The following is a 72,089-nucleotide window of genomic DNA, read 5'->3' as shown; positions in this document are numbered from 1 at the left end:
CGTTTTATTTCAATCAAAAGAGCTTGATGGATTTTTCACTTCGTTATCCCTTGCTTAGCACAATTTCAGTTTGTCCCACTTTGCATTACAGAGAGGTTAAGTGAATGTCAGTTTTCTTTAAGGACACATTTATGTTTTTTTTAAAAGGCGGCAATTAGGACACTCCATGGAGAAAGAAGAATGAGGTAAAGTAACCCTGTTTCCCCACAGCAGACTGCTCTGATTCAGTGACGTTACCTTCACATTTTTGGTCTAGTTTCAAAAGAAATCCAAAAGCTTCATTAATTTGTCTCCTGCTCCTGCATACAAAGTAAATCACATGAGGCCAAATTCCATTATCTGCTACTCCTGTCCCAAGGCCAACACAGCACAAGTGGCTTAGGGCTCTCCCTTATGTCTGCTGTGTTAATATGCATTCCCCCAGACCCTGAGTCAGCAGAAAAGTATGTTGATAGGAATTGCACTGTTTTGTGTGCCTCCGGCACCGTCCCCTGATCTAGCTTTTCAGATTCAATGCACCTCAAAGAAAATGATTGGACAAACAGGGGGGATAGACTAGAGGACCTCCAAGGTCCCTTCCAACTCTGTTATTCTATTATTTTGATTCCTCTGTGTTCATTTTTCCCTGCCAGGGAACATCAGTTGCCACTGGATAAAACAACCATCAATCATACCTGAACGTATCTCTATTTAACTTTATTCCATGTCTTAGCATAATTATTTGAAATCATACACAATTCACATTTGTCATAGCAATACCCAAGTATTTTACCTTTTCTCAATCTTGAAATCTATTTTGTTCATCAATTCTGTTTGACCTTGTATTTCCATATTTCCAAATCACCTCCAAAAGCTATGCTTTTTCCATCTTTATTCCCACAATCTTCTCATCTTGTGTTGTGTTTCTATTCAATATTTCAAGAACCGAAGAAAGAGGAGCTGCCGACTATAGAAGAATGGACTTTAAAGGTTTCCGACCTGGCAGAGATGGCGAAGATATCGGCTTATTTGAAAGATCACTCGCAAGAACGTTATATTATGGAATGGAGAAAGTGGATTGAGTTTATCCAGAATAAGTATAGGGTTAAGAAGTTTTATCTAGCATTCGAATAAGTCTTCTTTCGAGTTTTTTCTTTTCTTTTCCTATTTTTTTTTTTATATATATTTAATAATGTTAAGTTTTGTTTGTTCTTATATAAGTTAGAGAGTGATGGATTTTAGAATTTATGGTTGTTAGTATATGGTTGCTTATGATTGCTTTTATATATATATACCTTGTATTTAGCTCTGGGAAGTCCGGGGGGGAGGGGGGTGGGGGGGAGGGAGGGGAGGGAAGAGGGAGGGGGGAAGGGGGGAGGTAAGGGGGGAGGGAAGAGGTAGGGGGGAGGTAGGGAGGGGAGGGTGGAGGGGGATGGGGGTTTTTAATGGAAAATTGTATTGTAAAACTTTTCAATAAAAAAAAAAAATATTTCAAGAACCAAAATAAACAAGAAAAGAGATAGTGGACAACCTTGTCTTGTTCCTTTTTGTATCTCACATGGTTTAGTTCAGTGGTGGTGAACCTTTTAGAGACCGAGTGTCCAAACTGCAATCCAAAACCCACTTATGTATCACCGGGGAGTTCAAGGAAAGGGCGCCTGGGAGCTTTTGCTTTCACTGCCAGCCCTCTTGGCTTCCGCGGAGGGTCCCAAGGCAGCGCGGCAGGCGGCCTTCCTCTCCTGCGAATAAGGCCGGGAGCAACGCATTGGGGAAAGCAGGGCTCTCTGTAGTGGGGAGATGCTTCCTGCGCCCAAGTCCCATCTTTTTTCCTTACACACACACACACACACATACACACAGGCGCCCCTTTTCCCAGCCAGGATCAAAAAGAGGAGCAGCCTTGAGTCTCTACCTGTCACATAGTAAGGTGGCATCCTGACATCCCCGGAGAAACCCGCTTGTCCTTCCGGGAACATTAAGGAGCTACGGCAAGACCAGGTGGTCCTCCAGGTCACCTGATTCCCACAATTCTTCTTGGCGAGAGAGGACACCAAGCCCCCCACATGCTGGAGGGTGCCCGGTTGAGAAAGCTGCCTTGTCTCTCTTTTTTCCCCCTTTTTAAAAAAACTCCTCTGGAGGGATCTGTCAGACAATTTTATCGGCTGACCAAAAGGGAAGGGAAGAAAAGGAAAGGGAAGAGAGAAATGTGAGAGAAAGCAAGGAAGAAGAACCAGTAGGGAAAAGAGAGGGAGAAAGGTAAGGAAAGAAGGAAAGAGAAAGGAAAGGGTGAAAAGTGAGAGGAAGGAAGGAGGGAGGCCAGCAGAATGCCAGGAACCCTCCAGAGCGGTCGGGGCCGGTTCCAGGCTCGCTGCCCCCCTCCTGCTCTCTTCGTTAGCTGGAGCTGCTGCCGGGAGGCCAGAAGAATGTCGGGAGCCCTCCAGTCGGGGCTGGTTCCAGGCTCGCTGCCCCCCTCCTGCTGTCTTTGCTGGCTGGAGCCGCCGCCAGGAGGCCAGTGGAACGCCGGGAGCCCTCCGGAGCAGTCGGGCTGGTTCCACCACCTTTCCCCCATTCTCACCGGCTGGGGTCACCGCTGGGGAGCCAGCAGACCACCGGGAGCTCTCTATGGAGGGCGCTGGACGATCCGGCATCATGCTGTGGGGAGGGGAATCCCAGTGGTGTCCTCATGGATGCAGGCATGGACCTCCCCACAGAAACCCCGCTCGAGCATTCGGGAGGAAAGGCGGGGCTCCCTCCCTTCTTTCGGCAAGCGCAAAAGACGTCTGGATGGAACAAACCTAGCCAGGTTCTGCCAGCCCCCACCCCTGCCCAGATGCCCTCACCACCCCCAAGCGTTTTTTTTAATAACCTTTCAGCTGCATTTTGTTTCTCCGGTTCTCTGCCTTCACCACATGTTTGTCGGACTATTGGTAAAAAAAAAAAAGTTCCATGAGACTTTCTAACTTCTCGTGAGATCTCGCGAGAAGTTAGAAAGTCTCATGGAATTTGTTTTGTCCCACAAACACGCGGCTGAGAAGCGAATGGAGAAACAGAATGCAGCTAAAAGCAGGTTAGTAAAAAAAACGCCCTCTACTTTTTTTTACTTTTTTTTTTTACAGTGCTGTTCAACTGGTCCTACACTTACCACCAGCCAGGTGCTCGCGTACCACTAGTGGTACACGTACCACCGGTTGAAAAGCCCTGTTGTACACTACTCAGCACAATATAACAATGGTAAAACATGTATGATGAGAATGAAAGCTCTTTTCTGATAAAAGGAATGTATCAGATAAAACAGTCTGACATGTTAGTCCAACTCCTAATGTTTGTCCTGCCTCAGGAGGAGGAGGAGGAGGAGATTAGTTTCACCTCTTTCTAATCAATTTCACAATAGGCCCATTTCCAGGCATTCTGAATGAATAAGAGGTGGGGGGGCTCTTGAAGTTTGTAATGGCTTAAGTGAAAAAGAAGTGAAATGGTATCTGCAGCCCTCCATCACAGGCCTGCAGATGAAAAGGCAGAAGTGTTCAACAGCACTGGCACATCTGTACACACGTATATCCAAGGACTAACACTTAAAAGCAAGGCTCCTAATTCCTGGTTCACAAAAAGTCTGCATAACTCTCCTGACCACACTCATGGACAGATGCCCCATCTCTCCAACACCCTAAGCCAAAATAGCCACCAAGATCAGTACTAGGTGAGTGGGGATGAGATGTGTCCCCAGCAGCCTAAAATACCTATAGGAGCTAGGCAGATCCTAGCCTTATGGCTGCAGCCAGCCAGATATCCTAAATGATCAAGTCTTATGTCTGGAGGATTTTAAAATTGAAACAAATAGGGATCAGTTTAGAGTAGTTCAGCCAAAGCTGGAGATGAGATGAAGCTGATAGCATGAGAATTTTCTCTAAAAACCTAACAATTCATCCTGTGCTGACATTCGCAAGATGTGAAGATGAACCCCTAGGACTGATACAGCAGTATTTAAACTATCATTGTGATTCCACTTCATATTAGTACTGTATCTTTCTAATGAGATGTCATTTTCACACTTGGTAGGCTTTGCAGGGGAAAAAACCCTGGGATTGTAACGCAGAGAAAATAAAATGTATAGTTTACTGTGTTAAACTATGGAGAGATTTGAAATGAACGTATTTTCTAGTAATAACTAACAACGAAGCACTGAGATGAATATGCAAGAAAATGCATCCTATATCCATCAAGCAAGTCCTGTGCATGTGTTAAAATGTAGATAACACTGTTCCCTGTATTTTGAAGTGACCTGTACTGTAGCACAAGTGATTCCATACTGTGGAATGAGTTCTCCACGTACTGTGTCATTTTTAATGGAGCACGTAATATAGGTGTACAGATTATATACATTTAACCAGGGCTTGGCAACAGATGTTGGCTTTCCTGATTGGTATGTTGTCTAAACATTCCAATTTAGAAAGTAGTTATTCTAGAGCACGGGTGTCAAACTCGCCGTGTCACGTGACGTGTTGCGACGTATCGTGACTTTTTTTGCATAGCCGGAGCTGGGGTGGGCGTGGTCCCTACATGATGCAACTGGCCAGCAGCTTGACCCCCCTGTTCTAGAGTAATTGGTCATGTTGTTTGAAGATTTGGGGAGTTGTACTCCCAACACATCTGGGGATAGCTTTTCTGGAATGCAGTTTATAACTGCCCCAAATAGATCTGAGTCTCTAAACCTGGTTTAATACAGCTCAACAAATCTGGGTCTAGAATACACTACATTTTGAAATTAAGAAGAATGTTAGCAATTTTACAGAGGTTACAAACAGAATATTCTGTGCAGAGCCTGGATTTTTTTTGTAGATCTTTCTGAAGCCAAAGCTATTTTATACATTTTAATAAAGCAATATTAAAATATTACACTACTTCATTTACTAGGCATCCAGGACTTCACTATGAATATGATACTAAAGCAGTATTATTGGAAAATAGAAAGGAATTTATATTCAGTAGAAATGTGGCTTTTTTCCACTATTACTTTTGATGTCTGCCTAGAATAAGACTGGCACATACACTGTGTACTAATTCTATATATGAATGTTCTGGTTGGTCCTATTTATATACTAAATGCTTCTTTTCTAAAACAAATAAATAAATAAAAGCTATTTGGACCTCAGCTAATTATAGTTAATTGCTGAGAGCATAGCGAAGGCAGACTGACAAGATAATATTTTGCAGTAATACATTGAACACAACTTAGAAAAAAATTAAACCTAGTGAAGTCGTTGAGTGTAAAGCCATTCAGTAGAATCCTATACATACCTCTTCTCTTGGGGGAAGGAACCTGTCATTCTTTACTATGTTGATACTTTTTTTATTTTGTGTCATCATGATGATTACTACTGTTATCTAATTAATTGTAATAATTCTTCATCTCTTTCTAAACTTTCCTTTTGGAAGTTCCAAGCAACTTGAGCTTTCCTTGCTCTGTTTGTGCAAGAGACCACTGATTGTAATCATGGGAAGATGTAAGATGTTCTTCTGTTTCATCTTCTCTGGCACTGTTATTACTTCAGACCATCACTCTACAGCAGAGGTCCCCAACCGTTTGGGCACCAAGGACCGGTTACGTGGAGAGAGGTTTTTCTGCGGACTGGAGGAGGCGTGGTTTTGTGTGCTGTCTGCATCCTGCGGATGGAGCTTTGCTTGCGTGTGCGGACTGGTTGCTGGTATGCTGTGGCCCGGTACCGGTCCATAGACTGGAGGTTGGGGACCCCCTGCTCTACGGTATGTTTCTCCTTATCCCCAGCCAGGTTTGCTTTCAGATGTATCTTTGCTTCTACATGCAAATTTATGTACACATTTCAGATAAACTGGAGTTAATTGGCTAAGTGATAGAGAGTTGCTTCCCTTTTAATTAATAGGGCTCTGCCCCATGATTGAAACATGAAGCCTTGGAACAGCTGTTCAGATTCTGAGTAGCAGTACTATACTGGCAATAAGCTTTCCCTACTATATTTGATGCAGTTTTTATAGATTCAAATATGATAGCATTCTATAATGTTCAAACCTGTTTACCACTATTTATTTATTTATTTAAACAAATTTATATGGTCTCCCAACTCACAGATGGTAACTCCAAACAGCCTACAATATTAAAATTTCACAATGTAAGAACCCAGTTACCACCCCCAGTGATGGCAACCACAAATCACGTCAGCTACTTTATTGGCTCCATATCAACCTAGCATCTCCATGTCTTCAGGGCCTTCTGGAAAACTATCAAGGTGGAAACCAGACTTATTTCTAGGGGAATGGTATTCCAAAGGGAAGGAGCCACCACAAAGAAGACACTTTTCCTTGGTCCACAAGATGTACTTCTTTCATAGATGTGACCCACAACATACCTTGCCTTCCCACTCTGATAGTCTGGATAGATGTAACTGAGGAAGGCGGTCCTTCAAATAACCTGGTTCCAAGCCATGTAAGGCTTAAAAGGTGATAACCAGCACCTTGAATTGCATCCAGAAGCAAATTAGTAATCAATGCAGCTCCTGCAAAAGGTTTGATGCAAGTGAAAATCTTGACATGCACAGTGCTATGCAGACAACTGCATTTTGAACCAACTGAAGCTTCAAGGGCAGCCCCATGTAGAGCACATTACAACAATCCAAACAGGAGGTGATTAGGGCATGAGTGACTGTGAGGAAGGCATGTTGGTCAAGGAATCGGGTGTAACTGGTGCACAATTTGTAGTTGTAAAAAAAGCCTTCCTGGCTACAACTGCCACCTGGCTATAATTGCCATCTGGTCGTGACTGCCACCACAATGCCCATATATTGAATAATTGTTGAGGACTGATCATATGCCTTCATTTGCAAAAGTTTCCTTTAGGACCTGAGACACAGTTTAAGCTATTCTTATTAACCTATCAAAACTGGGAGTTTGAGATCAGATTATGTTTGATGGTTTGACACACTGCACTAAAATTATCACTTCTTTTTTGCTATGTCTTGTTGACTAAGCTGAAATGGCTTGGTTCACATAATATTCGAGTCCAAATAAATCATATAGCATAGCACAATGATGGGAACTGGCCTTTGTATGATCCTGCTTTTTACAACAACCTGAAGATAGTTCTTGGCAGTATTATCCAGTGTATTATCCTACACCAGTCTGCCCCAGGTTTGGTGCTCCCCAATTGTTTAGGCAACACCCCCATGTTCCTGGGTTCTGCTGAATAGGAATAAAGGAATAAAGATTAACACACTCCAACATATCTGGAGAACACCAGATACACAAGGGAAGGAAAAATTACAGCATTAAACAATGGCCACCCAGAGTCACCTTGTAGGGGAGATGGCGGCATACAAATTTAATAAATAAATAAAATAAATAAACAATACAATGTCTTGGTATGCAAGAACTCCCTTTTCTAAAAGGTCTGTATGAGCCTAAGTCTGCATATCTCCAGACACAATCCCAGAGCACATTCTCAAAAAAAATGCAACACAGGGGCAATAAGGTAATGCTGCCAAGCACAGTTCAGACTTATATCACTTAAATTGGTTTCTGACTTCCCTATGTTTCACTGAAGAATCATTTATATAGGTATACTTTTTCTGTCAATACTCTGTGGGTTAGGGATGTAGGATTATCTTACATTCTCCTGCAAGCTTTATTCCTGTCGCTGCACTTACTTAAAATTTGATAAACTAACATGAAAAATATTGGTGACCCCCGTAATTAGAAAGGAAATTATGTTCTTTTATTTTTCAGCTTTTTCTCAGATTCTATGCTTTACCTTCATTTATACAATAAATTTTGAAGAGGGATTTAAGAGATACAAGTCATTAGCTCCCTCTGCTGGTTAGACAATATTTCTGATTTCCAATCATAAACTTCCAGGCATTTACTTTCAAGTAAGAGTTCTGGGATTGAAAGAATGAGCCCACATCCCTGCTCCTAACCGCAAATTGTCCTATAAAATATTTTATTTCATTATCTATTTAAATGCAAGATACTTATCAATACTCTTTCTGTGTCATCACTACTCTATGAAGCTGAAAAAGAATGACCTTTCCAAGGCCCCATAAGCCTCATCCTACACATTTACTTGAGATACATTGCACGAAACGCAATACTGCTTCTGACACTATTAATGGCAAAAAATAGAATTGTCATTTTGATTCCCATTATCTACTATGCTTTATCATCCCTTGCAATAGTACTAATATCAATGCAGAAGGCCAGGTCTCCAATCAAGAAAAATGTTATACCTAACCCACCATTGTGGGATATGAATAAAATACATCATGTTCACTGAAGTGAATATCTGAGGCTTGTGTGCATTCACAATAATTTGATATTTTTATACCTGGACAGTCAAATGGATAAAGAAAACTAACTTCTTATATTTTCACTGCTGTTATTCCTTACTACTAGATTAAAGGGTCTTTCTCCCAGCCATATACTTATTTTACACATAAAAAACATCTGTGTGAGGATTAGATCTGGCGAGGTCAGAAGGAAACAGCTTGAGCCCACAGCATTTTACAAGACACAGATGTTATTTGTTCCTTCCACAATACTGATGTGGGGGGGAGAGAGAGAGAAAGATGCAAAAATTGAATCTTGCTTCTGCTGGAAATATGACCTGTGCCTTTCCCTTGGCAGTTGCTGAAAATCTTCCTTAAGCTCCTAATTCCTGCAATAAATATATTTATCAAGTTGCACCCTGTGTGGCATTTAGTATCAAGCCAGGAACTTGATTGAAAGCAACTCTGTGATCAGCAAAGACACTTCTGAGTGATAGTACAATGTATGAGTGTTATTTACCTATGATTTCTTTTGAAAAGGAACATTAGCAGGGAGTTTATAGTTAATACATTAAAATTTTTCAGATTGTATTGAAGAAAAATATCCTCTTCTTCCCTAATCAAAATGAAGCGGAATATTCTGATACGTTGCAGATATCATGCTGCCTGAATGAAAAAACTTTCCCTCCCCACAAACATTCTCCATGCTTTTAGATTTGGAGTGTACTACAGTGATAGCAGTACTAATTCTATTTAGCCACATTGTATTTCATACACTTGCCTCTGTCCATTACTACAAACCAGTTTGGAGCTGTTTTGTTGATGTATCCGAACCATAATTACCTCTAAAATTAAAAAGAATTTGGGCAGGAAGGAGGGACAGTTACATTGTTTGGCTTCCTCATTTACCCTTCGGTGATAGCAGAACATGCAGCTTATTTGCACCAAGCCCATCCTGAGACATTAGCTTAGATCCAATGTGACTGACATGTCTTTTTTCATCAACTTTATGAGTGACACATCAAAAGACTTTTATGAACTTACCGTATAGGGAAAGAAAGGTAATAAAGCATACAAAAATGTGAAAGTATCTAAATGTAAAGGTAAAGGTAAAGGTTCCCCCGCACATGCATGCTAGTCGTTTCCGACTCTAGGGGCCAGTGCTCATCTCCGTTTCAAAGCCGAAGAGCCAGCGCTTGTCCGAGGACGTCTCTGTGGTCATGTGGCCGGCATGACTAGACGCCAAAGGCGCACGGAACGCTGTTACCTTCCCACCGTAGTGGTCCCTATTTTTCTACTTGCATTTTTACCTGCTTTCGAACTGCTAGGTTGGCAGAAGCTGGGACGAGTAACAGGCACTCACCCTGTTAAGCGGCACTCGGGATTCGACCCGCCAAACTGCCGACCTTCTGATCGACAAGCTCAGCATCCTATAGCTAACTTAAATTTGAATGCAGAAAAGTTAAGATACAAATTCTGGTTTCACGAAGAATCTCACCACATAGTTTGAGAAAGTTATCTTCACATCCTAACTATAAAGTGTTGACCTGCTAATCTTTCTTTTTAGAAGACATATATTGAAGACGTGAAATTAAAAGAATTTGCCTGTTTCCTCTTTAACTGGGATATAGCCTGAAATTAGGAGCTGCCAGTAGTGGCATTCTCTTGCAATATTTATATATTATATATTATTATATATTATTATATTATATTATATTATATTATATTATATTATATTATATTATATTATATTATATTATATTATATTATATTATATTATATTATATTATATTATATTATATTATATTATATTATATTATATTATTATATTATATTATTATATTATTATATTATTAATATTTCTATACCGCCCTTCTCCCGAAGGACTCAGGGCGGTGTACAGGGCAAGAATAAAACACAGAAATTACAAAAGATAAAAAGTAATTAAATACATGCCCAATTAAAAAATACAGTTAATACATACTAAAAACCCCAATAAAAATAATAAAAACCCCACCAATCCCCACTCAGGCCAGGCCGGCTTGCTCGAACAAGTATGTTTTTAGATCGCGGCGAAAGGAGCGAAGATCGGGCGCCGTCCGGAGCTCAACCGGTAACTGGTTCCATAGCTCCGGGGCGCCCACAGAGAAGGATCTCCCCCTGGGGGCCACCAGTCGACATTCTCTGACCGGTGGAACCCTGAGGAGGCCCTCTCTGTGGGAACGCACAGGGCGGAGGGAAGTAGACGCCGGCAGCAGGTGTTCCCTAAGGTACTCCGGACCCCTGCCATGTAGGGCTTTAAACACCATTACTAATACCTTGAATCTCACCCGGAAGACAACTGGTAACCAATGCAGCTCACGGAGCAGAGGTGTGACATGGGAGTATCGGGAGACTCCCAACACAACTCTCGCGGCTGCATTCTGTACCAGTTGGAGCCTCCGGGTGGTCCTCAAGGGAAGCCCCATGTAGAGAGCATTGCAGTAGTCTAGACGAGAGGTCACAAGTGTGTGAGTGACCGTGCATAAATCATCCCGGCTTAGATAGGGCCGCAACTGGCGCACCAGGCGAACCTGGGCGAAAGCCCCCCTAGTCACAGCCACCATGTGATCTTCCAAGGTGAGCCGTGAATCTAGGAGGACTCCCAAGTTGCGAGCCCTATCTACGGGGGGGTAATAATTCACCCCCCATAGAAAGAGATGGAATATCCGAATAGACCCGGGATGAAGGTATGCAAAGCCACTCGGTCTTGTCAGGGTTGAGTTGAAGTCTGTTCCTCCCCATCCAGACCTGAACCGCCTCCAGGCAACAGGACATCACGTTGAGGGCATCACTGGGGTGGTTCGGGGTAGAAAGAAAAAGCTGGGTATCATCAGCATACTGATGATACCCAACTCCAAAACCACGAATGATCTCACCCAGCGGTTTCATGTAGATGTTGAACAGGAGAGGCGAGAGGACCGACCCCTGAGGAACTCCACAAACGAGAGACCTCGCGGTCGACCTCTGCCCTCCTGTCAACACCGACTGCGAGCGTCCCTGGAGATAGGAGGAGACCCACTTTAAGACCGTGCCTCCCACTCCCAATCCCCTGAGACGCCGCAGCAGGATACCATGGTCGATGGTATCGAAAGCCGCTGAGAGGTCTAATAGGACTAGAACAGAGGAATGACCCCTGTCCCGAGCCCTCCAGAGATCATTCACCAGCGCGACCAATGCCGTCTCTGTGCTGTGCCCGGCTCTGAAACCCGATTGGTACGGGTCTAGATAATCCGCTTCATCCAGGACCAGAGGGAGCTGATGCGCCACCACACTCTCAACAACCTTCACAAGAAAGCGAAGGTTGGAGACCGGACGAAAGTTGTTCAATACAGCTGGGTCCAAGGCAGGCTTCTTGAGGAGAGGCCTCACCACCGCCTCTTTCAAGACGGCAGGGAAGCTACCCTCACTCAAAGAAGCTGATATAACTGCCTGGAACCAGCTGCGTGTCCTCTCCCGGGCTGCATAAACCAGCCAGGAAGGGCACGGGTCCAATAAACATGTGGTGGAGCTCAGCCTCCCCATAATCCTGTCCACTTCCTCTGGAGTCACAGAATCAAACTCCTCCCAGGTGATATCGACAAGACCGCCCGTGTCCTGATCGTCAGACTCTGCCCAGTCAGAGTCCAGACCGGTCCGAATCCGAGCGATTTTGTCCGACAGATGATGGTTAAACTCCTCGGCACGACCCTGCAAGGGTTCCTCCCTCACCTCTTGATTAAGGAGGGAGCGAGTCACCCTAAACAGGGCGGCCGGGTGATTATCTGCAGACGCGATAAGGGTAGCGAAGTGATTAGACCTCGCCACCCTTATCGCTGCGAGATAAGACCTAATATAGGTTCTTAGTTGCAATCGGTCGGATTCGGATCGGCTGGATCTCCAACCGCTCTCTAGGCCCCGTCTCCGATGCTTCATCTCCCGGAGCTCCGCAGAGAACCATGGAGCTCGACGGGATCTGCACCGGGTCAGGGGCCGCAAGGGTACAACTCGGTCAAGAGCCTCAGTGGCTGCCCTTTCCCAGGCTTCCACTAAGGCATCTGCCGAGCTGTGAGTGGGGGAGGCAGGTGGGGACCCCAGCGCTGCCTGGAACCTCTCGGGATCTATTAAGCGTCTGGGGCGGTACCATCTAACTGGTTCCACACACCCACGGCGGGGGGTAGCTAAACGGAAGACCAGCCGCAGGAGATGATGATCGGTCCATGACAGGGGCATAATAATTGGGGAGCCCCCACCAAGATCATCTAACCACCGACCAGATAAGAAAACTAGGTCAAGGGTGTGGCCTCCCTCATGAGTCGGTCCTGAAATTACTTGCGTCAGGTCCATGGCCGTCATGGAAGCCATGAACTCCCGAGCCAACTCAGATGATCCTCCCAGAGATGGTAGATTGAAGTCCCCCAAAACTATAAGTTTCGGGAACTCAACCACCAACCCAGAGAGGACATTGAGAAGCTCAGGCAGGGCTGCTGCTGCGTGACTAGGCGAAAGGTATTTATCAATTGGTCCCTCCCACTTCATCTCACACTTGACTGACAACACAGCCAGTCAGCATGGGCACTGGAGAGGTGAAAGGGAAACAGCTCCTGAGAAAGCTTTCCCATGTTGTTTATGTTCCCCCATTACATGTGTGCTCTGTCAGCCAGCTTGGCTTTGGATATGAGTCTAGACACAAGTTTAAACAAATCATGTTCTTTCTGAAAAGTTTCATCCTCAGAAATAGCCTGAGTGCAAAGAAGCACTATGCTGTGACCTGTTGCTTGAGCAGCCTGAAAAAAAATATGGCCAAGTCTCTACCCCAGGCACCCACCCATTGCCTTTCAACCCCCAAACTGCATGTGAAGGACAGCAATTGGTGTTTGCCCTTCCTGCTGGCAGGTAACTCTGGATGGGAAGGGACCATAGCCAGAGGAATCCAACCATCATTGCCTTTTAATTGTCCAGCATTCATATTATAAGGACAGCACCAGTCACCAGTTTTGTCACCCAAGGCAGAATAGGGTTTGACCATCAGGCAAAGTATGCCAGCATATATACTTTTATGCCAACTCAACATGTAGAAGAATGATTGGAAGAAGAGTCTTCTGCGTCTATAACCAGCCTCTTATAGTTGTTGGTGGTAGTAACATGCATGGAACTGAGGGCTCCTTGGAAAAAGAACAATATTCTAGTATAATAAATATTAGTAAGCAATTAAATTTATGGTGATTTTTAAGGCCTCTCTGCCTCTCACAACTGACATAGCAGAGATCAAGTGCAATGTAATAGAAGACAAAATAGAAATAGATCAACTTGTAATCAGATCTACTGAAATGCCACCCATTCTATACAACATGCCAGGGAAAATTTCTGAAGAGACCTTAACTCTGAGCCAAAGTCACACCATTTCCATTTGGCTTAATCTTGGAGCCATTCAAATATAGAAAGACAGCACCTCTGTTAGAAACGCAATGTACGAAAGTCATTCAAGCCAAAACACAGAATTTTTCTAGCATGCAATGCACTGAAGATCTGTTAGCCAGTAACCATATTCTCCCATGTTCAATTTATTTTAGTCAATCCTATTTCAAGAAATTGGTTTTGCATATAATTAAGATTCTTGAAATAGCCCTAATTTTTACTCTTTTTGATTGCAGGGATGATGATGATGATGATGATGATGATGATGATGATGATGATGATTATTATTATTAATTATTATTATTATTATTATTATTATTATTATTATTATTATTATTATTATTATTATTATTATTATTATTTATTAACATTTAGAGATGCATAAAAAGATCATCTCCTGAAAATATAAGCACTGTATCCTATACCAGTTAATAACTTTACGCATGACCTGACAACACACATGTGTATATTTGTACAAGATGAAAAGGCTTTCAAGCCATAATTATGAAGAGCAAAAGAGACCTAAATCATAGGTCTTTACTTCCACTGATGAAAAAAATGTAGGCATATATAGGAGTTGAAATGCATACATCACTTGGTAAATGCAAAATTAACAGAGAGCAATGTTTGCTTAATTGCTGCAAAATAAAAACAATCCTAAATGCTGTTTATGTATATGGAGGAGGGGTATAAATAAAAAATATTCAGCTGAGGCAGAACATGTTTGATTTAGAATGTCACTTAGATACTGTTATAATATACATGTAGTCCTCGATTTGCAACTATTTGTTTAGTGACTGTTCTAAGTTGCAGTAGCATTGAAAAAAGTGGCTTACGACCAGTTTTTACACTTATGACTGTTGCAGTATCCTCTTGGTCATGTATCAGAATTTGGACCCTTGGCATCTGGCATGTATTTATGACAATTGCACTATCCTGGAGTTATGTGATCACCATTTGTAACCTCCCCAGCTGGTTTCCAACAAGCAAAGTCAATGGGGGAAGCCAGATTCACTTAACAGCTGCAGTGATTCATTAAAAAACTGTGGCAAAAAAGTCATAAAATGGGGCACAACTCACTTAATAAACTGTCTTGCTTAGGAATGGAAATATTTGGGCTTGATTGGGGTTGCAAGTAAAGGATTACCTGTAATTTCACAATGAACATTATTAATTACTGAAATATGTATGAATTGATTTAATAATTTAAGCCAGTCAGAACTGGTTTGCAGAGTGAGGTTGGTGGCATATATATTAAGCCAGCAAACGAATAAATAAATACGACTGGTCAATTAATTGCCTTTGTTTTCAGCCTTTCTTTCAAGAACTCAAGATGGAATACATAGAGGTTCTATTTTTTCTCACAATAGCCCTTCTCACAGGTCATAAATAAGTACTATCTCAGCAATAAGGCTGATACACATTTTAATGCTTCTATAGTTTTTTTAAGCTGAATTTTATAGGAGTTATGTTTCCCTACTTGGTACTGTCAATTTGCTTTGCTTAACCAGGTCCACAGATGCCAATAGTTTCCTTTATGTATATATGTACTAAGTTGATAAAGCTGCCCAACATCATAACAATTGACAATATGTATTTGTTCAATTTAGAAGGATACCCACTTGGGAAATGACTCTGCTGCAAGTTAAATTCTGCAGAGCCTGCACCTTCGAATGGACTCTATATGGACTCGCAGTGGTTTCCATTGAGGTGTGGTTAAATTGAAAGTACTCAACTGATGTCATTATTATTGTTGTTGTTATTGTTAAGGCTGTCCAACTTCAAAAAAGACTTTACAATGTAACCAAAAGGTGTTTTAAAAACACAACTAAAACAACATGACTATACAGACTAAAATAGCATGCCCAACGTTCAGGAAAAGGACTCCACGGGGGTTCCCCAGACACCCTCATCTGAGGTCTGGGAGCAGAGCTGGACCTTAAGGTACCTCCAGGACCCTTAGAGTCTGGGAGCTATACTTATACCTGGGTAGATGTTGTTCCAAAGGGCTGTGATTAAAAAGACACTTTTCCTTGGTCCTACAAGATGACATTTAAGTGAGAGACCCTGGACCACACCCACTCTGTTTGAAAGGACTGGAGACAGACAGCCCCACAAATAATCAGGTTCTGTGGCCACAAAAATATTTACATATAAAGTGATTAGAAGTAAGGTTAGGGCACTTAGTGTCTTTTAAAAGGCTCTGCTGCAGCGATGACCTTGAAGATTAAACCTTTTGTCTCCTGGCACTCATCACCATGGGGCTGCCTGCCATCTTCTCATGAGAAGTAACCATCTAGCAGGGGTGTCAAACTGCTGGGCCGCGGGCCAGACACGTCACCAGGAAACTGCGCCCACCCCATTGCCGGCAATGGAGAAAAAGCTCCAATACCTCCTGTGACATCACGTGACATCACGAGTTTGACACGTCTGAGAGATATGTGGGTGATCTTCTGCTCTCTCCTTGTCTGGAAAGGTTCTGAAGAACTGGATTACTCACTGGTTCTTTAGTCTTTGCCACAGTTTCTCTCTCTGAAGCTCACCATGCCTTACCAAAAGTCAGGTAAGGTATTAATCTGTAGGAAATTTCCCCCTTCACTGTGACATTCTCAGATAAAAAAAATAGTGGTCATAAGTTGAGGACTACCTGTTCATGGATGATCACTCCAAGAAAACTTTTAGTTAAGCCTGGTTAAATAAGAATGTTGCTTGAGGAAACTCAGTGCTTGAATTGAACACTGATATAATTTGTACATGATATATCCATTTGTTTCAGTGAATCATGTTTTGGTAAAAGGAAAATGTGATTAGCCTGATTCAAGCAAGATCATTATCAGGGCAGTCCTGAGCTTACTCTAAAAATAGTATCAACAGATCATTTGACCTTCATTAATAGACTTTATATTTATATTTTTATATTTTATTACATTTATATACTGCCCTTTCCCGAAGGACTCAGCGTGGTTTACAGGGTGATTAAAAACAAAAATACAAAAGTTAAAAACAATTAAAAAATTATATCCGTCCCTGAACAAATAAAACCCCAGTTAAAATTAAAATTAAAATTAAAATTCTCAGCCTGGGCCAGAGAGCTCGAAGAGCCAGGTCTTCAGGTCCCGGCGGAATGAACGGAGGTCGGGGGCAGTCCTAAGCTCCACTGGCAGCTGGTTCCAAAGGGCAGGCGCACCCACTGAGAAGGCCCTATCCCTGGGTGTCGTCCGCTGGCAATCTCTTACCGGTGGCACCCTGAGAAGACCCTCCCTGTGGGAGCGCACTGGACGAAGGGAGCTTGATGCCGGCAGCAGGTGTTCCCTCAGATATCCCGGACCCAAGCCATTTAGGGCTTTATAGGTCATCAGCAGCACCTTGAATCTCACCCGGAGGGCAACCGGGAGCCAATGCAGCTCACGGAGTAGAGGTGTTACATGGGAGTATCAGGAAACCCCCATCACAACTCGCGCGGCCGCATTCTGCACCAGCTGAAGCCTCCAAGTGGTCCTCTAGGGCAGCCCCATGTACAGAGCGTTGCAGTAGTCCAAACGGGAGGTCACGAGCGTGTGATGACTGTGCGTAGGGCATCTCGGTCCAGATAGGGTCACAACTGGCGCACCAGGCGAACCTGGGCAAAAGCCCCCCTGGTCATGGCTCCTATATGGTCTTCAAAATTGAGTCGTGAATCCAGGAGGACGCCCAAGTTGCAAGCCCTATCAATGGGGGGTAACACCTCACCCCCCCATCGTTAGAGGTGGAATAGTCTGGTTAGCCCGAGATGCCGATATGCACAGCCACTCAGTCTTGGCGGGATTGAGACGAAGCCTGTTTCTCCCCATCCAGACCTGGACCGCCTCCAGGCAACGGGACATCACGTTGAGGGCATCACTGGGGTGGTTCGGGGTGGAAAGAAAAAGTTGGGTATCATCAGCGTACTGATGATACCCCACCCCAAAACCACGAATGATCTCACCCAGCGGCTTCATATAGATGTTGAACAGGAGGGGCGAGAGAACCGACCCCTGAGAAACTCCACAAACGAGAGGCCTCGGGGCGGATCTCTGCCCTCCCATCAACACCGACTGCGAACGGCCCAGGAGATAGGAGGAGAACCACCGTAAAACAGTGCCTCCCACTCCCAACCCCCTGAGATGCCGCAGTAGGATACCATGGTCGATGGTATCAAAAGCTGCTGAGAGATCTAATAGGACCAGGACAGAGGAACAACCCCTGTCCTGAGCCCGCCAGAGATCATTCACCAGCGCGACCAATGCCGTCTCCGTGCTGTATCCGGGCCTGAAACCCAATTGGTACAGGTCAAGATAATCAGTTTCCTCCAGGAACAGAGGAAGCTGATGCGCCACCACACTCTCAACAACCTTCGCCAAAAAGCGAAGGTTGGAGACTGGACGATAGTTATTTAAAACAGCCGGGTTCAGGACAGGCTTCTTGAGAAGGGGCCTCACCACCGCCTCCTTCAAGGCGGCAGGAAAGACACCCTCCTTCAAAGAAGCAGTTATTACTGCCTGGAACCAGCCTCGTGTCTCCTCCCAGGCCACATAAACCAGCCAGGAGGGGCAGGGATCCAACAAACAGGTGGTGGTGCTCAGCCTCCCCATGATCCTGTCCACATCATCAGGGGAAACAGGAACGAACTCAGTCCAGATAACATGCTCAAGAACGTCTGATTCCTCCACGTCAGACTCTGCCCAGTCAGAGTCCAGACCGGCCCGGATCTGAGCGATTTTGTCCGCCAGATGATGACTAAACTCCTCGGCTTGTCCCTGTAAGGGATCCTCCCTCACCTCCTGGTTAAGGAGGGAGCGAGTCACCCTAAACAGGGCAGCTGGGCGATTATCTGCGGACGCGATGAGGGCGGCGAAGTAATTAGACTTCGCCATCCTCATCACCGCAAGATAAGACCTTATAAAGGTTCTTAACTGCAATCGGTCAGATTCGGATCGGCTGGACCTCCAACCGCTCTCTAGACCCCGTCTCCGATGCTTCATCTCCCGGAGCTCCGCAGAGAACCATGGAGCCCAGCGGGATCTGCGCCGGGTCAGAGGTCGCAAGAGTACAACACAGTCAAGTGCCCCGGCGGCCGCCCTTTCCCAGGCATCCACCAAGGCATCGACTGGGCTGTGGGTGAAGGCGATGGGTATAGACCCAAGTGCCATCTGGAACCGTTCCGGGTCCATTAGGTGCCTGGGGCGGAACCACCTGGTCGGTTCCGCAGCCCAGCGGCAGGGGGTGGCATAACGGAAGACCAGCCGCAGGAGATAGTGATCTGACCATGACAGGGGAACAATGGTTGGTGAACCCCCTCCCAGATCATCCAACCACTGTCCAGACAGGAACACCAGGTCGAGAGTGTGACCCCCCACATGAGTTGGGCCCTGAATCACTTGGGTCAGGCCCATGGCCATCATGGAAGCCATGAACTCCCGAGCTAACTCAGACGACCCTCCCAGTGAAGGCAAATTGAAGTCCCCCAGAACTATAAGCCTGGGGAACTCCACTGCCAACCCTGTGAGGGTGTTGAGCAGCCCTGGCAGGGCTGTTGCCACACAGCTGGGTGCCAGGTATGTGAGCAACAAGCCCAACTGAGCCCGAGGGCCACATCTCAGGAGGAGGGACTCACTCCTGGCCATCTGGACAATGGTGGTCTCCCGTGGACATAAAGTCTCCCGAACAACCACCGCCACCCCTCCACCCCTACCCTGAGCCCGTGGCTGGTGTAGCACACGGAAACCTGGAGGGCATAACTCGGTCAGAGGAGCCCCTCCCTCCGAGCCCAACCAAGTCTCCGTGATACACGCCAGATCCGCACATTCCTCCTCGATCAAGTCCTGAATGAGGGGAGCCTTGTTAATGACGGATCTGGCGTTAAAATAAACCAGCCTAAGCTCAGAGGCCTGATCACCCTCATCCCCAGGCAAAAGGGTGCTAACCGGAGGGTCGGAGCGCGCCACCGCACGCAGGCAGCAGGGGCGCGATCCCAGATGTTGATGCGGCCCTCCGTGCAACCACCTGCTGCCATTCCCTATCATCGTGGGGATTTGAAGCCCCACCCCAACATTCACAGAACCAGCAACCACCACCCCCAACCCCATCTCGTCGGGACCCCTAACAGGCCCAGACTGAGCGCCGGTTAATAATTCCCTCCCCACTCTACTATCCCTCCCCCTCCCTAACCTTTTAAAATAACCGGCTAAAAAATGTATCAGGGGCCTCTTAACGTGTCTCAACACTGGGCCCCTGTTTAAGCCCAGCCACCTCTCGGAGTCCCAACAATTGGGCTTGTCATTAAGGGGAGTGTAGAAACAGGCGGCTGGTCGTGCCCAAGAGGGAGGAACCCCCCTAAGGGCATACAGATCAGCTCCAGAGTAACAGTAACAAACCATGGAACAGTAGCATATCCACATAGGGCAAAGATTACAATTATTTACAATGGGTGAATCAATAAAATGATGGTATCCAGATGGAATAGTATTGAGTCCAGTGGGTGTGTCTCTCAATCCACTAGTCCAGCTCAGCTCTCACCTGAGATGGCGATCAGGAAGGAAGTGTTCTGTACCAGCCTGCTACCAGCCCTGCAGAAAAGGCAGGGACAACCCCTTTTACAAGAAGGCAAGAGGCTGGAATTACGCCTGCCAAATTTATTGCTACAAAAACAAATAGAACAAGACACAAACCAAGAAACAGGAGCTTTTCAAGCGGTTGCCTTCAGCAAACCAGCCCTCCCACGCATTCCCCCTTAAATACAGTTCAGGGCGTGGCTTCTCTCTGCCTCCTTCTGAGGAGCCCCATTGCCTTCCTCTGTTTACTCCTGATTGACTGCCTCCTGCGTCGGGCGTCCTTGAACAGGGCCAGCTGTGGGTCATCTTCATTCACCCTGTCAGGCTCACACAGCTGGGTCTGCGTCGTGACCAGGTGAGAGGGGCCTGGCTGAGGGCTCTCATCAAGCTGTCCAACCCCCTCAGCAAGCTCTTCAACAGCCCCCTCCTCCTCCTCCTCTGAGTTGTCCGACCCAACTGCGGAACCCACAGGCTGACCCTGAGTCACAATAGGAAGCCCCAGCCGTCCTCTCACTCCGGCTGAGGAGTCCAACCTGGGGTGGAGAGAGCAGAGAGTACAGGGCCAAGCCTGCCCCAACTAGTCTCTCACACCAGTGGGGCAGTCGATGAACAATCCAAGACTGTCCTCCCACCACGGTCAGGTCCAGGCCCAAACCAGACTGTCAATGGGGAGATCTTGATCCAGCCGAGCATTAAAGCGGCCATAATAGCTGCCTGCCAGCTGAGCATTAAAGCAGCCATAATAGCTGCCTGCCATAATAGCTGCCTGCCAGCATATTTAGTTGTTCTTAAATATGCAAAGAATTTCAGTAGTACGAGCCGTGTTAGTTTGGTCTTCAACAAAATATGTTTAAAATGTGTGTCTTAGCATGAAATGTGATGCCAGTGGAATTATAGAAAAAGGGAATTTCTTAATAATGCCTATTGTGCTCTTCCATCACTGGCCTGAAATTATACTTTCTTTGGGGACAGGTTAAAAGATGCATCCTTATCAGAAGGTATGTAGTAATAGAATACATAATTAAAAATATGAGAAATTTGCTTACGCCTAAAATCTCGTAGATGTTATAACTCCATTGAAATTTATTTAAAACATATTTGAGGGGTAGTGAGAAAACTACTCAGAATTCTGAAATCATCATTCATCACCTTCACTTCCTCAGGTAACTATAAAGAAAATATAGCAAACTAGCAACTGCATGCAACAATATGCAATTCTGAAAAAATATTAGAAAGAATTTAGGTTCTAAATATTATGTTTTTCTTGCTTTGTTCTTGGTGGCTGAACTCTCATGATATGCTCATTCACCATATTTATATGGCCATTATTTGTGTATATGTTTGTTTAGATTAGCCCCAATATAGGATGCACGGTCTTACCTTTCTCCTTGTTATTTCGAAACATTGTGAGAAAATTTATACTAATTTCCTCATAATTTAGATGTAGAACAGATGAAAATCAAAAGTAGTACAATTAGTATGCATCAGTCCTCCACAAAATAATCAGATGTAAAGGTAGAACTCTGTCCAGTTTAACATCAATCATCAATGGATAATTAATTTGCTTCTAGTCCCTTTTAATTTTCTGTAAGCACTTCTGGACATACAACACATTCATTTGCCACTCTTTGGAAGGGTTTAGTTTGATGGAAAGAAATTTGGAATTCAAAATAAAAGGGAGGTCAGAAAAGATTTAAGCCCTTCACCTGCCAATCCTTAGCTCCAAAATAGTGTGCCTAATGTTGGGGAAAAGATAAAACTACTGAGATGTGTGGGTTAATGACTATAGTAAAGTTAAGTACCGGTAAGACTTATCTTGCATGTAATAACTTCATTTGCACCAGAACCTTTAGGCCTAGTTCACACATTGTGTTAAACAAATGTTTGCTTAGTCAATATTTATTAAATAATCTACAATTAGCATCACAAGGAGCTGAAAGCAACAGTTAAACACAATGTATGAGTCATATGCTTTTCCTGCAATTGCACTCTTCAGCTACTTACCTCATTTGCCTGATTTTGCTGCAGAACATGCAGAGCACTGGAAGCAGCAGAAGATGAGGGATCTGACCCAGGACCTAAGTAAGGCACATAGGGCTGAGTGAACAGCAGCTCAAAGGAGGCCTGCACGACTCCTTGCAAGCAAGGGGTTCTTACCAGTAATCGCTTGCACCAAATGGGGACTCTATTTTAGAACCACTGCTAACAAGTAATTCCTCATTGGGAACAACAACTCTGTCTTAATTCCCGCTTGTGGAAACACTGTTCTTTTGGACCAGGGCTGGCTGATGGTTTACCAATGTCATTTCTGCCACTGCTTTGAATTTGCCTACTGGGAACTTGCTTGAGACTGTCTATGCAACCATATGCACATCCTTCTTGCCACTGCTATAATTAATGTATTATAGACTAATTACCTATAGTCTATATCTTTTTGAACTGTATGCATGTGCGTATGAGTGTGCCTCCAGTGACATTAAGTACAATAAGTGCTTGAGCCAGCATAGGTCAGAAATGCCACCTTTGACGTGTAGCAGAAAAAGACTGGTGCAAATTGCCTTCCACATAAGCTGAATGCAGGTACATGGCAATATTATGTGTTCCTTTTCTTGAGAAACTGTCAGTGTCCTACACTTGTGTGAGAGAAAGCCAGTCATGCAGTTCAGTCATCAATCTCTTTTCTATATTTCTACCATTTGTCAAATCTGATTCAATTCAGCTGATGTAATGGTGTGTGAACAACCTAAGATATGCAGATGGTACCACTCTAATGGCAGAAAGTGAAGAGGAACTAAACAGCCTCTTGATGTGGGTGAAGAAGGTGAGTGCAAAAATGGGCTTGAAACTCAACATTAAGAAAACCAAGATCACGGCATCCGGCCCTCTTAATTCCTGGCAAATAGATGGGGAAGAAATGAAGGTAGTGACAGATTTTATTTTCCTGGGCTCCAAGATCACTGCAGATGGGGACTGTAGCCAAGAAATTAAAAGATACTTGCTCCTGGGGAGGAAAGCTATGGCAAATATGGGAGGAAAGCTATGGCAAATCTACTAAAAAGCAGAGACATCACCCTGCCAATAAAAGTGCATATAGTCAAGGCCATGGTTTTCCCAGTTGCAATGTATGGCTGTGAAAGTTGGACCATAAGAAAGGCTGAGCACCAAAGAATTGAGGCCTTTGAACTATGGTGCTGGAGAAAACTCCTGTAAGTCCCTTGGACTGCAAGGCGTTCAAACCGGTCAGTCCTAGAGATCAACACTGACTGCTCTTTAGAAGGCCAGATCCTGAAATTGAAAGTCAAATACTTTGACCACCTTATGAGAAGGAAGGACTCACTGGAGAACAGCCTAATGCTGGGAAAGATTGAGGGCAAGAAAAGAAGGAGATGACAGAGAATGAGGTAGCTGGATGGAGTCACTGAAGCAGTAGGCGTGAGCTTAAATGGACTCCAGAAGATGATAGAGGACAGGAAGTCCTGGAGGAATGTTGTCCATGGGGTCACGATGGGTTGGACACAACTTTGCAACTAACAACAACAATGGTGTGTGGGAATGAGTTTGGGAGGCAGAACAATCAGACACAGCCAAGAGAACAGTCAGATAAAAGGCAGTTTAGCCCATAGCAGGAATGTGGGCAGGGCAAAAGGCTCAGAAGAGATCCTCCCTAGAATGAAGGCGAATCTATGTGTCCCAGGAAAATGTTGCAGGATCCATCTGGGTCAGTCACAGGGACCAGAGATTTAGTCTTCCATGCTTTCAGACTCATGCTGGAGCCCATCCTCAGGAAACTTCTCTTCTCTTTAGTTTTATTGAGCTGTAAAGGGGCCAGAAGTACTTTCATACTTGTAAGATTCTGTTAATATAACCTTATAATGGAGTAAAATTAGCTTATCTGGTCATGTTTCCTATCTGATCTACCTAGTAAGACTGACAAGCCTGAAGACCTTGATTTTATATTATTTTTCACTGAGGTTATAACCTCTAGTGTCATAATCCTAGCTGTTTGACTAATAACCTACTTATAAATTGTTCCAAAAATTCATATCTCCACTATAATAATGTAGCATAGCATAGCAATATATTTATTATTGCCAGCATTCCTGAAGTGGCTGTACTAACAATTTCCCCTCTTTTTTAAAACTCACTGCTACTATTACATTAAATTTCTAAATTGCCCTTTGCTGCCATCCAATGAATGGAAAAGAATTAAGTCACACTAAAAGGGGTCTTTTGGCTGGAGCTACAGTTTGATATATTATTTTCCACTTCTTGCTTTATTGGATCATATATTTTTCAAAGTATTTTTTCTGGGTTAGTTGGAAAATTGATTACTGGGGCTAAGAAAGGAAAAGAACAGAGGTGCAGTGATAACTACTTTGATAAAACAAAGAAATTACAACTTCTTCTGTTGACAAATATATGTTTTATTTAAGGTTTTGTTCTACATGTTGCCTGCATATCCAGTTATTGGCATTGTTGTCTGTACAGTTAAGATTGGACAGCTAGCAGGTACCAGGGAAAGTGATAATTGGAATAAATAACAATATTGTTTGGCATTTAAATTTTCTGAAGTCACTTTTATCAAATATCCATCCCAAATATGAAACAATATTTAATGTATATGTGTTATATTTAATTTATTGTTTTAATTCTCCTTAATGCTAAAGCTAAGAAGCATTTCTGCTCTCTGAAAAAAACATAGAAATCTATCTAAATTCCTGTTCCAGGTTTAAGCCGTCTCCCGCGGCTCCCAGTCCTCCTCTGCCATTCTGGAAAAAAGTGGGAATAAAAAAGTCCCATTGAGAGAATGGGGTGGCGGAGGTTTGGGGAGCTGTGCGCGCAGCTCTCCAAACTTCCACCCCCCCCCGTTTGGAGAACTGCTGCTTTCGTCAAACATGGACAAAGGCAGCAGCTCTCCAACCCGCCGCTCTCCAAACCTCCACCGCCCCGTTTGCAGAACTGCTGCCTTCGTCCATGTTTGACGAAGGCAGCAGCTCTCCAACTGGGGCGGTAGAGGTTTGGAGAGCTGCACGCGCAGCTCCGCCGCCACCTCTGCAAGCAACGCCAAGAGAATGGGGCGGTGGAGCACTCCGCTGAGAGAATGGGGCGGTGGAGGCTTGCCACTCATTTTCTCGGCGAAGACTTCTTTTGGGGGATCCAGCCTCTGCCGCCCCCTTCTCTCAGCTGCCCAGCTGAGAGAAGGGGGTGACAGAGGCTGGATCCCCCAAAAGAAGTCTCCGCTGAGACAAGAGAATGAGGCGGTGGAGCGCTCCGCCAAGTATGGGGCAGTGGAGGCTTGCCGCCCATTCTTTCGGCGGAGACTTCTTTCGGGGGATCCAGCCTCTGCCGCCTTCTCTCAGCTGGGCTCTGCCGAGACGAGAGAATGGGGCGGTGGAGCGCTCCACTGGGAGAATGGGGCGGTGGAGGCTTGCCGCCCATTTTCTCGGCGGAGACTTCTTTCGGGGGATGCAGCCTCTGCCGCCCCCTTCTCTCAGCTGCCCAGACAGCTGAGAGAAGGGGGCGGCAGAGGCTGCATCCCCCGAAAGAAGTCTCCGCTGAAACGAGAGAATGGGGCGGTGGAGCGCTCCGCCGAGAGAATGGGGCGGTGGAGGCTTGCCACCCATTCTCTCGGCAGAGACTTCTTTCGGGGGATCCAGCCTCTGCCATGCCGCACCGCACCAACAGCAAGCCACCCCATTCTCTCGGAGGAGCGCTCCACCGCCCCATTCTCTCGGCGGCTTGCTGCCCCATTCTCTCATCTCGGCAGAACCCAGCTGAGAAAAGGGGGCGACAGAGGCTGGATCCCCCAAAAGAAGTCTCCGCCGAGACGAGAGAACGGGGCGGCAAGCCGCCGAGAGAATGGGGCAGTGGAGTGCTCCGCCGAGAGAATGGGGCGGCTTGCTGTTCTCTCGGTGCGGCACGGCAGAGGCTGGATCTCCCGAAAGAAGTCTCTGCCGAGAGAATGGGCGGCAAACCTCCACCACCCCATTCTCTCAGTGGAGCGCTCCACCGTCCCATTCTCTCGGCAGCTTGCCACCCCGTTCTCTCATCTCAGCAGAGACTTCTTTCGGGGGATCCAGCCTCTGCCGACCCATTCTCTTGGCGGAGACTTGCAGAGCTGCTACCTTCGGCTGCTTTTCTTTCGGGGCATCTAGCTGTTGATAGAAGGGGGCGGCAGAGGCTGGATCCCCCAAAAGAAAAGTAGCCGAAAGCAAGCTGAAACAGAGAGAAGGAGACTGCAAGAAGGGCGAGATCAGCACGGGCTGAGAAACAATGATCTCGTGTTCCTGGCAATCTCCCTCAATTTCCACTTGTGAAATTTGGGGCTGGCCTTACGGAGTTGCCAGAGCTCCCAGGAGGACGCATACACCCAGCTGTTGATCAGCCTCTTGTTTTGCGCATGCGTGCGCATGTGCACTCTTTTTTGCGGCTCCCAGTTTTTTCTTTTGTGAGGGAACCAGTTCCGAGTGGCTCTTTCACTGTTTCAGCTTGCCGACCCCTGCTCCAGACCTCTAATCATCTTTGTTGCTCTTCTCTGTACTCTTTCTAGAGTCTCAACATTTCAACATTTCAAAAAGTATCTTTAATATTTTTAAAAAGTCTTAATTTTTTCAAGTTTTTAAAACTTTTTAAAAATCAAATTGGAATGGTTTTTTTTACTGTGTGTATGGGAGGTAGCTGGCTTTCATAGGCATAGATGAAAAGCCATCAAATTTAACTTTCCTTTTTGTTATTACCCTCTTGCCATTATAGATGAAGTGAAATAATTCCTTTGAATAAACTTTAAATAATTAACCTAAATCTAGCCTTTACATTTATCAATACTGTATAAATGCTTTGCCCAAGTCATAAAGTTGCAAGGAGTGTAATTATATTGCTACAGTTTTTCCTGAGATATTCACTTTTAAATGAGTTTTTCTCTTCATAGTGACAAAATTCCCAGAAATGATTCTGTGGGATAGCAAAGTTACCTTACAATTCTTTAACACTTTGGCATAAAAAGAAAAGATTTGGAAAGATTTATGAAATCTTTTGAAATATTATAATCTATTCAGCACCTTTTACCACAGAAGCTGATAAATTTGGAATTTTGAGACTATATAATGAGTGCATTCACATTCAAGGAGAGAATAAAAAAGCTAATAAGGAGATACAAAGAGCAGAATACATCCTCTCCAGCGGCTGCAGGCTATATCCAGATAAGCAGGGATTAACATGGGACAAATAAGCAAGCCCAAAACAATAACCTAATCAAGGAATTATAAGGAAAAAAAACCACATAAGCGACCGCATATAAACAGGGAAAACCCCACACTCATTACAATGATTCTATTACCTTGAGGGGTGTTAAATTGTCCTGCAAACAAACAACTTCAAGATAGCAACAGGATTCCATAGTTCAAACCTGAGCAGTATATATTCCCTTTTATTGGAAAAAAGGTTATTGTTGGGACACTGAATATGAAAGCACAGTAAGAATTTCAGTTATAATAGATCTGTGTACTAAGTAACCCACAGTAATAAATTCTATATATTCTACTTAAACAATTTTATATAGAAGATAGGTGTACATATAACTATAGCTAAAATGTTTTATTTTGATTTGTTTTACTATTTGGGAAACTTTCTGAAGAGCAGGTGTCAATTGGATGCTATTTTTTAATGTAGAATTAAAGTGGTCTACCTCAATATTCTGGTGAATGTCATTTGATTTTCTCTTTAAAATCTACCTGAACATAAACATTTATTTAAACACAAATAAACAGATTGCTTTGTTTTTTTCTCCTGTAGAACAAACCAGCTTTACCTGCTTTCAGATGCATTAAAGAGATGTGTTTATCAGCCAATTAAATACTGATTCCATCTTTGCTTTAAATTATTAGGCAGCATTTCTCACTGATTTATTTTGCAAAGGAGCATGAATATGTATTCACTAAATATTTGTTTCAAAAGCTGCAATATCCACTCACAAAACAAATTTGAAATCTGACAGATTTGAATTACAATAGTCCCATGCATTATTGGTATCTTCTGGAAACTAGCAGAACTGCACCTATAACCACAGTTATTGAAATATGTATATTTTGACTTTACCTCTCAAATTAGAAGTCAATATAGAAAGGAAGATCAGTGTTCTCTGTTTAAATAGCTTACTACAGTTACTGGTCAACAATAGAGTGTACAACACCATTTCTTCCACCAAGCACCATACAGAATACTAAGCACACCCCACCTGTCCGTATGAGTCTATTTATAATATGATGACCAAAATTGGATGCAGTATTTTAAGTGGGGTCTTACTAAGGCTTTATAAAGTGGTAGTAATACTTCACATGATCTTGATTCTATCCCTGTGTTAATGCAACCTAGGATTGCATTGGCTCTTTTGGCTGCTGCGCACACTGCTGGCTCATATTTAAGTGTTACCATTTCATATTAACAACAATAATAATGTTAGAAGGGACCTTTGAGGTCTACTAGTCCAACCCCCTGCTCAGGCAAGAGACCCTATATCCCTTCAGACAAATGATTGTCCAGTCTCTTCTTTAAAACTTCCAGTGTTTGCGCATTTACAACTTCTGGAGGCAGGTTATTCCACTGATTAGTTGTTCTGTCAGGAAATTTCTCCTTAGTTCTAGGTTGCTTCTCTCTTTGATTAGTTTCCATCCATTGCTTCTTGCCCTGCTTTCAGGTGCTTTGGAGAATAGCTTGACTCCCTCTTCTTTGTGGCAACCCCTGAGATATTGGAACATTACTATCATGTCACCCCTCGTCCTTCTATTCGTTGTTGTTGTTAGTTGTGAAGTCGTGTCCGACCCATCGCAACCCTATAGACAATGTTCCTTCAGGCCTTCCTATCCTCTACCATCTTCTGGAGTCCATTTAAGCTCACGCCTACTGCTTCAGTGACTCCATCCAGCCACCTCATTCTCTGTCGTCCCCTTCTTCTCTTGCCCTCAACCTTTCCCAGCATTAGGCACTTCTCCAGTGAGTCCTTCCTTCTCATAAGGTGGCCAAAGTATTTGAGTTTCAACTTCAGGATCTGGTCTTCTAAAGAGCAGTCAGGGTTGATCTCCTCTAGGACTGACCGGTTTGATCGCCTTGCAGTCCAAGGACTCGCAGGAGTTTTTTCCAGCACCATAGTTCAAAGTGTTCAATTCTTTGGTGCTCAGCCTTTCTTATGGTCCAGCTTTCACAGCCATACATTGCAACTGGGAAGACCATAGCCTTGACTATATGCACTTTTGTTGGCAGTCTCTGCTTCTTAGTGTGCTGCCTAGGTTTGCCATGGCTTTCCTCCCCAGGATCAAGTATCTTTTAATTTCTTGGCTGCAGTCCCCGTCTGCGGTGATCTTGGAGCCCAGGAAAATAAAATCTATCACTACCTCCATTTGTTCCCCATCTATTTGCCAGGAATTGAGAGGGCCAGATGCCATGATCTTGGTTTTATGAATGTTAAGTTTCAACTCAACTTTTGCACTCTCCTTCTTCACTCGCAACAAGAGGCTCTTCAGTTCCTCTTCACTTTCTGCCATTAGAGTGGTATCATCTACATATCTTAGGCTGTTGATATTTCTCCCGGCAATGTTAATTCCAACTTTTGATTCATCTAGCCCTGCCTTTCTCATGATGTGCTCTGCATATAAGTTAAACAGGCAGGGTGACAGTATACAGCTTTGCCGGACTCCTTTCCCAATTTTGAACCAGTCAGTGGTTCCGTGTCCAGTTCTCACTGTTGCTTCTTGACCCACATATAGGTTTCTCAAGAGACAAATAAGATGGTCTGGTACTCCCATCTCTTTAAGAACTTGCCACAGTTTGTTGTGATCCACACAATCAAATGCTTTAACATTGTCAATGAAACAGAAGTAGATGTTTTTCTGGAACTCCCTAGCTTTCTGCATGATCCAGCGTATGTTAGCAATTTGATCTCTAGTTTCTCTGCCTCTTCGAAATCCTGCCTGTACTTCTGGTAGTTCTCGATCCACATACTGCTGGAGTCTAGCTTGTAGGATTTTAAGCATAACTTTACTAGCATGTGAAAGGAGTGCAATGGTGCATTAGTTTGAATATTCTTTGGCACTGCCTTTCTTTGGAATTAGAATGTAAACTGATCTTTTCCAATCCTGTGGCCACTGTTGAGTTTTCCAAATTTGCTGGCAAATTGAGTGTAACATTTTTACTGCATCGTCTTTTAAGATTTTGAATAGCTCATCTGGAATACAGTCACTTCCACTAGCTTTGTTGTTGCTCAGCTTTCCTAAGGCCCATTTCACTTCACATTCTAGGATGTCTGGCTCGAGGTCAGTGACCACCTCATTGTGGTTATCTGGGACATTAAGCTCATTCTTGTATAATTCTTCTGTGTAATTTTGCCACCTCTTCTTAATCTTTTCTGCCTCTGTTAGGTCCCTGCCATTCTGGTCCTTTATCATGCCCATTTTTGCATGAAACGTTCCCTTCATGTCTCCAATTTTCTTGAAGAGATCTCTAGTCCTTCCTATTCTATTGTTTTCTTCTATTTCTTTGCACTGTTCATTTTAAGAAGGCATCTCTTCTAACTATTCTCTGGAATTCTGCATTCAATTCGGTGTATCTTTCTTTTTCTCCCTTGCCTTTTGCTTCCCTCCTGTCCTCAGCTATTTGCAAAGTTTCCTCAGACAGCCATTTTGCTTTCTTGCATTTCTTTTTCTTTGGGATGGTTTTAATTGCTACTTCTTGTACAATGTTGCGAACCTCTGTCCATAGTTTTTCAAGCACTCTATCAGATCTAATTCCTTAAATCTATTTGTCACCTCTACTGTATATTCGTCAGGGATATGATTTAGTTCATACCTGAGTGACCTAGTGCTTTTCCCTACTTCCTTCAGTTTAAGCCTAAATTTTGTAATGAGAACCTCATGGTCTGAGCCACAATCAGCTTCTGTTCTTGTTTTTACTGACTGTATAGAGCTTCTCCATCTTTGGCTGCAGAGCACATAGTCAATCTGATTTCTGTGTTGACCGTCTGGTGATGTCCATGTGTACAGCCGTCTCTTGGGTTGTTGGAAAAGTGTTTGCTATCACCATCGTATTCTCTTGACAAAATTCTGTCAGCCTGTGCCCTGCTTCATTTTGTACTCCAAAGCCAAACTTGCCTGTTATTCCGGTTATCTTTTGGTTTCTTACTTTATCATTCCAATCCCCCATGATGATAAGGACATCACTTTTTGGTGTTAGTTCTATAAGGTGCTGTAGAGCTTCATAGAACTGGTTAATTTTATCCTCTTCAGCACCGGTGGTTGGGGCATAGACTTGGACTACTGTGATACTGAATGTTTTGCCTTGGATTCTAACTGAGATCATTCTGTCATTTTGGGAATTGTATCCCAGTATTGCTTTTCCTACTCTTTTATTGACTATGAAGGCTACTCCATTTCTTCTGAGGGATTCTTGCCCGCAGTAGTATACCTGATAGTTATCTGAATTAAATTCACCCATTCCTGTCCATTTTAGTTCGCTGATTCCTAAGATGTCAATGTTCAATCTTGTCGTCTCATTCGACCACGTCCAGCTTTCCTTGATTCATGGATCTTACATTCCAGGTTCGTATGGAGAAAAAATCTTTACAGCATCAGACTTTCCTTTCACCACCAGATACATCCACAGCTGAGCGTCCTTTCGGCTTTGGCCCAGTCGCTTCATTCTTTCTGGCACTACTAGTACTGGCCCTCTGCTCTTCCCCAGTAGCATATTGGATGCTTTCCGACCTGAGGGGCTCATCTTCCAGTGTCGTATCTTTCTTCCTTTTGATACTGTCCATAGAGTTTTCATGGCAAAGATACTGGAGTGGGTTGCCATTTCCTTCTCCAGTGGATCACGTTTTGTCAGAACTCTCTGCTATGACCTGTCTATCTCAGGTGGCCCTGCACGGCATAGCTCATAGCTTCATTGAATTACACAAGCCCCTTCACTACGACAAGGCACTAATCCATGAAGGGGATGTAGTAATTAGGTCATCACAAAAAAGACGTGTTATAATATTTCATGTTGATTGTGAAAGTGTAATAAATGGTTCAATATGTGATAGTATAACTGTTCCATTTTTTCTCACTGTGGATTATAGCTATGCCCCAAATTACTACCTGCAGGCATTCCAAAAGCAATTTTTAAAGTTCTCTGCACAATCTTTTGGCATTATGATGTCACACTCTTCTATTGTGCTTTATTCTGTCATTTATGCCTTAAAAATCACTTTCAAATTCAAGCAATTAATCTTTAGACTACCATCAACCTTTTCTACATTATCTCTCAGGTAACATTGTTATGGCTATTCTTTCTATACTGAAAATAATTAGAATGTAATTATTACATTTGTACAATATAGAACACTACATAATCTTTCTAAACTATATAGCTAAAACAAATGGCATATTGACAATGTATGTTATATATACCATCTGTTGTGATTCAGCGTCAGCCTGTGATACCGGCAGCTGAATCTGATGATTCTGCAGAGGAGGAGGAGGGATTTGGAGAGCCTTTGGTGTCAGAGGGAGGCTGTGATACACTGCAGGACTCTCAGCCTGGCCCCTACCATCATGTTACTCATCAGACTCAGCCGTGTGAGCATGAGGTATTGGACGTAGATGATTCACAGCTGGATCTATTCAGGGACGCTAGGAGCAGGAGGCAATCCAGCAGAGTAGAACAGAGAAAGGTAATGAGGCAACTCGGTGAGAGGAGGAGAAGGCAATGAGAAGCCACGCCTTGGGACTGCTGATAAAAGGGGTAGGTGTGGGAGGTGCTGATTGCTGAAGGCAACCGTTTGAAGATCTTCTGCTAGAGTCCTGGTCTGTTATTCCTGTTTAACTCTTGTTTGAACTTTTGGTTTAACTCTTGTTTGAACTTTTGATTTCTTTGTAAATAAATTTGGTTGGGTTTTTCCAGCCTGTTGACTATAAAAAGGGGTTGTTCCTGACATTTAAACAGGGCCAGTCGTAGGCTGGAACAGAACACCATCTTGGATGAATAGCTACATAAAATGTCACAAATTTTTAGTTTTGCAATAGTAACATCAAAATAAATAGGGAGGCGGAGTTCACTTTGGAATTTTTTCACAAAATTTGATTCCTGTATCTGCATTGCTGTTGGCACAATGCACTGTTGCTAATTAGTCAGTGTTAAACTTTTAGTGGTTATTTGTATATAAATCCAACTCTACCACTCAGATCTGCTAGGGTGGAAATAATTGAGGATATGCGTGTACTGTTGAAGAGAAGTGTCTAGAAGAACTGGACTAGGTTTTGAATGATGGTAAGGTGAAAATTATTTACATGCTGATCAAATTTTATCAGAGCCTCGTTTTCATACTAAAGATGTCAATGTATCTCATATAAAAAGGAGTATTTGAGGAACAGAAACTATGGGTTTAATAACTGATTTAAAGAGGTATGTTAACCTTCACCCCAAATGCATTACTATATTTGAGTACAAAGTAGTATAGCTTAATCACCAAACATAATTTAACAATAACATAGTGTAATATTAATTGGAACTGTACATTTACACTTTTTTAGCATCCAGTCAAAACATTTTCTAAATTATTGTACCCCGATTCATCTACTGCATAATTGTTGCAGCATGTATACTGCCAAAACATTTTCACGTTTGCAACCGCACTTCATTTCTGAAATAAGTAACTGAGATTACAGTATTTATTATGCCAAAGGCTTTCTTGGATATAAATATGACCCTTATAGAGAAACTAACATTGACACTTGGGTAATCTTCACATGGCTGATGTCTGCAATAAAGAACAACCACATAGAAATATTGTTTTAGTGACAGCTGATTTACTGCAGTTGAAGGGCTAAATGCATAAATTTGATTATGTTCACTTAATATGATTATTTTTATGTCACACTGAACATTGGGGTGGTGACATCTTTTGGAAAATCTGTGGGGCCCCATTCAAGGTTAAGGGGCACTAATGTATATAGCCTTGGAATTGCAAACTGTGTTATTTCAAAGAAGGATTATCTCAGCAGCCTTGTAAATACTGTCAGGATAATTTGGGGTTCCAATTTGAGCCAGGTTTGTGCAAAAAATAAAAACGAGATCCAGACAGCTATGAGAAAAGAAATATTTATGTCTATGGAGATTCTCAGTCATCCAGGAAAAAGCATGTTTGAGACAGTTTGCCTTTAGGGACAGCTACAGAGAAATGGGGGACAATTTTATAGGGGAGTTCGTCCTGAGTATGGAAGTATCTATGTGCTGATTCTAGGGTGACACTTGAGGGGTGTGTGTGTGTGTAGATATGTCATCTATGATGATTATACTTGTGAACATGCAGTTCTGCTGGGAGATCCAATTTAATTAACTCTATTTGTGATAACAGACCTTATCCTTTGATATGTGGATTAGGTCTTGGTAACTTATTTGGGGATTTGAGGAAGTTTGAGTAAAAAACTTCCTGTTTGCTATTTTTACTTGATTAACTTAGTTTCAGCTTGACTTGTCAATTATCTAGTGGAAACACTGATTCTCAGCCCATTGTAGCTTTTGTTAATGTTTTAATGGAAGATGGAAACAGTATAAAAATAAATTTTGATATAAAACCTCTCACAATACTGATCACAAATTCACTAGCTAGAATGGCCAAGGGTATCTTGATGGCCTTTTTGCTCATTCCTGAACAAAGAGGTCATTTTCCTCTGTATTAATTCACTCCTACTTTTTAGAATAGAATAGAACTGGAAAGGACCTTGGAGGTCTTTTAGTCCAGCTCCCTGCTCAAGCAGGAGAACCTATCCATCTCAGACAAATGACTGTCTAGCGCCTCTTTTAAAAATCTCCAGTGATGAAGCACCCACGATTTCTGGGACAACCACTGGTTATTTATCCTCACTGTCAGGAGGTTTCTCCTTAATTCAAGGTTGCTTCTCTCTTTGATCAGTTTCCAACCATTGTTTCTTGTTCTGCCCTCTGGTGCTTTGGTGAATAACGTGACCCCCTCCTCTTTGTGGCAAATCCTCAAATACTGGAAGACTGCTATCATGTCTCCCCCATTTCTTCTTTTTTTTAGACTAGTCAAACCCAAGTCCTGCAGCCGTTCTTTGTATGCTTTAGTCTCCAGGCTTTTGATCATCTTAGTTGCTCTTCTCTGAATTTTTTCTAAACTCTCAACACCTTTTTTGTGATATGCTGACCAAAATTGGTTGCAGTATTCCAGGTATGATCTTACTAGGGTTTTATAAAGCGGTACTAATACCTTGCATGATCTTGATTCTATGCCTGTTTATACAACCGAGGATTATATTAGTTTTTTTGGCGGCTGCTGCACACTGTTGGTTCATGGTCAAGTGATCGTTCACTAGGACTCCAAGATCCCTCTTACAGTTACTGTTTTTAAGCCAGGTCTTGCCCAATCTGTACTTGTACCTTTCATTTTTCCTGCCTAAATGTAAAACTTTGCTTTTCTCCACACTGAAACTCATTTTGTTGGATAGGGTACATTGTTCAAGTTTGTCAAGATCTTTTTGGATCCTGAGTTTGTCTTCTGGGGTATTGGCTACTCCTGCCAGTTTGGTGTCATCTGTAAATTTGATGAATTTCCCTTCAATTCCCTCATCTAAGTCATTGATGAAGACATTGAAGAGTACTGGGCCTAAGACGGAACCTTGTGGTACCCCACTGCTTACTTCTCTCCATGTGGATGTAGTGCCGTTGAGGACTTCTCGCCGAGTACAGTTTGCCAGCCAGCTACAGATCCTTCTGGTGGTGATGTTGTCTATTCTGTCTTTTTCTAGCTTACCCAGGAGTAGGTTGTGGTCTACTTTATCAAATGCCTTACTGAAGTCTAAATATATTACATCCACAGTATTTCGCTGGTCTATTAGTTTAGTCACTTTGTCGAATAATGAAGTAAGATTGGTTTGGCATGATTTGTTTTTAATAAATTTGTGCTGGCTACTTTGTTTGCTTCTAGTTGTTTGCAGATCTGTTTTTAAATTACCTTTTCTAGGATCTTCCCAGGTATTGATGTTAAACAGATTGGTCTCTAGTTTCCTAGGTGTTTTTTCCCTTTCTTGAAGATGGGAACCACATCAGCCCTTTTCCAATCCTCAGGTACTTCCTGTGCTCCAGGATTTTTGAAAGATATGGTGCAGTGGTTCTGAGATAATATCTGCCAGCTCCTTCAGAACTCTGGGATGTAATTTGTCAGGTCAAGGTCAGATAGGTGTTCTCTTACCATTTTGCTGCTTATTTTAATTTTTGTTTCTAATTTGTCTTTTGCAGTGGTTTTTTTTGGTATGTTGGGCTATGGTTTCTTTTTGTGTGAAGTAAAGTATGAGTTAAGCTGCTCTGCTTTCTTCCTGTTGTCTGTTATTTCCTTGCAATCTTCTCTCTTTAGTGGACCTACAGTTTCCTTTACTTTTTTCTTGTTGTTAATATGCTGGAAGAAACTTTTTTTTATTATCCATGATTTCTGCTGCAAGTCTTTGTTCATTCTGAGCCTTTGCTTTCCTGACTTCATCTTTAGATGTTCTGGCTGTCTGCTGATAATCAGCCTTAGTTATGTGCCCCTCTTTCCATTTTTTGTATTTGTCCTTTTTGTCTTTCAGTTTGTCAGAGAGATCTTTGTGCAGCCATGCTGGTTTCTTCTTGAATTTCTTGTTTTTCTTTTTCAGTGGTATTGTGTTGATATGGGCTTTTATGATCACATTTTTGAGTGTTTCCCATGCTTCTTGGGTTGTTTTTCGCTTCAGGATTTTCATTAAAGTCAGCTCTTTTGAATTCAAGAACTGTTTGGATTGTTTTCTGTTCCTAGTGTTTGTATTATATTAAATTCCAGTATGACGTGGTCACTTTCGCCCAAGGTTCCAGCAACTTCAACTCCCTCTATCACTTCTCTATTTGTAAGGATTAAGTCCAGTATAGCTTTCATTTAGTTTCCTCCTCCACCTTTTGGATGACAAAGTTGTCCGCTGGGTTGGTTAGGAATCTGTTTGATCTCCTGCTCGCTGCAGTTTGTCTCCCAGTTGATATCTGGATAGTTGAAGACTATTTTTAATTTTAATGATATACAAATGTTAAAATAATAAAATATCAAGATATTAAACAATTACATTAACAAAAATGCCTTGTAAAATCTATTAGTTTAACAGTTTTACTTTTAAGAAAAGTACTGCGCCCTTTTTAATGATTCTGTTCCTAATCCAGTTTGTGGTTTCTCATACTACCTAAATGAGACCATCTCTATTTATAGTACATAAAAATATGCAAGGCATTACAGCAGTCTTCAACTGAGCTGGTGTAGTTGGAGTAAAATTATGTTTTGATTTAAAATTTGGGAGCATGTTATAATACAAAATTAACTACGCTCAAATTGACTCACTTTCATACCTTTCTACCGCTGCCTAAAATGTTCCTCAGATGATTCACGTCCCAATATTGCACAACCTTCTCCAAGTAATTAGAGTTGTTTTTGAGAAGGATGCTACTTTTGAATGTGAATCTTTCTTTGCAAGAGCATTTTTAACTTCAGATACAGTACAAATAAAAGCTCTTCAGGGGCTAAAGGGCAGCGGGGAAACCCCCGAGTCGCAGCTTTTTTCCTGCAGCTTCACGCCTCAGGATTCTTGTTTTCTGACACCAAAGATTCCCCACGACAATCAGGCAGCCCCCTCCAGATTTATTCAGATCTCAGTTTCGCAGAGTTGGGCAGCTTTCAAATTCCCTACGCTTCCAGATAGTGCAAAAGGATCCCAACAAAGCAAAGAGGGCATTTTACACACGGGGACGTTGCGAAAAAGCATCACGAAGCACAACTGACGCTGCGTCGGCAACCCTACTCCGAACGCGTCACTAGCAGTGCCAAATGTCGATTTCGCCGACTCAGGCGCGCCAACAGGGCGGCAGCCACCGCCTCCCAAGCGACGCGCAGACGCTCGCTAAGTATCGCGATAAGCCGCGCGCGGGAAAGCTATTTGGACTCTCCACCCCACCCCCCCCGCTCCCTTACCGTCCTCGTTATTCCAGAAACAGCCCCTCCCCTCGGTTTGGGCCGAAGAATACTGGAGGATATTCCGGTAGGCGGACACCTCCCCCTTTTCCACGGCGCCGATTGGCCAGTACTACTTGTGTCGTCGATGGACTACGCGAAAGCATTCGCGGGTTGCCATTGGCCCCGCGGTCGGGATAGAGCCGTGCGCAGATCGGCAGGGCGGGTGCGTGGGGTCGTGCGCAAACCGCGTGTGGCGCAGCCAGCAGGGACTCAACGGCCGCGGGTGGCTGGTCGGATCTCGCGCGTGGGCTAAGGAGGGGAAACTCCCAAAGCGAGCGGCCATTCCGGATCGAGCCGTCGACGGGAAAGGAAAGTCCGCGGAAGGTAACCGAGCTGACGGGAGGAGGCTCGCCAATTCGGTGTGGCGGTGGGGCCTCTGTGGGCGGAGTGAGTTGAGGGAAGGAGGGCGCTGGCTCGTTCCGGCCTACTGCGCGGGAAAAAAAAAAACCGCCCAGCCTTCCCCTACCCGCGTTTATTTCCAAGTAAGCGGGATATCCGCCGCCCATCCTGGCCCTGTGAGAGGCGGTAAGGAATCGCTTCTCGGGGCCGCGGCGGGACGTCCCGGAGTTGCGAGGAAAAAGGGAGCAGGGCAAGTCCTTCCTACTCGTGGCGAGGATCGCCGGGGTCCTGGGATCGCCGGCCCTGTAGGCGAGTCAAGGGCGACGGAATACGAAGTTTACGCGGGCCGCGTGCGCCTGGAAGAGAGGCTTCCCGCGGCGGTAATGGGGCTCGTGACTTGAGGGAAAAGAAAGCGAGGCGGAGAAACGGGAGACCGAGACGGATATCTAAAGCTGCTTTCCGGACTCGCTTGTCGCGGGGAAAGCTGGCGCTCTCTGGTGGCGCCTCAGCCTCCATGTGACCTGCGGCCTCCACGTGTTCGCCTGCCTAACTCTTTTAAGCAGCATTTCCCCAGGCGCAGGGGTCGGCAACCTCGGCTCTTTTATGACTCGTGGACTTCAACTCCCAGAATTCCTGAGCCAGCAGAGCTGGCTCAGGAATTCTGGGAGTTGAAGTCCACGAGTCATAAAAGAGCCGAGGTTGCCGACCCCTGCCCCAGGGCGTTATGGTTCGGGATTGGCTCGTGTGTGTGTGTGTGTGTGTGTGTGTGTGTAGGTAGGTAGCCCTTTTAACTCACTTCGGCCTTTCTGTCGCTTATTGATACTGGGACGTTACCGAGGAAGAGGGAAATGCAGCACTCCCGATCCTAAACGTCTTTGTCTTCGAAGCCAAGCCCGATCCGGTGGAAAGTTCGTATATCTCAAGTTGCCCTTTTAAGGTCCCCCCCCCCCCGGCCGCAGTTTTTTTTAGCTTTGGGGGAGATTTTAGGATGATTTGGGTGACAGATTCTCTGTTCTAAAATTAAAGTGTAGGATCGGTAAGAGAGAAGCAAAAAAATTTAGTTGTGGCATTCCGTGTTACACGGATTGGCAGTGTCTTTCGAAGGAATAGAACGGAGAAAAATGGAGGTGAGTCGAGATGAATGCATCCTTAAGAGATCGGTTTCAAAAATGTTATCAGATAATCAAGTCCGAAATAGAAGTGACAATGGAATACTACTTACTATTTTAATTTAGCACAACTGGGCAGTGGCAGATGTCCAATTTAATACTGGATTAAGGCTTCTGTTGGCCTAAAAACATCTGTTTAGTGGTGACTGCAGATCCTTTGATAACAAGATGATGGCATGCTTGTGTAAGTTGGCTATAACAGCTTTATGCTAGAAAATGTTACAGGGATACAACAGAATTAAACATTTGAGATTCAATGAGTTTTGTAAATGTGGGATTTACTTCTTAAAGTAAATAATGGTAACAGAAATAGCACCCTCAAAATTACATGGTTTTTACAATAATTAAGATGTTTAAAATGGATCAGCTAGATAGAAAACATTGCCTATACCACTAAAATATTCTACTGCTTCAGTTTGGGAAAGAGGTAAAAGTTGCTATTGATGGATAATAAGGATAATTGTTGCTCCTTTAATTATAAAGTGACCAGCTCTGATGTATGCTTAATGTGCAGTTAACATTGCAGTTATTTGAATAAATTGTCGATATAAAAAGTTGCCCCACAGGCTTAGCAGGTTGATTATTTTTAGTGGCAATTATGCTGCTTCATTGGTTTCCCTAGTAAACTTGTGACAAGCTGCTTTTCTAGCTGAAAAACAAGCAAAGTCATATATCACACCTCTCCTCCGTGCGCTGCACTGGCTTCCGGTTGCCTTCCGTGTGAAGTTCAAGGTGCTAACAATGACATTCAAAGCCCTACATGGCATGGGTCCGGACTACCTACGGGAGCACCTTCTGCCAATGTCAGCACCCCACCGTCCTGTGCGCTCCCACAGAGAGGGCCTCCTCAGGGTGCCACCGCTCAAGGAATGTCGGCTGGTGGCCCCCAGGGGGAGGGCATTCTCAGTGGGTGCGCCAGCCCTCTGGAACACCTTACCTACCGAAATCCGGATGGCCCCTGACCTCCGTACCTTCCGTCGCGACTTAAAAACTTTTTTGTTCCAGCAGGCTGGCCTGGCATGATAGCATTAATTGGGGTCCCAGTTTGTGTTCATTAGTGTTTCTTATTATTTTATTGTTCGGTCTGTATACTTCTTCCTTCCTCTGTACACCGCCCCGAGTCCCTCGGGAGAAGGGCGGTTTATAAAAACTAATAAATAAATAAATAATAAATAAATAAAGTCCTTTATAAGGGAGACTAATAGATCCATACCACAACTGTTCAGTAGCAGTGTTGTAGAATAAAGTGGTATAAAACAGTTGATGTGCCTTTACACTAATAGCAAACATAAGTTCTATGTATATTTTTGAAAGAATGACTGTTGATCTTTAAAACTACCTGGGAAACAATTGAAGAACCTGTGCTCTTCCACCTGGGCTGGCATTTTTAATAGCTGTTACTAACTAGTAAAATTATTTAGAATCTGTGAAAAGCATTGGAAACAATCACTTTGAATAAAAGAATACATTTTATAAGGAAGATACCTAGTTGATGCATCAAAAGAATTATTTGGTCACTGTTATAAGTATGGAGATCTGTAAATCCTCTGAATTGTGAGGATAGTAGGTTTCAGCTGGTTTGCTACTGTGGAAAATGTGTGAATATTCTTTCTTGATTGGCAACATATAGTAGCATTAAAAGATCCCAGAAGTTAATATAAGTACTGTCAGTAGTCAAAGTAAGTTTCTACAAAATACATATATCTGGATTTCTCTCAAATCATTGGTAAGGTAGTAAAATATGTTTTGGAAATTGAGAAAAATATTAAGATAATATTGTGTAGAAATGGGAAGATAAAACAATCTATTATGAAGGCCTGAGTGTTTCCAATATTGACTGCTATAAATCAAAGGTTTTATTAATATGTTGGCAGCAGTTTACAATATTGGAATATTTGTTTTCTGAACAGCAGATATTTTTATTTAGCATTTAAATTTTCTTAATTTCATACTTAAAATTCACACCAAAACACAAGGGAAACTATAATAGTTGCTGATGTATATATGTATGTATTCTCTTAGGTAGGTCTTGTTTCAGATTCACTCCAGTGAGCATCTATACTGGAAAATAAATACAACAATGAACCTAAAGGAAGAAATTAGATTAAATGAAAGTAAGGAAATAATAGGAACCAAAAATAAATGAAAAGAAGCAGCAAATAGAATGGGATGAAATGAATTGGCAGTACTAGGAACCAAAGAAGAGAAAAGTAAGGTGACCTTAATAAAGGACAGAGTTATGGGGGGAGGTAGTTTAAATTAACCTAATAGCTTGGATTGTGCTGTATTCTAGATAGCTGTCAAATGGACTTTTAACCCATTGTTTCTGTTGTCTGTAAAAAGGGCTTTATGTTACTTTCATTCTAAATAATCACTCTAAAAATGGGAGTTGGGTAAGGATAACTTTAAGGATTCTTAAAATAAAATAACTTCAATAGTAATTCAAGACCTTTGAACATTATAAAAGTGAAAATATGTGTACCTATTCTTACTTAGAGCAGTTTGGTATTTTGAGTAATTGGAAGATACATAGCTCGTTTCATCAACCATTTTGTGGAACTTAAAGGAGACAAACCAGTTAAACAAGAATGTGATTCTTTTAAATCTGAATAAATTTCAGGTTTGTAATGGTAGAAATAGAAATAGCAACCATTTTTTATTCATTTGTTAACATTTGTTGCTATGGCTATTATAGATCTAGTAGTTTAGAAACTGAAAGTGGGAACTTGAATATTTTTGGATCAGTTAATACTTGCAAACCATCTTGCTCTCTAGATTACATTTTTAAAATAAGATTTTGGTTGTCATCTGTAAGGATTAAAAGGATGCCTAGGTGACATTACTAGATTTTCTAATGTGGTTTTTCCCAGTCAGGCTCAAGTCACTGCACTTAGACTGCAGCGAGTCATATTCAAGGGAAGAATTTAGACTCCCACATTCCTTATATTTATTTTTAAGTGGGTCTCCACCTGTTTTATCTGTCCATGTCGTTGCTGTCTGATTTACTTTAAATCATAGTTGTACAGCACCATGTTAAACTGACACCTCTGTACATTTCAGAAATAAGTAAGAACCAATATTAGTCAATGCAGCTTGAGACAGAACTTTTAAAGACAAATAAGCATGATTGTGGGAATTTAAGTTTTTATTTAACTTGGACATATGTCTTCTGACATCTTTTGAGAATGGAAATGGCCTTTCCCTAGAAAATCTATGTAGTAACAATGTGAACTGAGTTACTTGCTTCCAAATATTGCTTTTTTCAGTACAGTTATTCTGTATGATTCTGTTTTTCTACTGGCAGCAATTACATCTTCACAGAGATGATTATTTGATTTGAGCATCAATAGTAATGTGTATGTCTCAGTTTTGTATTGGATTGTGTTAAGCAAAAATACAAATTTTGTTTCAGTGTAAACAGAAAGTTGGAAGTGTACATTGATATATATCTAATCCATGTGCTTTGAATCTGGTGCTAAAGGTAGGGGGGAAATGACTAGCTAAGGCATGCATCTAGTCCTTAAATTTGGAGACTAACTCTAAAGAATCTCTTGTTTATGACATGGAGCAAAAAGCATATAACCAGAAGGAGCGGGGTATATGTGCTGTGGATTGGGTGGTGGTGGGGGGGGGTTACCACATATTTCTCAGCTTATGCTTTTGTTTCAGGGAAGCTTACAATTATTTATTAAACATATATGCTGCCTGACTCAGTTAACGTTAAAGATTAAAAAATGGCAAGTGTGACATGACAGACCATATGGAATGAAGCGAGTTCTTAATTTTTTATTACCAAAGATCTGGATGAATAACCAGGACTTCCTGGCCCTTCTAAAAATAGAGTGGGGATCATGCAGACCTTGGGGAAATACATGTTTTGGAACTGCGTATGACAATATATCTTATATGTGCTCATGCATATATTCTATATACAATTGATTTCCCCTTTGGAAGTTGTGGATTAAAAGACTATTAATATTATATGTGGATGTGTAGAATATTTAACTGTAATTTGATATAACTAATTGGGTGAATAGGAAAATTCTGAAAAAAAATAATTGAAACTTTACTGCACAGTTTTAAAATACTTTTAAGTAATTGAAAAACAGTTGCAATTGTGGAAACCCCTTATTTTTAATCTACAGATTTTAACTTTAAGCATTGTTTGCCATCTTACATATTGTCATAAATGTAAGGTTAATTCTTCTCAAATCTATGTGATAAAAACATTTTTACACAAATACTTAAATTGTCCTTATCAGTGTTTTCCTCTTGCTTAGAGAACCTAATTGGAGCAATGAGCAGTAACGAGTGTTTCAAGTGTGGGCGTACTGGCCATTGGGCTCGAGAATGCCCCACTGGAATTGGTCGTGGCCGTGGAATGCGAAGCCGTGGCAGAGGTACCATCCCTACCAATAATTTTTTTTCATTAATTTGAATCCATACATCTACTTTAATTATTCTCTTCCTATTTGCTATATGCAAGATTGAATAGCAATAAAATAGTATTGTAGTCTTATATGTATTTAACTTGATACATGTAGCTACATTCATTGAAAAACTAATATCTTTCTCAACAGGCTTCCAATTTATGTCATCATCACTTCCAGACATCTGTTACCGCTGTGGTGAGTCTGGCCATCTTGCCAAGGACTGTGATCTTCAGGAGGATGGTAAGTATTAATAAACAATGGAGAATAAATGCATCGTAGCAGTTGAACTTTGTTAAGTTCATGTCCCGCAATGCTATCAAGGTTTTATAGTCTTGTTTATATTCTTTTACTTATTGTGGAAGCCTGCTATAACTGCGGTAGAGGCGGCCATATTGCGAAGGACTGCAAGGAACCCAAGAGAGAGAGAGAGCAGTGCTGCTACAACTGTGGCAAACCTGGCCACTTGGCTCGTGACTGTGATCATGCAGATGAGCAAAAGTGTTATTCTTGTGGGGAATTTGGACACATCCAGAAGGACTGCACCAAAGTCAAATGCTATAGGTAAAAATTGGTTCTAATACTACCAGTAAGATGCACATTAATCCTATACTAATGTTTCAGAACAAAAGGACTGATTCAGACCAATATGCAGGAGCTTGTTCCTGCAAGCATCCCATGATTTTAATTTAGATCCTTTATTGTAACCTCTACCCAGAATTTTATGAATGCTAAAATTGCTACATTGTACTTTAATGTTCAGTATAGGTATTAATACTGCAAATGTATGGGATATTTTTTCTCTTGACTAGCAATACATTTAAATCCACAGAAACTACATTGACATAAATGCTGCATAAGTTTTGGTACATGTACGTTTTAGATGATAGATAGATAACCTTTATTGTCATTTTTTACTGTGGACGCAATGGCACACATTAAAAATGAAATTTAATTGCTTGCTCTCAAAGTTACACAACAAAAGTTACATGACACACATACAACAGGGGTAGGCAACCTTGGCTCTTTATGACTCATGGACTTCAACTCCCAGAATTCCTGAGCCAGCATAGCTGGCTCAGGAATTGAAGTCCATGAGTCATAAAAGAGCCAAGGTTGCCTACCACTAGTATAGACATACACCCTTACATATAAGTAACATATAAATATTAATCACTGTCCATCTTGAATACATAATGGAAGGAGGAAGCTGTAGAGTTCACAAGGTTAATACTGTATGGAACAAAACTGACTGAATCTGGATGTTCTGCTTTGGATATCACGAAGCCTCCTCCCAGAAGCTAACAAGGAAAACAGGTCATGAAGGGGATGTGTAATGTCCCAGACAATCTTACCCTGTTCAAGCAACACTTACACACTATGTCCTGCACGAAAGGGCGGGAACTGCCAATAATCTTTTCAGCCATCCTCATACTCTGCACCGCCTCTATGGGGCTAATGTTGGTTTTGTCTCATTTCAGGTGTGGTGAAACTGGCCATGTAGCCATCAACTGCAGCAAGACTAGTGAAGTCAACTGCTATCGTTGTGGGGAGTCAGGACACCTTGCACGGGAATGCACAATTGAGGCTACAGCTTAACTGATTTCCTTTGTCGCCCCTCCTTTTTCTGATTGATGGTTGTATTATTTTTCTCTGAATCCTCTTCACTGGCCAAAGGTTGGCAGATAGAGGCTACTCCCAGGCCAGTGAGCTTTACTTGCCGTGTTAAAGGAGGAAAGGGGTGGAAAAATCGACTTTCTGCATTTAACTACAAAAAATGTTTATGTTTAGTTTGGTAGAGGTGTTATGTATAATGCTTTGTTAAAGAACCCCCTTTCCGTGCCACTGGTGAATAGGGATGGATGAGTGGAAAGAGTTAAGTCAGACCAGCAAAGCCTCCCTGGGTTCCATGGAAGTGATCACATGCAGGAGGAAATAAGCTGGAAGTGTCTGAACTTCCACAGCAATTAATTCTATTACAATAATGGCCTTGGATTGTCTGACCTCAGTAACAGTTAAAACACCAAGTATTTATATCAGGCCTTACCAAAAGCATATAGCGAAGTGGGATAAACGAACAATGCACATGCCTGTTAATGGCCACAAGAGTGAGGGAGAAATTGAAGTAACCGTAATACAATAAATGAATGTTTAATGCGAGGTAACAAGGGAATGGGAAACATTAAATATTTCAAACTAAATCAAACCCAGAACATCAGTGCTTGAGTATACACAATTTGGAGCTATTCAGGACTTGAAAAGAACTGCATTTTCACAGAAATCAAGATGTTATTTTTGTATACTATATCACTTAGACAATTGTTGAGTTTCATTTGCTTGTAATCAGTTTTTAAAGTCAGATGGTAAAAGCAATTGAAGTCCTAGAATATAGAAATGTAATTTTAAACTATCAATAAAGCTGGAGGAGGAAGGGGAGTTTGACTGAAGTTTTTTTTTTTTGTTTGGAGTTTATTTTTCAGGTACATAATATTACATAGATAAATGTAGAATAAAGCTAAACAATTGACTATTGTACTACAAATGTATAAACAAAGTTAATTCCTGTATCATTTAAACTGCAGAATTTGTTAAATATATCACTTCCGAAGCAGCATTTGCATTTTTTTCTTTTAGGTGACAACTGTGATATAATTAGGAATGCTTATTTACTCCTATAAGCTACCGTTCAGAATGTTTAGACTAAAAAGTGCATTGGGAACATTAAAGCTTGCAGTTTTACCACTGGTGGAATGGTGGAAGGAATATTGAAATCATAGAAAGGATAACACTGTTGACATAGATGGCATCTTTCCATTCTTCTGCTTTTCAGTATCTCGCTTAAACTAAAGCTATCAGTCACAAAAAGTAAAACTGCATAAAACTGAAAATATAGATGCACCATGTAATTTTTATAATTTATGTACTGTTTTACATAGGTGACCAAAACCAATCTTTTAGAACTGACTAATCTAGCAGTATTGTGACTTAATATCAGAACTTGATCTGTGACATTATATGTTCTCTCATATAAAAACATTGGTTGCCATTATGTTTTCCTCAGAATTCAGATTTGAAAGTGCATCATGCCCTGATCAAAAGAGATCTCAACCACAGAAAAATTGTTGTTGAGGATGGAGAAGGCTGTAAAGTCACTGCTAAAGAATTTTGTTTCCATCAATTCACAATCACATAAACAGCAATAGCACTATGTAGGAAATATACCACAGCGGTAATGGGAGTCTTTTAACTACCCTGATATCAATGGGGAGACAAACTGCAGCAAGTGGGAAATCAAACATTTTTAGCCAACCTAGCTGACAACTTTGTCATCCAAAAGGTAGAAGAGGGAACTAGAGGAAAAGCTATACTGGACCTAATCCTTACTAATAGAGAAGAAGTGATGGAGTTGAACTTCGAGTGACCACTTCATATTGGGATTCAATATAATGCAAACACAAGCAACAGAACAATGTAGCCAGTGCCTTAAACTTCAAAAGAGCTGATTTTAAAAAACTCGTCTTAAAAAAAATTCCATGGATGGAAATCTTAAATGGGAAAACAACTCAAGTACGTGAAACTGAAAATAGCATTTAATTTAATTTAATTTAATTTAATAACATTTATATACCGCCCTTCTCCCTGAGGACTCAGGGCGGTTCACAGGGCAGAATAAAATAGCCAATACAAACATTAAAAAGTGATTAAACAATTGCCCTAATTAAAAACAATAGAAGTACAGTTCTAAAAAACCCCGAGATAAAATTAAAAGACCAAAAATAAAACAACCCCACCGATCCCCATCAGGCTAGGCCAGCTTGTACAAACAAAAAATTTACACATATATACCACTTTACAGTGCTTTTACAGCCCTCTAAGCGGTTAACAGTATATTGCCCCAACAATCTGGGTCATTTTACCAATCTTGGAAGGCTGATTCAACCTTGAGCCAGTGAGACTTGAACTGCCAAACTGCTGGTAGTCAGCAATCAGCTAGAAGTAGCCTGCAGTACTGCATTCTAACCATTGCCAAACCAGGACTAGAAAGTGGTGCAACGCCCATCATTCCTTTCTTAAATGGTATGTCCAGCATTTTATCCCAATAAGATACAAACGAAATTCACAAGGATCCTCAATAGCAAGCGATTTGCATGTTACTCATATTGCCTCATGTCAGTGTTAAATGAGACCAGAAAAACAGCAAACAAGAATTCACTTGGACAACATCAAATTGGAAACCACTACTCTCTAAAAAGCAGTCAAATATGTTTGCCAAGGGACAACCTGGGTGATGGGGCAGGTTGTTGGAACCACTTTCTGAGGACAGACTAAAAACTTTGTGTCACTAATGAGAAATTGTATGTTTAGGAAAAAAAATGAAAATTTCAACAAAAGGAACCCATCCCAATGGGAGTAACGATTTGGGTTTTTTTCAACCTCAGGATCAAGGCTGCTTGAAATCATTGAGAGAGTATTAGACTCTGCATTGCATCAGCATACTCTACAGGAGAATGTTAGGGAAATCAGTAGTATGAAGTTTAAATGACTGTGATTTGCAACAGAATCCAAAACTAAATCTTACAGATGAATAGCTGAAGCATTTTTGGAATGACCAAGTCAAAGCCCTGACCTTTATCCGGTTTGTAGTATGATCTGAAGCAAGCAGTTGATGCGAAGCAGCCACAGTGTTGTAAAGAATGAGAAAATCTCCAACGTGCAGGATTGGTCAACAGATACAGAGATCATTTATCTAAAGTAATTGTTAAGAGAGATGCCACCAGTTACTAAACCTAAAACTTTACGTGCTGTCTAGCAAAGACGTGATATACTCTATCTTGATTAGTAGTCCTTAAATTTCAATTACATACCTATGTCATGGTGCTGCATACTTAAGATTGGAAGGATTTCCAAAGCATCTCACCACTATAGAGTGTAGTCACCCAGAATATGACAAATGCAGCACACCTAAAAGTTGAAGTTTTTGGAACACCAACATTAGTGACAAGAACCAGAAAACGATCCTGTTGAAAAATGGTACACCACCTATGAGAGCAGGATCCTCACTTTCATACCCTGCCAGTTAAAAAGCTTAGAGCCATTTATCAAACTATATCTGAAAGTACTTTCTATTAATCCAATAATTACAGCGTTGCCTTTGTTTCAGTGATCTATGATTAGAAGCTGGATTTTTAATCAGAATGACTAGTAAAGAATTCTTGGAAACTCAAAACTTGCACTTGGGGACCGGGGAATTGATTCCAAAGGGCTGGCGCTCCCACAGAGAAGGCCCTCCCCCTGGGGGTCGCCAGCCGACATTGTCTGGCCGACGGCACCCTGAGGAGGCCCTCTCTGTGTGAGCGCACTGGGCGATGGGAAGTTGTCCGCGGCAGCAGACGGTCCTGCAGATATCCCGGGCCTAAGCCATGTAGGGCTTTAAAGGTAAGTACCAGCACCTTAAATCTCGCCCAGAAGACAACCGGTAGCCAATGCAGCTCCCGCAGGAGGGGTGTAATATGGGAGTATTGGGATGCTCCCATCACTACCCGCGCGGCCGCATTCTGCACCAGCTGGAACCTCCGGGTGGTCTTCAAGGGCAGCCCCATGTAGAGAGCATTGCAGTAATCTATCCGAGAGGTAACAAGTGCATGAGTGACCGTACGTAGGGCATCTCGGTCCAGATAGGGGCGCAACTGGCGCACCAGGCGAACCTGGGCGAATGCCCTCCTGGCCACGACTCCAATATGATCTTCAAAACTGAGTCGTGAATCCAGGAGGACGCCTAAATTGCGCGCCCTATCAACGAGAGGCAACACCTCTCCCCCCATAACCAAAGATGGAACCTCTTGGACAAGATGAGATGCCGGTACATAAAGCCACTCAGTCTTGGCCGGGTTGAGCTGGAGCCTGTTCTTCCCCATCCAAATCCGTGCTTGTAAAGCTTCAACTAATAAGAGATATTAAAAGCAGCGACACTGCATTTTTACGCTGCTTTTTCCATGAAAGCATCTCTTGATCCACAAAAGTAGTACAAATAAAAAGTAAGTTTATAGAATACAATAAATTTAACTTCGCTTTAAAAAGGAGAAACAGAAGAAACAAAGATAATCCATCGCATGTTTTCAACAAGCAAAGCTTTCCCTTTTTCCTTTCCTTAAGTTTTCTCCTGACTCCCTTTTTCAAGGAGCAGCTACTTCTGTAGATCTCAGCCCGCCAATTCCCTCAAGTTTTCATTTTAGCTCCGCTACGCCTGAGAATCCCCGGCAGGGCTCGCTCTTAGGCGGGAGATGGCATATAAAGAACTAGTCGAGACACAAATAAAGGCCCTGCTTGGAAAACGTCAATGAGTGCTAGAATGAGAGGCGATACGACGAAATCTCTAAGCCAGGGGTCTTCAAACTTGGCCCTTTTATGACTTGTGGACTTCAACTCCCAGAATTCCTCAGCCAGCTTTGCTGGCTGAGGAATTCTGGGAGTTGAAGTCCACAAGTCATAAAAGGGCCAAGTTTGAAGACCCCTGCTCTAAGCCTATCAGAGCTCTTATATAAGAGTTTATACGCTATTAGCGCTTTTGCCTATTCGTGGCAGTCTACGCAAACTGCAATAGACAACCGGAAATCGCTCGTAAGGAGTAGAAGGCAGGAGAACTTACTGCTGTCGATTACCGATCAATCTCTTCCGGGTTATCGTGTTTTTCAAGATACGTTTTCGGCTGGGCGTCAGGTTTCGGGGTAGCGTGGTGTTCTGCCGCGGCTGCAACCATGGTGAGTGGGTGGGAGGCGAGGTTCGTGTTGGATCGCGGGATCCAGAATAACTTCTCCTGTGCTTTGTCTTCATGACTCGCTTGATCTTCTGCCAGTTTCTATATGGCCGGGGTTAGGCATGCACGTGTGAAGGAACGCTCTTCTGGAAGCGCATGGGAGAGAATCGAACAGAAGTTATCGTCCTGCGCTGTCTTATACAATAATACCATTGTATAATGGGGTTAGATTTGGAGAAGATTCAAGTGTATAAGAATGAGTCTGTAGGGCCTGAAGGAAAATACAAGACTTGCCATTGAAGATTGCTTGCAAAAAAATCTGTAGTTTTGTGCAGAGTTAGCAACTCAATATAATATTTGACCTGCCAACCCATAAGAGTGCAGCAAAATGAATACATATTTTTAAAAACACTAGTTTTCTTACGAGTGGATAGCTCCTAGTGTCCGGCACTATGTTTAATAATAGCCCTTGAATTCGTTAAGAAATTGTGTATAACTGGATTTTTCATAGCAATTTTAGTTTATTGTTCTGTGGATTACACACACTCGTTAATGCTGTTTTCCTTTTGGAACCAGGCTATTACTCTTTTAAAATTGCAGGAATAAAACTCATTTTGAATCCTGCAATTTATTAACTATCAACTATGTTATTTCTAGATTTTTTTTTAAAAAAACTAGTTTTGTCATGACTATCACAAGCACAATTATTTGCTTGGTTTTGTATGTTTTTCATATTCCTAGTTGATGATTTCTAGTTCTGTGCATTATTATGTTCTATTCTGTTGGATACCTGATTGTGTTGTGATTGACTGCTAGAATGGCATCAATCCAGTTGTCTCATTAGACCAGGGGTGTCAAACTCGCAATGTCACGTATTGCGACTTTTTTCCCATTGCTGGCAATGGGGTGGGCACGGTTTTGCCATGACACCTCTGGCCTATGGGCCAGCAGTTTGACACCCCTGCAGTAGACCAATAGTTATTAAGTTATTTTTTATTCATTTATTTATATCCTACCCGTATTATTTTCAAAAATAACTCAAGTTGGTGAACATATCCTGCACACCTTCCTCCTATTCTTCCTCACAACAACAGCAACCCTGTGAGTTGAATTGAACTGAGAGAGTGGCTGGCCTGTGGTCACCCAGCTGACTTTCATGGCTAAGTCAGGACTTGAACTCATGGCCATTGTTTTCTAGCTGGTGCCTTAGCCACTAGACCAAACTCCTTAGTTTCACATCAGATGTGACACTATGAATGGCTGGAACATCAACTCACAACTCAATAATTAGTAATGATCAAATCTATTTCTGAAGAGTGACATATGTGAAATTATAATTGCAACTCTTAGCACTGGAAGCATTGGATGTTCATACTGTATTGATCTAACAGGATTTTTTATTTCTTCTTGTAAAATTTCTCCAAACTTCATTTTATTAGTATTCATTTAAAACAAATAATTCTCTCCCTTCTTTAAGGCTCGAAATGCAGAAAAGGCCATGTAAGTAAATTTGAATTTTGTTTTTTTTAATTCTGAGAAATTGTCAGCCTGTTTTTTTAACAGTTAAACTAATTGTTATATTTATTCTACGCATAAAAGCAATTTAATGATTGAGAGAAATAGCTTCCCTCCAAATACTAGTGGAGAAAACAGGATATCATTCACATATACTGTAGTTTCAATGTCCTTTGATTAAGAAAATATGACTGTGGTTTGTAGGCCAATGTACCGGTAGACCAAGGTCTTTGTGGGGAGTTGCTTTTAATCTCCATTTCCAAAGAGAAAAATAAACTCTTACAGAATACAAAATACAGTTTAAAAGGTGCATTGAAAGCCTAAATGTGTTGGATAATCTAGCACAGAACATGTGAAAGGATTAGTCCAGTAAGTTCCTGGCATTCTTTCATGTTTTTATATTTATAAGGCTTAATCACTTTGTGAATTTTGTTTTTCTTTACTCATACAGTGTGAGGATTTGATATTTATCTGGTTATTTAGAATTTTATATTTAAAATATTTTTAAGGAACAAGGACATTTTTTAAAAAACTTAAAACAATGAGGTTCTACTTTAAACGGTTCCAACTATAATCTTAAGTCATTTTTCTATGTTTAGTAACTAAAGTCTGTACAACTTTTCAGATAACGAATGCAAACTGCTTTACAGAAATACATTGATCTCTTTATTTACCCAGTACCAATCATCTAAATTGATGTTTGTAAATCATTTTTAAACAACAGACATTGAACTAAGTTTTCTTCCTTTTAGGACTGCTTTGGCAAGGTTTCGCCAAGCTCAGCTAGAAGAAGGAAAAGTTAAGGTAACAATATAGTTAAACATATATAAACTATACATTTAAATACAGAGGCTACTGTCCACTGAGAAGGCAAACATACAAATGGGCTCTTGAAAATAACATTAGCAATTCAGTCTAGAAATGCAGATGTTAATCTTGGCTGATTGATTTGAAATTATTTTATCTCAATTTCAACCCAAAAAGCTGGGACTAGCAAGATATTTTTCTGTGTAAATAGCCATTCAACATTTTCACGATATATACCACAAAGTTCCTGATTAAATTGTGGTAACGATCAGTATGGTTAATGTGCTAGTGTTTGGGCAATGCAAACCATTTGAAGGAGCACTTCACAAAGCACTCCTCCCAACTTGCTCAGTTTATCAAGATGGCCATACCTTTTTAAAAGGCTCACGGTGTTGCTTTTTCCATCAGGATTATTTGTGAAATAATGTGGCTTGTGCTGACATTAGTTTTGAAATTGGTTATTTAGAGACTTCTTGCTTTGCTTGTATGCATGTGGAGAACATTTCTGCATGCCCTGCCTTAATAATGTGATGCCTGAACATCAAACTGAGTTCTAAAGTTAGCTGCTACTGTATGTAATGTTCTAATATATACATTTACCTTCTCTTCCCAGTTTTGTAGATGTTATATGTATTTTGTTTGTGTGATTTAAATGAAAGCACTATTGCAGTCATTGATTGAAATTCAATATAATAAAAAAGAAACAAAATAAAATATTTAGCAATTTACATATCTAAGCAAGATTGCTTCTGCAGATAGTCATTCTGTTCATGCTGGTGATCTTCTCGTGGCATATTCCTTTTGCTAAATACAGAGCAAAATTTTATCATGAAATAGGCAACTTTAGGATTTATAACATGTAAAATTGATTCTAAAAAGTTCTTCAGAACAAAGAGGATATTTACTTTATTTATTTTAATTCCATTTATATCCCGCCCTTCTCCGAAGACTCAGGGCGGCTTACAAGCTTAGCAGTAGCCTTCATTCTATGTATATGCCTGCAAGGTTGCTTGTGTTTTAACGGTTTTTATTTTATCTCTACATCTGTAAGTGTTTAAAACTTCTTTTGTATTGTATGAACTACTAGATGAATTGACTACAGCTGACTAGAAATGAAAATAAATAAGATCCCACATAATTCATGGGACAGATCTGAAATAAGTAATATAAATCTCCATTAACTATAACAAAAGATTTGAACGATTTTGTTTTTTAAAACGTAAAGTTCAAGTAAAAATTGAGACTGATGCACAGGAAGCTTCTAATAATGTATACTAGTCTTGTAGAGCAGTCTTTGTTTCAGTACTGTAAGCTAAAGAAGTCATGTGCTTTATAGAAATCAAGCTTCTCTGAAATACTCAACATTCTGATAAATTTATTTTTAGAAAACAATGATATTCATATGTTTTCGCTTATGATCAATAAAGGACAACTGGAATGGAATCTCTAACTTTTCAGCTCAATATTTTTCTTAGCAGAAAATCAGCTATTTGACATTTTGATCTATGCATAAAAATTAAAATTGAGAATCACATGGCTGTCCATTGGTACAGTATTCTATCATGGGTTGAACTCAATTTCATACCCGTATCATTAGATAGCCATGTGATCCTTAATTTTAACATTTATGCAACAAAGTTTTCTTTCAATTGGTTGTTAAATTAATATAAAGTAGCTATTATGTTTCTATCCGACCTGTCATGGATGTAAGAAAGCAAATACATTAGCTATGTAAGTAAACAAAAATAAGTTGTTGGAAAGTACATAGCTTAATGCTAGGATAATGGTAATGCATTTGCTTGTTTCAATAGGAGCGAAGACCTTTCCTTGCATCAGAATGCAATGAATTGCCAAAAGCTGAGAAATGGAGACGACAGGTATTTTTCTTTTGAGATCATGTATCAAATTAAATCTGTAAAATTAACTTTGCTTGCATATTTTTACGGGTAGTCCTTGAGTTATGACTAATTGTTCAGAGACCATTCAAAGTTATGCTGGTGCTGAATGAAGAGACTTACAATTGGTCCTCAAAGTTCTGGCTGTTGTAGCATCCCTGTGGTTACATGAACAAAGTTCAAGCACTTGTCAACTAACTTGCACTTGTGATTGGTTGCAGCACCCCATGCTTATGTGATCACCATTTGTGACTTTCTCTGTCGGTGTCCCACAAGCAAAGTCAATGGAGGAGCTGGCAGGGAAGGTTGCAAGTCGCTCAGATAAGTCTTCCCTACCCCCGGCCTTCACTCACATCACCACACCTTCCTTTTTTGCCTCTTCGCTTGCATTTATCCTGTGCCCTCTTTCCCCAGTCTTCCTTGGTCGCAGGTTCCTATGCACACATCTCACATCCTCTTTCTCCAGCCTTTCTGCACTCACACAGACCCCACACACTGTTTCTTTGGTTTTCCTGTGCCATCTTGCCCCAGCATCCTTAAGCTTGCACATACCCTGCACCTCTTTCCCTGTCGTCCCTGCTCTCTCGCGCAACCTGTGCTTCCTTTTCCCAGCCTCCTTGCCCTCACATGCACACATGTCCCCTGTGCTCTTTTTCTCCAGCCTTCCTGAGTTTACACTGCACTGTAGTACTTCCCTTGTGTGCAGCCTGTGCTGAGCCTCCTAAGGCCTTCCCCATCTCCCTGTGGCACCCTTGCCTTCTTTACTTGAAACTCCTTCCACTTCACACTTGACGGCCCACTTGTCTGAGTTAGAACAACAACCAGAACTGCTTAGATTGCTGTCACTGAGCAATGTGGTCATGTGATGTCATGCTTTATGGCAGCAATTATGGTTCCAGTTACGGTTGTAGCTCAAGGACTACCTCTACTTCCTTTTCTTTAGAGGCCTAAAGAAATAGTGTTATGTCACCACATTGCAGTGCACTACTGGGAAGTGAAAAAGATATAAGTAAGTATTTAAAATATCATTAGATCCAAGGGTGTCTGCTCTGTGTACACACATTTGTTAGAGAACAGATACTTCAGACATGACATAAACACAAGTGATATAAGAAAGCCATATTATTTTATACATAGGGAAGATGAACAGATAAATGAATTAAATAACTTAATTTATGGGAGAGTGGTCTTGTGGTCAAAGTACAGTGAAATAAATATATTAGTTACAGTAACAAAAAATATTCAGGTCTGACAGATGGCATAAGATGTATGGGCAACTGCTTGATGAATTAGGTAAAATACAGATATTTTGTTTATTAAAGAATATCAGAATAATAATTGAAAGACAGTGGCTTTGATCCAGAGTGGTTTTGTATTCAAAATAAATAAATTAGGTGGATTCTATTAACATGAACTGTGTTGCATTGGACATATATTCAGTATTACCATATAAATGGTACCTCGGGGACCACCTGCTGCCGGCGTCAACTTCCCTCCGCCCTGTGCGTTCCCACAGAGAGGGCCTCCTCAGGGTGCCTCCGGTCAGAGAATGTCGGCTGGTGGCCCCCAGGGGGAGGGCCTTCTCTGTGGGCGCTCCGGCTCTATGGAACCAACTGCCGGTTGAGCTCCGGATGGCACCGGACCTTCGCTCTTTCCGGCGCGGTCTGAAGACCCATTTATTTGAACAAGCTGGCCTGGCCTGATGGGGGACGTTAGGGTTTTTAATGGGTTTTTATATTGTTACTGTTTTTTATCTGGGCAATTGTTTAATTCTCTTTTAATTTTTGTATTTGCTATTTATATATGCCCTGTTCACCGCCCTGAGTCCTTCGGGAGAAGGGCGGTATACAAATTTAATAAAATGAAATGAAATGAAATGTCACCTAGCAGTTCAGGTACACTAAAAGCACAAATGGCTAAAACTAAGATTTAATGTGACATTAAAGGTATTGTTTATATTTATTCTTTCAGCCAATTCTTTTTCAATATTCAAATGGAACAATAAAATTAAAATATAAACATTTAACTTTTGTAGTTATTGTTAGCACTTTAAGCAGTATAAGTGGGCTGAAATATTTGTAATTCATGTTTAATATTTAAAATCATCCCATTTGGGTGTTTTGCATGTGGTCACCAAAATAATTGGCCTCCCTTCTATCAATCAAACATTACAGACTTTAACAAAGTAGAATAATGGTACAGATGTTAACCAGTACAGGAGGAAAGCTATGTCTATGATATCTGATTATGTTGCATCTGGTGAAATGAGCAGCAGCTTGCAGATAAAATTTTAGTAAAATTTGCTAACATCATTTGCTAAAGATGTTACCAAGCTCAGATATTAACCAAGAATTTTACAGTTCTAAACATGAGATGTCACAGTGTAAAACAGTACTTTGCTACTCTTTCGAAGAAAAGAACTAACCATAGCTTATTGTCTCTTTTCAAAAGATTATTGGTGAAATTTCCAAGAAAGTGGCCCAAATTCAAAATGGTAAGTTCCTAATGATGGGAGTAATCTTAGTATCCTTCTGCAACTGTAGAATCTAGTTTTCAGTAATATTTAAATTTGCACCTTTTCCTAGTTGTTAATTAAGAAGTATGGTACCAATTTTATGAGGATAAATTGATGCCAGTATTCAAAAACATCTGTAAAATGCGCTCTTTTACCCTTTTTTCCCTCTACCCTCCTTGACTTGATACTGTTCAGTAAACCTATATAAATATTTAAATTGTAATTTTATCTGAGAGGATTTGCCTTTTTTATTTAAAACATACTAAAATTTTTAATAATTTGAGGGCCATTATAATTATCCAGAAGCAAAGAGAAGTTATCGAAAGGAGTAAAGCAATGTGACAGCTCTTTTATAATTCCCACATATTTTCAGGATAGAAAACGGTATTGTTTCAGTTTGAAAAGAACACATGATAAACAGTATTTTCTTCTTTAAAAATAGCTGGTTTAGGTGAATTCAGAATTCGTGATTTGAATGATGAAATTAACAAACTCCTAAGAGAGAAGGGACACTGGGAGGTCCGTATAAAGGAGCTGGGAGGACCTGATTATGCAGTGAGTATGCAATAATACCTGTGAGAAGGTGCAAAAAGTATAAATGTATTATTCTTAAGTTGCTAATAAAATATTTGGTAAAAGAACCACTCAGATAAATTGCTAGTTCAAATATTTTAGTCTCCCTGTTGAAATAATTTCTTTCACTACTTCCTGCACAATTTGGGCAGATCCTGGTCACATCAGTTGGTTAAAATTATCTGAAGTCATGTGAAATTTTGTTTAGAGATAGATAAGATTGTTTAAAAAAAATTATACGGCTCATCTCCCTTTAAAAAAAACATTTTATAGAGAATTGGTCCTAAAATGCTTGACCATGAAGGGAAAGAAGTTCCAGGAAACAGAGGTTATAAATACTTTGGAGCAGCTAAAGACCTACCTGGCGTTCGAGAGCTTTTTGAAAAAGAACGTAAGTATCTGCATGTTGATTGGACTGTTACCGTAATGCTAATACATTGCATGTAAACGTCATTGTGTTTAAAGTTCTTTTAAGATAAAATGCTATTTATTTTCCTGCTTTTTGATCTTGTGAAGTCAGACTTGTTTTAGAAATGAATGAAATTTAATCGGTCAATCTTGTCTTTGCATTCCTTGGCCCACCATATAATATATATAACACTGCCTAGTATGCAATCAGCCCAGGTTCGAATCTCAGAAGGGTATAGCTGACTGATGAAGACTAAAGAGTTAGAAATGCATCTCAGTTTCCCTTTAAATTCTTTGTTAGTAATTTACACAAATATATGAACTGTCCAGTGTGACTACAGCCTGTTCGATGGCCTTTGAGATAGGCTGAAAACAGGAAATAAAGATTTGCTCCATGTTTGGGGCCTAGCAAGGTAATCTAAATAGTTAACATTTGAAACATACATACATACATACATACATACATACATACATACATACATACATATATATATATATATATATATATATATATATATATATATATATATATATTAGATTTATATACCGCCCTTTCCCGAAGGACTCAGGGCGGTTTACAGGGTATTTTAAAATCAAACCAATACAAAATACAAAAGTTAAAAAACAATTTAAAAAGATTAAATTATCCCTAAAAATAAAAACCCCAGTTAAAAATTCACAGCCTTTAGCATGATTGCAATAGTTTATCTGCTCCAGTACAGAGAGTCAGTATAGGCCAGGGGTCAGCAACCTCAAACAGTGAAAGAGCCACTCGGAACCGGTTCCCTCACAAAAGGAAAAACTGGGAGCCGCAAAAAATATGTGCGCATGGACGTGCACATGCGCAGAACAGGGTTTGACTGAAGAGTAGAGCCAAGGCGAGATATGCACCTACCCTGCATATTTGAATTGATTGGTTGAACTTTTTTAGTCCCACTTTTTTTTTTGGACTGCACATGGCAGAGGACCAGGAGCCGCAGGAGACGGCTGAAAGAGCCGCATGCGGCTCCGGAGCCGAGGGTTGCAGACCTGTGGTATAGGCTGACCCTGTATTAAGAAAGTCAGATTTACAGACAACCCATACTTACCAACAGGCTGCCTGTTACTAAAAATGTTCTTACTGGAGCTGATGAACCACTGAAGCTACACAGTTTTCTTATTTGTTTGTTTGTTTTTTGCATTTCTGAATCGCCCATCTCCCTCGAAGAGGAACTATACAATAAAACGTCAAAATATAAAAATAGTATGTGAAAATGATTAAGCTAGAATTGAAATTTTAGAAGGAGGCAAGAATAATTAAGACCTATTAAAAGTGAATTAAAAAGGTGAAGGGAGTATTCTCAGGGCACTAATCAGCCCCAGGGCTATATGTTCCTTTGAGCTACTCCTGTGAGGTCACAGAGCCATGTTTTAACTCTTTTTTTGGAAGTCCAGGACAGTGGCGTAGCGTGGGGGGTGCAGGGGGGGCCAGCCGCACCGGGCGCAACATCTGGGGGGGCGCGCTCACACTGAGCTGCTCAGGGAGCCCCAAGGGCTGCACAGAGTTGGCTTGGCTCCGCTCTCGAGCTGCTCTTTCTTGCAAAGCGAAATGAGTCCGGCAGGTGAGATGGGCGGCCACATAAACTGAATAAAATAAATAGAAGCGGCCAACTCTCCGCCCAGGCTCAGGCCAACCGCAAGCGCCCCGCAGGCGCCCTGGCAGGTTTGGCCGAGCAAAGACGGACCCGCTGGCTGGCCGGCCTAGCTTCGTGCGCATGCGTGGCTTTATTTAGCGGGGCTCACGTGCGAGCTTGAATGCAGCGGCTCTTGCAGGTCGGAGCCCTGCCCAGCCACCCTCGAGAGGGACCCGGAAGCATCCCGCATGCGCGCGACTCTTCTTGGAAAATCTACGCCGCTGCGGGGCGCGTCTTTTCAGCAGTGCCGTGACGTCACCGCCCGCCCGCCCCTCTATTTCCGCTTCCGGTTGCCTTGCCCCGGGTGCTGACAACCCACGCTACGCCACTGGTCCAGGAGAGAGGAGGCCTGTCTCACCTCTAGCGGGATTAAATATTCCACAGGGCAGGGGCAATGGCAGAGAACGCTCTCTTCCTAGACCCCGCCAATTGAAGTCTGTTAACTATTGGGGTCTGCAACGTATCTTCCCTGCCTGACCTGCTGGCGGGCTAATGTGATGGGACAAATGCACTCCCACAGATAGCCTGGCCTCGTGCCAAGTAGGGCTTTATAAGACAGAACCAAAGCCTTGAGTTGGATCCAGAAGCAAACTTGTCACCCAGTGCAGTTTGTGGGGCAGAAGTGTTACATGTGCCCTTCTCTGAGCATCCAGTATGGCTTGTGCAGCTGCATTCTGCACCAGCTGAACATTATAGATACTTTTCGAGGATAGCCCCTTGAATGACTAAGTGGAGAGCCTCCCTGTTTGGGAAAGGATGCATCTGGCACACAACACAGTTTGTAGGTATTAAAAATGCACAGTTTCAGTGGTTCATAAAAATACTGCACGGTTTCGGGGGTTCATCAGCTCAAAAAAGAATGCTGACCGCCATTTTTAGTAATATGTAGCTTGTTCATAGGCACAAATTCCAACTTACGTACAAATCTGAGTTAAAGACAGAGTTAGGAATGGAACGTAATCTTAACCCAAGGAACGCCTGTAGTGTTATCTTTTATTCTACTTCTTATCTCTTCCACAATATAAATATATAAAATCCATAATAAATAATTGGTGCTTTTCTGGACTATTTCAAAATGATTATAACCAAATTTGTCAAATATATATGGAGATTCTCAGTCATTCAGGTCATGGTTGTCCCACAGGTGCTTTTCAAAAGGCAATGGGAATTTCTTGCTTTTTTTCCTTGAAAATGTCTCACTTCTCATCCAGAAGCTTCTTCAGTTCAGTTTTTCAGTTCTTCAATTTAACAAATATAAGACATATTTGTCAAATTGAATGTTAACCTCACCTTGCATTTAAAAATTGGAAAGTTTCTATGAAATAGCATGGGTGGTGCCACATTGTAATTCTTTTTTAGATAACTTCAGGTTATGATAAAATGGTAGAACATGGGTATCTATGTAACAGTAGCAAACACAGCAGCTGCAGTATTCAAAGCATCCAAAAAAAAGAGTTTGATTATATCTTGAGTAGAGACTGAAGTAAAAATTAAGTACTCATAAGAAGTACTCTGTCTAAGCTTTAGCTTAAGTTGATTACAAGCACTAGTAAACTTTTAAGTGAACCTGTGACCTAAAATCTGCTCTTTTATGCTTCTATTTTATTTTTTGAAAACGATTTAATTTGTTCCACTAGCCCTTCCTCCTCCACGGAAAACTCGAGCTGAACTCATGAAAGCTATTGATGCAGAATACTATGGCTACAGAGATGAGGATGATGGTGTCCTCGAACCACTGGAACAGGAACATGAAAAAAAAGGTATAGGAAATAACTCTTGGCTTTTTGACAGTAGCATTTATTCTGGGTTTTGGTAGCCAGAAACGGCTTGTATTAAATATTCCAGTTCTTGAATATGAGCTTGCAGCTGTATTCTGTGAGATTCAGTCTTCATCTTACTCCGTGATATTCCGGGGATCTCTTCTGTTACTTAACCACCTGGAGGACTCAGCTAAAAGCAAGATCAATTGGGAGTGATCATGTCAAGAACTTTGGCTGCTTTTGTGTTCCAGACATTGATCAGATTCATAACAAAATTGCCTACCAAATTGTTGTATTTTCTATTGCAGGTTGCCAGATAACTTTCTAAAAGAATTATAAATGCTAGGAATTTAGACTCAAATTTTTTGCATTTAAAGTATGTACGACCATCATGTCCCATTCCAAAAAGTAAATAGATACTATTGGAATCTGTTGAAAGTTCATTTGATAATTTAGAAACCAGATTATTCACCAGATTTTGAATAATGATGTTACCCACTGTCATTAGCTTGTACTGGAATCTTGAAGTAAGACTTGCATTAGCGTGAAGCCAGTGGTAGCTTTCATCTGCAACTTCTATGTATTTTTAGCAAGATGTCAAAGCACAGATAGTTCCTAACTCCCATCTATGAGCAGAATGCTCCATTCCACAAATAGATGAGGCTCAGCTGTAGTAGCAGAAAACTCCTTAGAACATGGGTGTCAAACTCGTGACGTCACGTGACATGTGATGTATTGCATTTTTTTCCCCATTGCCGACAGTGGGGTGGGCGCGGTTTTGGTGTGAGGCATGTGGCCCACGGGCCGGCAGTTTGACACCCCTACCTTAGAACACTCCAGAGTTAAAGTTCTTAATGGAGCCTTCTATTTTCAGTTTTTCACGGGAATTATTTATCTGTGAGAGCATTCTGTCAACTCCTAAACAAAAATTTATCTTGGTCACCAAAAATTAAATTGAGAGTACATTTCCTAAACAATTCTGGAAATCATTAAATCCCCAACTGCTCCTGTTGATAAGATACCATCATTAGATGTCCCCCCAATACACTAAATTTAGAAGGAGACACTGTAAGCACCATCAGTTTAAAGGTCAATTCAGAAATACAAAGAAGTGCTGGGTAGTAGATAGTGGTACATCAGCAGAATCTCAATGTCTTGATGGTTCATCACAGATGTATATGTCCAGATTTTCAAATAGAATTTTTCAGTAGAGGTATAAATTCCAAAAGCTTACTACTACTTCATCTTTTCATTCAATGGATCATGCACATTGCTGCATTTTGAAAAGAATTGTTTTAAGTAGACTGAAAATGTCCTCCACTCAGCTGAGAGTGAGCCAGACCCACTTATTCATTCATGGTTAAATTGTGGGTTAAGGGATTCTTGCTAATTACTACACTGGATTGAGTAGTAGCGTTTTATGACCAAACAGACCTATCTTAAATGAGCAGGAAGCTCTTGGTCTTCCTGAAGCACTAGCAAGCAGTAGAATTTCTAACCTACAGAAAACCTGTTAAGACTTAAAGCAAGGAAATAGTCTTGGTCCCAAACTGCTGATGTCTCCCTGCAAGTCTATCTCTGTATTCACTTTTTCTTTGTTGTTGGGATACCAAGAAAACAAATTGTTTCTTCATTGTTCCAAGGATCTAACATGAAGTCGTCATTCTACCTGAAGGTGCAGCTCACCCACTAATACAACCCACAGCATAGTGGTTAAGATGTCAAATTGGGAGTGGGGAAATTCAGCTTGTGGTTTGCCTTCAGCCGTGGAATTCACTGGGTGACACTGGGTCTTCACTTTCTCTTAGCTCAACCTATTTCACAGGATTTTTGTTGTGGGGAAAAATATTGTATTTATGTATTTATTTCCTGCCTTTATTAATTTTTACAATAAACTCAGCGTTCCGTGCGCCTTTGGCGTCTAGTCATGCCGGCCACATGACCACGGAGACGTCCTCAGACAAGCGCTGGCTCTTCAGCTTTGAAACGGAGATGAGCACCGGCCCCTAGAGTTGGAAATGACTAGCATGCATGTGTGGGGGAACCTTTACCTTTAAGACGCTGAGCTTGTCGATCAGAAGGTCGGCAGTTTGGCGGGTCGAATCCCGAGTGCCGCATAGCAGAGTGAGCGCCTGTTACTCATCCCGGCTTCTGCCAACCTAGCAGTTCGAAAGCACGTAAAAAATGCAAGTAGAAAAATAGGGACCACTACGGTGGGAAGGTAACAGCGTTCCGTGTGCCTTTGGCGTCTAGTCATGCCGGCCACATGACCACGGAGATGTCCTCGGACAAGCGCTGGCTCTTCGGCTTTGAAACGGAGATGAGCACCAGCCCCTAGAGTCGGAAATGACTAGCACACACCTTTACCTTTTACCTTTTTTAACAAACATCCATCACACCTTCCTACTCCTGTTTTCCCCACAACAACAACAACAACCTGTAAGATGGGTTGGGCTGAGAGCGACTGGCCCAAGGTCACCCAATTGGCTTTCATGGCTTAAGTCAGGACTTGAACTCATGGTCTCACTCTTTCTAGCCGCATACCTTACCAAGTAGTAGACCAAACTGGCTCTCTACATTTGCATCGAGTTTTAAAACATTATCTCTTGTACCAAACATTTTCAGTACCATGGCTGATAAGCAAGATTGGCAACTTAATGACTCTTATTTTCCAGCCTAAATGCCTATATTGTATAGCCTTTTTCTGGGAAGCAGTCAGATGTTTTTGTTCCTGCTATGTAATGCAGTTCAGTAAATGCTGCTGCCATTTATTGGTAAGCCTGGCTGAATCTGCTTTCATGGTAATTAACTCCAGAATGTGGATCCTCATTTATCACATGCATACAGAGGAAATTAATGCATGTGTTTTAAGTATGAATGGGCCTAAATAAAAGTAGATGAACTGAAATAAGGAAATAACGAAATTGCCTTTTTTAATTTTGTTAAAATTCTCTTAACTGAATGTGAGTGATCTCCCAGTGGAACTTACTTCTTATCAACAGAGCGCTTTGCTGTGTTGCTTTTGAATTCAGAATACTGTTGTGTTTCAAAGATTTACACAAATAATAAGATGAGATGGATTTAAAGAATTGTGGAATTGGAAAGGACCCCCGGGTAGTCCTTGAGTTATGGCCAGTCACTTAATGACCATCCAAAATAATGATGGAATTTTACTCATGAACCATCCTCAAGTTATGACTGCTGCACCACCCCATATGATTTCAGGCAGATGACAACCGGCTCAAATTTATGACTGATTGCAGCATCTTGGAGTCACATTTGACAAAAAACACCCTTTCGATAAGATAAGATTCAGATTTACAACCATATGATTCACTTAAGGATGGTGGTGCCAGGCTTAACAACTGTAAAAGCAGTCTCAAAATAGAGTCCAGTCATGTTGTGACCTGAGTTTTGACTGCAACAACTTAACAACTAAAATCTGGGTTTCAATTGTGCTTGTAAATTGAGGAGTAGCTGCATTTAATCCAGTCCCCTGCTTGGTTTAGGAATCCAGATTAAAGCACTTCCAACACATGCTTTAGATGCAGTACCTACGTAGACCACTTGAAACATCAAGAGGAAGGGAGTTTACTTCCCTTTTGATTCTAATTCCATTTTCAGTCTACTTTAATGTTCAGATTTTTCTGCCAAAAGCTGTGTTCCTATCTCTTAGATCCATTATTATATGTTCTGACCTTTGGATTGATAAGAGAGCAGGTTTTGCTTGTACCCAGTCTTCTCTTGTCAAGGCTGTATGTTACCGTTTCCTTTCACAGGAACTAATTTCTCCTTCCTGGATCATGCTCGTCGTCTTTCAGTCTAATCCTTCATAGTGTGGAACTCAGAATTAGATCTAATAAGTTCATTTTGCAATTAACTATTATTCTAAGGTTCTTTTCACATCTGTGCAAATGCCTTTGTACGTCTGTGTATTCTTCCGCAAAGAAATTGGCATTTGTTTTGGTTCAATTTCATTTAATTTCCTGCAGTCCATTTCTTTAAACCTATTAGTGCCATTTGAGGTACGTAGAAGGCCAAGGACCGAACTCTACCGAATACCTCACTACAGTATGATGAGGAAACATTGGAAAGCACCGAGTACAGCTTTCACTCCAGCTATGTATATTATTTCATGCCATCCAGCCCAGTATAACTAGTTTGTTAGCTATGGTGCCAGAGGATACTCCGTTAATTGTTTTGCTGAAATCAAGAAACTATGTCTCTTGCATTTACACAGTTTACTAAGGAAGTTACCCGATCAGAACATGAGATAAGACTAACCTGGTGAGACTTGTTTAAGATAAATCCAAGATTGTTTCTTTTCAAGATGCATAGGGGTCAGTCTCTGTAATTCATGCAAGAGTCTTCCGAGGTCCTCGTGTGAGACTGATTTATAATTTCATGGATCTCCCCCCCACACACACACTCATCTTTTGTTGTTGTTGTTTCTTAAAAATAGGGATGTGTTGTCTTCTAAACCAGACATTAGCAATCAGAAATACTATCTGAAGGTAACACAGACAGATTCAACCTGCCATTGTGCTTCGGTGTCATTGAATCTAGCAGCTTTTGCTAGAATAAAGAGCAAAAGGGTGCTAACACTTGGATGCAACTCCTTAAAGCAGCAGCACCTTTTTCTGGGATCACATGGCTGCCCTCTTTATCTGCTACCTGATCTTAGACAATGACACATTTGGCCTAAGGAATTGAAAAATGGTGCTAGATTCATGTTCCCACATCTTCCAAATAATCTTTTGTGCCTTTGAATCTAAAATGCTTAAGCCTGTATAGACGCTCCTCCACTAATTTTAACCAAGATGCATTGTACTGTATCATCAGGTTAGTTAATTTGGATTTCTAAGCAGACACAGGTATTTTTAATATTCAGTGCAACTCCTCTATTTCTGCTGTTTTCCTTTCGGAAAAAAGGTACATAATGCCAATTATGTACCCTTCAACTGTTAATTTAAGGTAAAGGTAAAGGTTCCCCCGCACATGCGTGCTAGTCGTTTCCAACTCTAGGGGCCGGTGCTCATCTCCGTTTCAAAGCCGAAGAGCCAGCGCTTGTCCGAGGACGTCTCCGTGGTTATGTGGCCAGCATGACTAGACGCCAAAGGCGCATGGAACGCTGTTACCTTCCCACTGGAGTGGTCCCTATTTTTCTACTTGCATTTTTACGTGCTTTCGAACTGGGTCTCAATTATACCTAGTTAGTATATCATATTTTCCTTCCTTTACTAAAAGTTCTTGTTCATTTGGTATATTATGTTCTTTCAGATTTTCACTGATTTGTTTAATAGGTCCTGTTAGAGAAACTCTTCTTGTTCTGCAAGTCTTTAAATGATCTCTGAAAACTTACTTTTCTCCAAATTCTGGCATTGGTTTACCGACCTGGTTTATGTTTTGGGTTGGGTATGTTAGGGTTAGATTTATTATCATATTTACTTTTCGTTCAGTATAAGCATTTGCTTTTAAATTTATATGCCACCCAGAGTCCTGAACAACTATATAAGTCTTAATTACAAACAAAATTATAAACAAACACCTCCCCTCCTTTTTTTTTACAGCTTACAAATGTCTTTTACTCCAACCATCACGTATTGATCTTCTCCCTTTTATAAGTTCTGAGTTGCATAATTTAGTTGCTTATATTTTTAGGGGTAAATATAAAACTAAGCAACCCTATGACACGCTGGGTCATCTGTTGAAAGAAAGATGGTACAGTCTGGTATGACCAGAGTGAATATTAAATGTTCCCATAATCATCTAAGAAGAATATATATATCATAAATAGAAAAATAATTGTGGTGGCAAACAAACTTCAATAGTAAGTCAATATTTACTTATCTTAAAGAGATAAACAGAATGTCCACTATAACGATGAGTAGTTGCTGTATCTTACGAGTTTGCGGTTTTCGATACAGCTTTCAAATGTGGCTATTTTGCTTTCCCAGTTATTGCAGAAGCAGTGCAAAGGTGGAAGGTAGAGAGAGCAGCATATCTCGCAAGAGGTGACAAGGAAGAGGAGGAGGAGGAGGAGGAAGAAAACATCTATGCAGTAAATGACAACGAGGTATTATATCTCTTTCCAATTTTATAGTATATATTATATATAGTATACATAGTAAACTATATATTTATTTATTTTATTTATTAATTTAATTTATATACCGCCCTTCTCCCAGGGGACTCAGGGCGGTGAACAGGGCAATACATAAAAACTAGATACAAAAATTAAAATTATTAAAACATGATTAAACAATGCCCATAAAATTAATACAAATTTAAAATTAAAGTTCATTTATAAAAATCCCACCCCGTCCCATCAGGCCAGGCCAGCTTGTTTAAAGAGATGGGTTTTAAGATCGCGCCGGAAGGAGCGGAGATCGGGCGCCATCCGGAGCTCAACCGGAAGATGGTTCCATAAATCCGGTGCACCCACAGAGAACGCTCTCCCCCTGGGGGCCACCAGTCGGCATTCTTTGACCGGTGGCACCCTGAGGAGGCCCTCTCTGTGGGAGCGTACTGGGCGGAGGGAAGTTGACGCCGGCTGCAGGTGCTCCCCAAGGTATTCCGGACCCATGCCATGTAGGGCTTTGTAGGTCATTACTAACACCTTGAACTATATAGTGTACTATATAGTTATGTAGAGTGAGTGATAAAAAGATTAACAATAAATGTGCAGCTACACAAGTGATAAAGACGAATTATAAATGTGCAGCTACCTATTCACAATTTGATACACCAGCATTTTTCAATGCTATTTTATACGTCACGAATATAATTAACTCTGATTTCTGGCTGGACTCTGGCTGAAGTGCAGTCAGGAGAGCAGGTAATTATTCATTTTGAGACAAAAGTTCTAATGATTGGCTAAGCAAACTTTGAATTCGGCATTTTCTCAATGCTTTCCAGTCTGATGAAGAAAATGGAACGAAAATTGATGGTGAGGATAGTCAGCAGAAGTTTATTGCTCATGTCCCGGTACCATCACAACAGGAGGTAAGGATCTGCACGTGAAGGAAATACAGGAAGCCTAACCTTGAAAGGGAGGGAGGGAGGAAGAAAAAAAGGGAGAGAGAAGGATAAAGAGAGAGGAATTAATGAGGAGGGAAGAAAGGATATACAAGAAGTTTAACTTTGAAAAAAGTAGATTTGTGCGCTAGTTGCAGCAAAACATTAGTATATCTCAGAGTAAGAGGATGTCCTCAGGATATACTGCAATAGAGCCCTGGTGGTGCAGTGGTTAGAATGCAGTACTCCAGGCTACTTCTGCCAGCTGCCAGCAGTTCGGCAGTTCAGTTCTCACCAGCTCAAAGCTGACCCAGTCTTCTATCCATCCCAGGCCAGCAAAATGAGGACCCAGATTTTTTGGGGGCGAGATGCTGATTCTGTAAACCACTTAGTAAAGCGGTATATAATTCTAAGAGCTATTTCTAAATGCTGTTCCTGTTGATAGTTGGGTATTTACATACGCTTGGAAATAAAAGGAGAGATGGTAACAGTGCCACTTTCTTCATTAGGAATTTAATTCTTTACTAGACAACCTGTGTCCTGTTGGGTCTTTGTTTTAAAGATTGTGTTTTTCCTAAATATAGAAAACAGAATGACCATGGGAGTAGAATGAACTTCTAACTTCCTGTTGGCTTCCCCATTATGTTTTCCTTCCCTCCCTCACTGTTATTATCTTCCTAACCCTTCCTTCCTTCCTTCCTTCCTTCCTTCCTTCCTTCCTTCCTTCCTTCCCCCTTCCCTTCCCTTCCCTTTGATATGAAAACTTGATTTGCTAAAGTTCTATGTAATCTTTAGGCTCACTATTAGTGAGGAAATTAGAACCTTTAAAATGTATTCATACGATGCAAACAGTTAAAATGTAGGTTATCTAATTGGCAAGTTATGTTTCGATTGTTTGCATAGTATGAATGCATTTTTGTAAGTGTGTTTGCAAGGTGCTGCAGTTGAACCAATTTACTAATTTTTATACTCATTTTTGAAAAATTGTATTTTAACTGGGTTCCAGGTTCTATGGCCAAAGTAATTTTTGACCTACATAATTAATTCTGTTATCATGCTGTCATTTTCTTAAGTTTTACTAAAGAATTTCCAATTTGCAAGTTTTCAAATTGAATGTTGCTCACTTAACAGATTGAGGAAGCTCTCGTCCGAAGAAAGAAGATGGAACTTCTTCAAAAATACGCCAGTGAAGCTCTTCTGGCTCAAAGTGAAGAAGCTAAAAGACTTCTAGGATTATAGTAATTGCTCCTTCTATTCTGGATAGTCTTTCTTAAAACGACACATAATCTTGATTCTACAGAATCAGTATCTTCTTGATTCTATTGAAATAAGACTTTGCAAGTTCTAGAATGAAAGAGGTTGGGGTTCCAAAATACACTTTATTACACATTTTCACTATCCTAATTTATGGGAGTTTATTCATTTTTAGCTTCCCCCTTCAAGTTCTAAATAGCCAGCCTGCTTTGAATTTATCTTTGTCTACCTATTTTCCTCTGTTTTTTTTTAAATTTTACCTTAGTAACAACGTATCTAGTAACAGTATTTAATTTTGAATTTTCAAGAAAACTGAAATGTTCTGTATAGTTAATATGGAACTAAGTATTATGATAATGGAGAAAACACTCACTTGACTGAGTTTTTGAAATGCTGAATATTTCAGCAAGTAAAATTGTAAATACTGTTTATAAAATCTCTTATTTTTTAGTAAAACTTTGTGCAGATTTAATTGTTCTTTGCTTTTGTTAAAAATACTAAAATTTGTCAGTTGTGAATATGGTAATTTATAAATAGTATGAATTCTAGGAATCTATGAGTATCAACAAGATGAGTAATTGAAACAAAAAAAATCACACATTGTATGTAAAATTTTATGTGTATGTGTACAAAAAATTAATTTTCCAGAGGTTGAGTGTTTTTATCATAGGCTTTTTACAATGATATCCAAATACAGTACATTATTATATAATTAGTCCAAGTCATACAGCAATATGCAGTTTATATAATGTGACCCATTTTTCTACTATCAAACCAAGTATGGATGCTAATGTTTAGCAATTTTAAGACAAAACAAAACATTTTTAAATACCAGTCAAATCTGTCTTCATATACTTTATATTATACTGACAAGAATGGAATTTTAAAATACACTTTATACAGTCAGCATAGTATCCAGCTTGGAATAAGAGAAAAATAATATAAGATTATAAGTTTTATGCAAATGCACCTATTACTGGCAAAGGAGACATTATTGGTAAAGCTAATTTTTTAAAGTTTAAACTCTTCACACCATAGTGAGATTGGTTGTAGAGAATTGGATATACCATATTTTCCGGCGTATAAGACGACTGGGCGTATAAGACGACCCCCGACTTTTGAGAAGATTTTCAAGATTTTTCGTCTTATACGTCGGAAAATACTTACATGCCAGTTGCCAAGTGTCCGATACAAGCCCGATTCAGAACCCTCTGATGCAGATGGTGCAAAGCCCTGCCGGTTCCCGCCCGAAGCCGGACGGCTCCGCCGATGCTGCCTCGAGAGGGAAGGGCGTGAGGCGCCTGCCACGGCTCCCCGAGGACTCCTTAGCAGCTGGGGAGCGCGTGCGTGCGTAGGACCGCCCTGCCGGTTCCCGCCCAAGGCTGGCCTGCCCTGCTTCCTCCACAGTGAGAGGGGAGGGCGTGCCTTCCCGGGCTCGTCGACTTGCAGCCACGCCGGAGCCGAAAGGGGCTTTTCCTTCCACCCACCCTTTGGAATAAACACAAAAGCTCCTGGGGTCTGGTGTTTGCAAGGGGGAGGGGAAGGGGCTTAGAGGCTCTTGGGGGTGGGAAGGGAGAGTCACGTTGGAGGGGGGACTGGACTAAGGAGGCTTGAAGTTGCTTTGCAAGAACAGGGGCGCTCAATTGATTTATG

The 72,089-nt window shown here is 41.5% G+C and overlaps 2 protein-coding genes across 5 annotated transcripts; both read left to right on the top strand.

Moving 5' to 3' along the window:
• Positions 1-38,453: 38,453 nt before the first annotated feature.
• Positions 38,454-46,877, top strand: CNBP (CCHC-type zinc finger nucleic acid binding protein). 3 transcript variants are annotated; one of them, XM_083353265.1, is made up of 6 exons: positions 38,496-38,651; positions 41,858-42,045; positions 44,116-44,235; positions 44,416-44,508; positions 44,628-44,829; positions 45,747-46,877. In XM_083353265.1, exons 3-6 carry the CDS (start codon positions 44,133-44,135, stop codon positions 45,862-45,864), a joined length of 516 nt encoding a protein of 171 aa, XP_083209391.1. In that variant the 5' UTR covers positions 38,496-38,651; positions 41,858-42,045; positions 44,116-44,132; the 3' UTR covers positions 45,865-46,877. The 3 variants fall into 3 exon arrangements, with proteins under 3 accessions (XP_083209392.1, XP_083209391.1, XP_083209393.1); XM_083353266.1 differs by lacking the exon at positions 41,858-42,045 and having other exon boundaries at positions 38,454-38,651; positions 44,631-44,829; XM_083353267.1 differs by lacking the exon at positions 41,858-42,045 and having other exon boundaries at positions 38,498-38,651.
• A 1,371-nt stretch (positions 46,878-48,248) lies between these two features.
• Positions 48,249-70,903, top strand: ISY1 (ISY1 splicing factor homolog). 2 transcript variants are annotated; one of them, XM_083352237.1, is made up of 11 exons: positions 48,249-48,342; positions 52,497-52,519; positions 53,287-53,338; positions 55,153-55,218; positions 57,688-57,730; positions 58,194-58,306; positions 58,598-58,715; positions 62,043-62,165; positions 68,123-68,241; positions 69,084-69,170; positions 70,314-70,903. In XM_083352237.1, the coding sequence occupies exons 1-11, from the start codon at positions 48,340-48,342 to the stop codon at positions 70,419-70,421; spliced, it is 855 nt and encodes a 284-aa protein (XP_083208363.1). In that variant the 5' UTR covers positions 48,249-48,339; the 3' UTR covers positions 70,422-70,903. The 2 variants fall into 2 exon arrangements, with proteins under 2 accessions (XP_083208363.1, XP_083208362.1); XM_083352236.1 differs by lacking the exon at positions 48,249-48,342 and adding an exon at positions 50,911-51,023.
• Positions 70,904-72,089: the final 1,186 nt, after the last annotated feature.

Source organism: Vipera ursinii (assembly GCF_947247035.1).
Source record: "Vipera ursinii genome assembly, chromosome: 2".
NCBI lineage: Eukaryota > Metazoa > Chordata > Lepidosauria > Squamata > Viperidae > Vipera > Vipera ursinii.
The sequence above is the reverse complement of the archived record's forward strand: the minus strand, read 5'-3'. Positions and strand labels throughout refer to the sequence as shown.

Coding starts and splice junctions, on each gene's coding strand:
- CNBP (XM_083353265.1), top strand. CDS start 44,133: ATGAGCAGTAACGAGTGTTTCAAGTGTGGGCGTACTGGCCATTGGGCT. Junction 44,509..44,627: donor CTGTGATCTTCAGGAGGATG/GTAAGTATTAAT, acceptor TACTTATTGTGG/AAGCCTGCTATAACTGCGGT. Junction 44,830..45,746: donor ACCAAAGTCAAATGCTATAG/GTAAAAATTGGT, acceptor GTCTCATTTCAG/GTGTGGTGAAACTGGCCATG.
- ISY1 (XM_083352237.1), top strand. Junction 62,166..68,122: donor ACAGGAACATGAAAAAAAAG/GTATAGGAAATA, acceptor TTGCTTTCCCAG/TTATTGCAGAAGCAGTGCAA. Junction 69,171..70,313: donor CGGTACCATCACAACAGGAG/GTAAGGATCTGC, acceptor CTCACTTAACAG/ATTGAGGAAGCTCTCGTCCG.